Genomic DNA, 72,089 nt, shown 5'->3' on the forward strand with positions numbered 1-72,089 from the left:
TAACTTATTAAGCTATTATTTCCACCACCCTACTCACACCGCCATCTTGAGCCTCTCTCTCCCAACATGATGGTTTGATTTACATATATGGTGGAAATGATTACCAGTTTACGTGTAGTTAATACCAATCATCTCATAGAGAAACGGTGAAAAGAAAAACGTCTTTCTCCATAAGATATTCTCCATAAGGATATACTATTAACAACTTGTGTCTCGTTCAGTGGTGTTATTAACTATAGTCATCGTGCTGTACATTTCATCCCTGGTACTGATTTAACATAACTGGAAGTGTGTATCTTTTGACCACCTGCCTCCCGTTTCTCCTTCCCTCAGCCCTCACCCTGCCCCTGCCCTCTGGTAACCACGATTCCGATCTCTTCGTCCGTGAGATCTGCTCTCTTGATTACTTTCCACTCTATTGGGTGTGAAGTGATATCTCATTTTACTTTTGATTTGCATTCCTCTGAAGGATAATTATGTTGAGCATTTCTCTATGTGCTTAATGGCTATTTGTACATATTATTTGAAAAATGTCTATTCAGAATCTTTGCCATTGTTTAATTGGGCTGTTTGTCCTTGTATTATTGAGTTGTAGGTGTTCCTTTTGTACTCTGGGTCTCAGCCGTATAAAAATCGGTGATTTCTAAATATTTTATCCCATTCTATGGTCTGTCTTTTCTATTTCCTCATGGTGTCCTCTGAAGCACTGACATTTTTCATTTTAATTATCTGCAATTTTAATTTTTCTTTTTTTTTTTTACAGTTTTGGTGCATTAGATAAGAAACCATTGCCTGGTCCAAAGTCCCAAGATTTTTACCTATGTGTACTCCTAAGATTTTTACAGTTTGGGCCCTTACATGTATGTAACCTTTGGACCACTTTGAGTTAATTTCCTTTTAACTGTATCAATATGTTATTATGTGCCCAAGGCAAGGGTCCAGATTCTTCAGTTTGCATGTGGATATCCAGTTATCCCTGCATCATTTATTGGAAAGACTATCTTCTGCCCCCTAAATGGTCCTGACACTCTTGTCAAAAAACAATGGACCACAAATGTGTGGGTTTATTTCAAGGCTGTCAGTTCTATTCCATTGACCTGTAAGTCCATCCTTATGCCAGTATCACACTGCCTTAACTACCATAGATTTGGAATAAGTTTTGAAATCAGCATGTGTGAGACTTCAACTTTGGTTTTTTTAATTTCATCATCGTTTTAGCTGCTCTGGGTCTCCTGGTCTTGGTGTAAATTTTAGGATATGCCAGCAATTTCTGCAAAGAAGCCATCTATATCTGGAAGTTTGGTAGAGATTATATTGAACTTGTAGATAAATTTGGGAAATATTGCCATCTTAGCAATGCTAAATAGCACTTAACATCAAAATGAACATGGAACACATATTACTTTAAAAATTTTGTTTTTTATTTTTCTTAAAGCACATTATTGAATGTCAGTGACTTTGCCCAAGGCATCAGCCTGTCCAGGACTTTGCCAGGTGAATGGACCTGGAGCTACTAGGCCCAGACATAGGGACCCAAGTCATATTGAGCAAACTACTCCCTGGTCGGGGCCACGTGTGAGAAGCCAGTCTGAAAAGGATGCTGAGCAGTGGGTTGCTGTCGAGCACCGTTTCCACGACCGGGGGTGTGATGCGCTTACTGTCTGGGAATTTCCTGCCAGCTCCTAGATGACTGCACCTAGGAAGACTGGTGTGGAAGGTCTCACGCACTGGCCATAGTGGCCATCCCGCAGGATGCGTTCCACATTTCTCACGGAGAACAACTCTGCTTGGTCAGTGCGAGAGCGTGTCATCCTATGGCCACGAGACGCTCAAGGTCTCTTGCGGGGCGGCATGTTGGATATTGTGTGCAATTTTTCTGACCACCCTAGCACTGCATTGCAGAGGAGTGTGGCCTGACGAGGTGCGGTCCGGTGTGGTGGGATGCATTGCAACGAGATGTGGTGCAATGCTGTACAGTACTCCAGTTGGCCCCAAACTCTCAAGACAGTAGGTACTCAGCTCAGGACCAGACTCCATATCCTAGTGACCATGGACCGGCCCCTCATTCCCCCACTGATCAAGGAGCACGCTTTGTGATGTACATCCGGGAGGTCATTGCTCTCGCATTGGCCCCGGGGGGTCCTAGACCTGCAAGGCTAAGGTGCAGGTGCGAGACTGTCACCCTGCTCCCTGACACCTCCCTCGGAGGGCAACACCACGTCCTTGCCTATACTAGTGTCTTCTTTGATTCCCAGTTTTACTGAGAAATCCCTGACGTATGTCACTGTATAAGTTTACAATATACAACGCTGTTTTTTTTTATATTTAAGGAACGAATTTGTTAGCAAGCAAGCGCAAAATCATTCATATAAAGTTTTTGTAAGACTGGTAGTTTTACCACTCTGTCCCCCTGGCTGTCACAATATCATCCTCATAAAAGGTTCACCTATAATGGATGCATGAAGCGACTCAGTTCCAGTTGACAGAGGCCTATTAAGTTACTTTTTTCTTTTTATTATATTTTGGTATCATTAATCTACAATTACATGAAGAACATTATGTTTACTAGACTCCCCCCATCAGCCAGTCCCCTGCTCCCCCTGGCTCGCCCCCCACATACACCATCACAGTCACTGTCCATCAGTGTACTAAGATGCTATAGAATCACTACTTCTCTTCTCTATGTAGCATAGTCCGACCCATGCCACATCCTTATGTTTTGTCTGCTAATAGTAATGGCCCTTTTTTTGCCATTATACCTCCCTACTCACCCATCCTCTACGGTTCCTTTCCCTAGGGTAACTGTTAATCTTTTCTTGGTTTCTGTGACTATGCTGCTGCTTCGTTCCTTCAGTTTTCTTTGTTCTAATACCCCACAGATGAGTGAAATCATTTGGTACGTGTCTTCCTCCACCTGGCTTATTTTAGTGAGAATACTCTCCAGCTCCATTCACACTGTTGCAAATGGTACGATTTGTTTTCTTCTTACGTCTGAATAATATCCCATTGTATATATGCACCACATCTTCTTTATCCAGTCATCTGCTGATGGACACTATGGTTACTTCCATTTCATGGCTTTTGTAAAGTGCTGCAATAAACATAGGGGTTTGTATGTCTTTTTAAAACTAGGCTCCTGCATTCTTAGGGTAAATTCCTAGGAGTGGAATTCCTGGGTCAAGTGATATTTCTACTTTCAGTTTTTTGAGGAACCTCCATACTGCTTTCCACAGCAGTTGTACTAATTTACATTCCCACCAGAAGAGTAGGAGCATTCCTCTTTCTCCGCATCCTTGCCAGACTTTGTTGTTGTTTGCCTTTTGTATGGTGGCCATTCTTACTGGTGTGAGGTGATATCTCACTGTGGCTTTACTATGAATTTGTCTGATTATTAGCGACGTGGAGCATCTTTTCATGTGCCTGTTGGCCATTTGAATCTCTACTTTGGAGAAGGGTCTTTTCAGATCCTCTGCCCATTTTTTAAATTGGATTATTTGCTTTTTGGGTGTTGAGGCACGTGAGCTCTTTATATATTTTGGATGTCAGTCCTTTATTGGATCTGTCATTTATGAATATATTCTCCCATACTGTAGGTTACCTTTTTGTTCTATTGATGGTGCCCTTTGCTGTACAGAAGGCTTTTGGCTTGATATACTCCCACTTGTTCAAGTTTGATTTTGTTTCCCTTGTCCGGTGACACATGTCCATGAAAAATTCACTCATGTCCATGTCCAAGAGATTTTTGCCTGTTTTTTTTCCCATAAATTTTATGTTTTCATGACTTACATTCAGGTCTTTGATCCATTTCAGCTTTAGTATTGTGTATGGGGTTAGACAATGATCCAGTTTCATTCTCTTGCATGTAGCTGTGCAGTTTTGCCAACACCAGCTATTGAAGAGGCTGTCATTTTCGCATCGTATGCCCATGACTCCTTTATTGTATATTAATTGACCTTGTATGTTTGGGTTAATATCTGGACTCTCTAGTCTGTTCCACTGGTCTGTGACTGTGTTCTCTGGCCAGTACTAAATTGTCTTGATCACTGTGACTTTGTAGTCGAGCTTGAAGTTGGGAAGCAAGATCCCCCCCCCATTTTATTCTTTCTTCTCAGGTTCGCTTCGCCTCTTTGTGGTCTTTTGTGATTCAATATGAATTTTAAAAATATTTGTTCCACTTGGTTGAAGAATGTTGGACAATTACTCTTAAACAATTATTAGGTCCCTATGTGTGTCTGTCTCATCCATGTTTTCAGGAAAATTTGGTTGGTGGAGAAATCATAGATGAGAAACACTACATTTTTTATCAAGATAAGCAAACAAATACTTCAGCTTCCACAGGGCAAAACCCTTGCTAACACTTCACCAGTGCAATATATTAAGCAGTTGCATTAACGTATTCTACAAAGCAGAATACTTATAATATTGCCATTTAGAATTCTGAAATACTTTTTAACTGAGTCTTCTGATGTCTCAATAAACCCTTAAAGTACCATATACATTGCTTAAGAAATCAGTTGATGGAGAAACAGTATTTATATGATGTGGAGTCCTGAAATCACAATGTGTGTGCCATGCTATATAAAAAGGTTTCAAATTCCCTATCCTGCTTCTAGAATAAACATACCTCCTAAGTATTCAATTTCTACATTAATGAGTATCTAATAGTTACATTCACAAAGGGTTCTGCATACCATACAAGTCTTTCACTTGAATTTTTCACTGAGATCACAGTCCTCAAACTGAGGGAAGAAGTTAATCTTCACATGGGCATAATAAGGAAGCTCATTATTTCAAAGAACCCAGCTGAATCCTTTCTGTAAGAAAACTGGCAAGTCTTTAAAAGCTAACAATGCCACTAAACTTTTCATTAAGCTCAACAAATATGAAAATCACACCCCTATGTTTGTGTTTAAACTATATAGCTCATTCTTCTGGAATACTGTAAGTAAGTGCCAATTTGAATCTCCTACAATACAGAACATTTTCTCAGCTTTATCAATGTAAACGTAATGAAGTTAAAAAACAGAGTCTCAGTGTCTAGTAGTGGCTGAATGGATAAAGAAGATGTGGTACACATACACAATGGAACACTACTCAGCTAAGAGAAAATAAATCATCCTCTCAATAGATTCTGAAAAAGCATTTGATGAAATTTAATATCCACTCATGATAAAAACTCCCATCAAAATGCATATAGAGGGCACGAACCTTAACTTAATTAAATGACATATATGACAAGCCCACAGACAACACAACGAGCTGAAAGCTTTTCCTTTAAGAAGAGGAACAAGACAAAGATGCCCACTCCCCCCACTTCTATTCAACGTAATACTGGAGGTCCTAGCCACTGCAGTCAGAAAACAAAAAGGGAGAAAAGGCATCCAGATTGGCAAGGAAGAAGTGCAATGGTCCCTTATCAGATGACATGATATTGCTCATAAAAATACTCTAAATACCTATACTCTGAAAACTACAAGACACTCTTAACAGAAGTTAAAAGAGGACACCAACAAATGGAAACATCCCATGCTCTTGTCTAGGAAGAACTAATATTGTCAAAACGGCCATCCTGCCTAAAGCAATCTACAGATTCAATGCAATGCCTATTAAAATAGCAACAGCATTCTTCAATGAACTGGAACAAATAGTTTTAAAATTTATATGAAACCACAATACATCACAAATAGACAAAGCAATCCTGAGAGGGAAGAATAAAAGCAGGAGGCATCTCACTTCCCAACTTCAAGCTCTGCTTCAAAGCCACAGTAATCAAGATAATTTGGCACTGGCACAAGAACAGAACCACAGACCAGTGGAACAGATTGGAGAGTCCAGATATTAACCCAAACATATACAGTCAGTTAATATATGATAAAGGAGACATGGCCATACAAAGCAGAAATGACAGCAATTTTAACCACTGGTGTTGGCAGAACTGGACAACTACATGTAAGACAATGAAACTGGATCACTGTCTAACCCCATACACAAAAGTAAATTCTAAATGGATCCAAGACCTGAATGTAAGTCATGAAACCGTAAAACTCTTAGAAAAGAACATAGTCGAAAGACTCTTGGACATAAACACGAGCAACGTCTTCATGAACCTATCTCCCCGGGGAAGGGAAACAAAAGCAAACATGAACAAGTGGGACTATATCAAGCTGAAATGCTTCTGTACAGCAAAGTGCACCATCAATACAACAAACACTCATCCTACAGTATGGGAGAATATATTCATAACTGACAGATCCAATAAAGGATTGACATCCAAAATATAAAAAGCTCACATGCCTCAACAATCAAAGTGCCATCCAATCAAAAAATGGGCAGAGCAGCTGAACAGACAGTTCTCCAAAGAAGAAATTTAGATGGACATGAAAAGATGCTCCACATCACTAGTCATCAGAGAAATACAAATTCAAACCACAATGATATCACCTCACACTAGCAAGGATCACCACCACCCAAAAGACAAACAACAACAAATGTTGGCGAGGTTGTGGAGAAAGGGGAACCCTCCTACACTGCTGGTGGGAATGTAAACTTATTCAACCATTGCAGAATGAAGTGTGTACCTCCAAAAGCTCAAAACAGAAATATCATTAGATCCAGGAATTCCACTCGTAAAAATTTACCCTAAGAATGCAGCAGCCCAGTTTGAGAAAGACATATGCACCCCTATGTTTATTGCAGCACTATTTACAACAGCGAAGAGATGGAAGAAACCTAAGTGTCCCATCAGTAGATGAATGGATAAAGATGTTCTACACATACACAACGGAATATTATTCAGCCATAAGAAGAAAACAAATCCTACCATTTGCAACATGGATGGAGGTAGAGGGTATTATGCTCAGTGAAATAAGCCAGGCAGAGAAAGTCAAGTACCAAATGAATTTCACTCATATGTATAGCATAAGAACAAAGCAAAATCTGAAGGAACATAACAGCAGCAGGATCACAGAACCCAAGAATGGTCTAACAGTTACCAAAGGGATAGGGACTGGGGAGGACGGGTGGGAAGGGAGGGATAAGGGGGAGTGGAGGTGGGGGAAGAAAAGGGGCATTACGACTGGCATGTATAATGTGTGGAGTGGGGCACGGGGAGGGCTGTTGCAATACAGAGAAGACAAGCAGATTCTACAGCATCTTGCTACACTGGACACTGACTGCAATGGGGTTTGTGGGGGGACTTGGTGATGGGGAGCCTAGTGAACATGTTTGTTCCTCACGTAACTATAGATTAATACCAAAAATAAAAAAAAAACTGTGGTAGGATACTAGGGGCGGTGATGGATATAATCTATATCCTTGATGGTGATGTTTTCACAGGTGTATACTTAATCCAAAAGTCAATGACTTGAACAGTTAAGTAAATACAGCTTTTGACATATTATATCCCAATAAAATACATTTTTAATCACATGCATTAAATAAAAGTACATTTCTGTAGTAAAAAAAGAAACCCTAAATAAGAGATTGGTTATGTAGAGTAGTGATTATATACAGTGGAAAGAATACCTTCCATTTACATTTGTATTTCTACTTTTCAGTTCACATGCTGTTTGTCAAAAAACCCCCAGACTTTCTTGTCCGTTAAAATAACATCAAATTCACGCAAATACAGTCAACATTTGTAGATTCTGTATTTACTAATATGTCTGGTTAGTAAAATTCACTTGTAATCTCACAATCGATACTGTGTGGCCATTCACTGATGTGCACATAACAGCAAAAATTTTTACTTGCCTGGTATGAATGTTCTCAGAGAAAGCTAAGCAAGGTGAAAATGACCTACAAATATAAGTATTTTTCCTAGTGAGTGCCACTTCTACTCCTTTTTTTCCTACTTCTTGTTGCATCTTTGCTATTAATGGCCCCCAAGCAAAATACTAAGTGCTGTCTAGTATTCTGAAGCATAGGAAGTCTCTGACATGCCTAATGGAGAAATTACATTTTAGATAAGCATTGACTAAGGATGAGTCAAAAGGCTGGTAGCCTTGAGTTCAATGTGGATTAATAATGGATATGAAGTAAGGTGTCTTTATACAGATACGGATATAAGACCAGTTAGTATAATAATAGGTTGATGAAAATATGATCAGAGGTTTATAGGCCCTAACCCTGCATTTCCCCTAGGAGCACTGGTTCAATTATTTGCTAACTCAGTGTGAACAATGACTTTATAGAATATAACTAATGTAAATAACAAGAACTGCCTAAAAGAATGTGCCAAAAGTATGCGTCTGTTTAATGTGGGAAATTTTTGAAGGGTCAATGCTTAGTTTTCTCTCCTCTAAATCCTTATACACATGGGAAAGGGTGAATCAGTTCTTAGTACAACAGCACAATGTATTTGAAATAATGAACTCATCATTATGCCATGGCATATTTTGAAAATAATTAATTTTAACGTGTAGTCCTTAAGAACAAAAGAATAACCAGAACCAAAAACACACCACAGGACAAAACCATTCTTAAACCAAATTCTAGTTGTGAATTAAGCAAAACAATTTCTATAAAACAAAACAGCAAAATATTAAATAGTATAGAACAGGATCTGTATTTTTCGCAGGGACCTTTTTTGCAGGGACATTTGTGTTATAAACTGGTTCCAAAATATTACACACATTCACAAGTTATCAATTCTTTTTAAATATAGTATTAACTCAAGTTTCTTGGATTTCCGAAGCAAATGTTTATTCTAAAACAGCACTTCAGAATTACACTTATGAGAAGTTTATGTTTTAAACTTCACAACAATTGAGTTTTGGAATGGAAAAGGATCTGGGACAATTCTTGCCCTCAAGAAAATTGTGACTGACTAGAAAATCAGCCAGACATCTTGGTGCAATGTTACTTCCAAACACTGGAATTCTGATGACATCCCCTTCACTGGTCTCCTGTAGAGACAAAATTTTAGAACCTTCACCTAATAAACTCTATCAGAAAGAAAACACATCAAATGTAGTCTCTTATTAAGTTCCATACATTCTGGCATAGCAAAGTTTTGCATAGTTATTTTAATATCTTAAAATTTCTATTTTTAAAACTTTCACATTTTCAAATCCCATCAAAAGAATGAACTGACAAACATTGAAAATAAAGAATACCTGTAACTAAAAACTGCTTGCTTGTTACATATCTCCCCTGATTATATTTTTTTCTTCTGTAAGACATAAAAACGCTTGGCCAACAGCTCTTTTGGGGGTTAACTGCTGTCATTCAGGTAATTTTGTCCTCAGTGGCTACACAAACTTACAGCGCGACATGCTAATGTTGCCATTAGCATAACTACACATTTTAGAATGACTGAAGTAGTGACAGAATAATAGGGCAATGAAAAATACCCAGGAACAATGTTATATACCCATTTTTCCAGCATTATCCATATTAATTCAAAGGCTACTTATTATTAGCCTTAACAAAGCTGCTATAACTAAAAATCAACAAGATACTACTGGTATGATTGATAATGGATGGGCTCTTTTGGTCCAATTGCTATGAAGATATACTGCTTGCAGAATGCAGCAGACCTAAGAAAAATTCTTGTTTGTAGCTGACTCCTAATCCAAAATTTTTTCTTGCTTAAGAGTTCACACACATTAATATACTATATACCCTTTACCATTTACATATTAGTACCAGCCATTTATTACAAAAGACTGCCCACTTTTCCTCCAGGTGGCTTATATATTGACAGCAAATTTCTGAAAATAAAACAGTGAATATACTTTCTATAGTAAATGATTTTTCTAGTTTTAAATACAAGCCAGACACAGAAAAAGTCTGGACTGTAAGGCCTGAGTGTGTGGTTAAAGGAACCAGTTAAATACGGGTGTTTCACTGATCCTTTATTTGAGACAGGGATACTTCTTCATTGCCTCCTTCATAATTTTCTTGTGCTTGTTGACCAGTTTGCTGGTAGCTGTTCAAGGGATGTGCTGCAGGCCCTGTATATGGCTGACCATGCACATGATTACTCTGAGGGTGAAAGAGACCTGTAGGTTAAACTTTTCACATATCACAATCAAATAAAAAGACGTGAGCTGAAGTTTGTATAAAAGCAGATATGTCTATTTCTAGGAATTTATCTTTAAAAAATACTGCTCATGCAGTAGTTAAGTAACTTAGAAGTCTATTCCTGAGTTGCTACAAGTACCACTATGACAAACAATGTTTTGAGAAATAGGTACACATGAATCTGTGAGGTTATGACAGAATATTATTTTTCCTCTCACCAAGAAAGTGTTTTGACACTGTTTTTTCACCAATGCCTCTGATAACAGAATTGGTTCCTCTAAGTGTGGTCCTTGATTAGCCCTACCAAAATCAGTGGGAAACTTGTTAGAAATGAAAAGTGTTGCACCACACTCACTCCAACTGAATAAAAAATTCTGAAGGTGGGACATAGCAACGTCTATTTCTAACAAAGCCTTTAGGTGATTCTCAGGAATACCTACTGTCTTAAAAGATCTGAATTGGTCATGTTTGTGGTTTAAACTCAGGACCATCCTCCTAAAACTTATCCCCAAAATTTTATTTGGGAATGAACATTTGATCATCTGTGTTTCTCAGCGAACCATCTATTAAAAAATCAAAAACTTAATAAAAAATACATTCTTAGTGAAAATCAGTCCTGCAGCAAAACCAATCAAGACTTCCTTAACATTTCTTTGATAGTTATGAATTTTATGTTAATGTAAAACATCACACATTTTTATTAATTAAGGCCTGTGTAGTTGGCAGAGGAAATACCACATGGGCAGACAGAAACATGCTCTTTCAACCCAGTAACTCCTCATCATCTTGGCAAGCTATTCTAGATAACTTGTTACTACATAACATTACAACTAGTAAGTTACAAAACATTTAAGACAAATAAATGCTTTTAAGTAAAGCACAAAGAATTGGTTTAGGGGATAAAAATTAAAAACAAAAATACTCCGACTCCTATTTACCTGCTGATAGTGAGATCCAGATGAATTAGTATATAATGGGGCATCTTCTGCTGCAGAGGACTGATGCTCATCTGGGGTATCTTGGTCTTCTGGATGCTAGTTTTAAATATTTAAAAGAGATTAGAAGTTTGATTATAAAAGCAACTTAAATTTATTTTTATTCTACCAGTGAGACAGTTAAAAAAAATCTAAAAAGCTGCCATGTTTAATGTTTTTTCATTTACTGTGATAAAATAACTTGCAGTTAGAGAAAAACTTTTAGATTATCCTAAATATGTTCTTAGACAGTTTCACAGCAATTTCTCCAAAATATAGAGAACAGAGGAGGTTAAGCTCTGTTGATGACTTAAAAAAAATCAATCAGCACTAAACACTAAAACAAACAAACTGCAACACATATTCTTTACACAGTAACATGGCCTATAAAAAATTACTTTTCTTTCTTCCATTTCTATTTGCTGTCCATTGATGGCTTTTATTTATTTTTTACCTCCTCTGGACAGAATTCACAAGCTTTTTCGAGTGTCATCCTAGCACTATGTGACCTCCGTAATAAATAAGAACGTGATGATGTTTTACTGCTTTGCACTGGAGAAGACCAATTGTTATCACTGCATTGAGGGTTGCCAGTGTACGGTATTTTTTCAAGTTCACATGCAAGCCATTCCACTGCACAGATCCACTTTCTTATAAGATCTCCATTACCCTTCAAAAGAAAATAAAACTATTCAAGCAAAAGAATTTGGAATAATTTCTGTGTTAATTTAAAATGCAAATTCCAAATTTCCATGATTCCAGTTACTACAAAACTTAAGAAAAGACTCTCACCTTTAATATTTGGTAAGCAACAGGACAACTGCTAAACAGAGCTACAACACATTTTATACACTGATACGCTCTTTTTTGATAGTGATTTTTAGAGCAATGGATTATTATAAACAATCCATCTCGATCATCTGGGATTCCTTTAAGAGCATTACAAATTCTAAAAAAGAAGAAAGAAGATATAAAAATTTGTGACAGGTAGTAAACATTTGAAGCCTACTGTGCACCGTTCAGCACACGTTTTTTTTTTGAAGTGTCGATCTAATCTAGTTAACTCTCTTAAGCTTCGGTAAACTCATTTACTTCTTGAGAAAACAAGTACAGAAATAAAAAAGTAGCCACATATCCCAGACTTATACTCAAGTTGGGAAGTTGGCTACCAGTCCGACCTGAGAATTTGAAGTCTTAACAAACTGTCATCAATCCAAAATGCTTTTGCTATAAGAATATCAAATGCTGCATTGTTTTTATTGCAGTTATCTACAAGTATGTCTTATCTTCATGACTAGAGAATTGTTTTGCTTTGAATCAGATCATTTTTTTTTTTATTGAAGGGTAGTTGACAACAGTATTGCATTACATTAGTTTCAGGTGTACAACACAGTGATTCAACATTTATATACATGATAATTCTAGGTACCAGGTATCACCATACCAGGTTGTTACAATATTTTGACTATATTCCTTATGCTATACATTACATCCTGGTTACTTATTTATTTTACAATTGGAAGTGTGTTTATATATATATATATGTATATATATATATTTTGTGAGGGCATCTCTCATATTTATTGATCAAATAGTTGTTAACCACAATAAATTTCTGTATAGGGGGGTCAATACTCAATGCACAATCATTAATCCACCCCAAGCCTAATTTTCGTCAGTCTCCAATCTTCTGATGCATAACGAACAAATTCTTACATGGAGCACAAATTCTTACATAGTGAATAAGTTACATGGTGAACAGTACAAGGGCAGTCATAACAGAAGCTTTCAGTTTTGTTCATGCATTATGAACTATACACAGTCAGTTCAAATATGAATATTCATTTGATTTTTAAACTTGATTTATATGTGGATACCACATTTCTCTATTATTATTATTTTTAATAAAATGCTGAAGTAGGTAGATACGAGATAAAGGTAGAAAACAGAGTTTAGTGTTGTAAGAGAGCAAATGTAGATGATCAGGTGTGTGCCTGTAGACTATGTGTTAATCCAAGCTAGACGAGGGCAATAAACATCCATGTATGCAGAAGATTTCTCTCAGAACATGAGGGGGGAGGTTCTAAGCCTCACCTCTGCTGCTCCCCATTTTCTCACCACATGGCCCCCTGCGACTGTGCCTGTCTTAGGTTGTTCCTCCCTTGAGGAATCTTACCCGTCTCTGGCTAACCAGTCATCTTCCGGGGCCATACAGGGAAATGTTAAGTTGGTAAGTGAGAGAGATTTTACTTCTTTGCATATTTATGCCCTGTGGCTTCTATGCCCAGCATTTGTCTTGAGGTGTCTTTACCACTTGGAAGAATTATGATACTCGGTAAATTCGACATGTGGCACGAGTTCTATTTAAAGGTTGTGATTAGGTAGGAAGAAGAAAAGCTATAGAAGTAGCAGGCGGAAGAAAACCTGGGAAGATTGATTATTTCTTTGACATATCTTCTTGTAGAGTAACTTCAGCATGGATAGGTTTTAAACTACTAATTAAATTGCACACACACATTAACATAATAGGAGTATAGTTACATAACCAAAGCATACCTGTAATTACCAGCCATCTCCAGTGAAACCAAGAAAACCAGTTAGGCACCTTAGGCATTTGTGAAAACTTATCTATGATATGGTGGATATTGTCCGACTGAACTTAAACAGTCTGAGAGAATTCAGATAAACCAGAACAACCCATTCCTGGGGACTGTTCATATTCCATATGTTCTTTTAACGATAAATAGTCTGTGGTTGTAAGATTTTGGAGTACTACAATTTGCACTTCTCCTAATTCTTGGTTGAGTTCCAACAGTATAGATCCAGTCAAATTTTTGTTTTACTGTATGCACAGGCCAGCTTAGATATCTCCTTCCTCATTCCCATGGCAAGTCCAGGAGCTGGTGGGATGAGTGCATCTACAGCTGTAGCAGTGCGTGGATCTTTGTTGGGGTTTTTTGATGATCCTCATCTGGCATGAGTCTTCCCGAGAGTGCTGATGTTGGAAGTTCTTTTTCATATCGTATCTTAGTTCATTTTTGGGGTAGCCCAATTAGGCTTTGATCCTCTGTATAAACACAAACAGACCCTTTGCCTACACTTTTATATGCCCTTTATATCATTGTGTAGAACTCATTAGAGGTCACCACATAGGAACTGCTTTATTTTTTTTTTTAATCATTAATCTACACTTATATGACGAATACTTTGTTTACTAGGCTCTCCCCTTTACCAGGTCCCCCCTATATACTCCTTTACAGTCACTGTACATCAGCGTAGCAAACTGTTGTAGAATCACTATTTGTCTTCTCTGTGTTGTACAGCCCTCCCCTTTCTCCCACCCCGCTATGGATGTTAATCTTAATACCCCTCTTTTTCTGCCCCCCCTTATCCCTCCCTACCCACCCATCCTCCCCAGTCCCTTTCCCTTTGGTACCTGTTAGTCCATTCTTGAGTTCTGTGATTCTGTTGCTGTTTTGTTCCTTCAGTTTTTCCTTTGTTCTTATATTCCACAGATGAGTGAAATCATTTGGTATTTCTCTTTCTCTGCTTGGCTTGTTTCACTGAGCATAATACCCTCCAGCTCCATCCATGTTGCTGCAAATGGTTTGATTTGCCCTTTCTTATGGCTGAGTAGTATTCCATTGTGTATATGTACCACTCTTCTTTATCCATTCATCTATCGATGGACATTTCGGTTGCTTCCAATTCTTGTCTATTGTAAATAGTGCTGCGATAAACATAGGGGTGCATCTGTCTTTCTCAAACTTGATTGCTGCATTCTTAGGGTAAATTCCTAGGAGTGCAATTCCTGGGTCAAATGGTATGTCTGTTTTGAGCATTTTGATGTACCTCCATACTGCTTTCCACAATGGTTGAACAAGTTTACATTCCCACCAGCAGTGTAGGAGGGTTCTCCTTTCTCCACAGCCTCGCCAACATTTGTTGTTGTTTGTCTTTTGGATGGCAGCCATCCTTACTGGTGTGAGGTGATACCTCATTGTGGTTTTAATTTGCATTTCTCTGATAATTAGCGATGTGGAGCATCTTTTCATGTGTCTGTTGGCCAGCTGTATTTCTTTTTTGGAGAACCGTCTGTTCAGTTCCTTTGCCCATTTTTTAATTGGGTTATTTGTTTTTTGTTTGTTGAGGCGTGTGAGCTCTTTATATATTCTGGACGTCAAGCCTTTATCGGATGTGTCATTTTCAAATATATTCTCCCATACTGTAGGGTTCCTTTTTGTTCTATTGATGGTGTCTTTTGCTGTACAGAAGCTTTTCAGCTTAATATAGTCCCACTTGTTCATTTTTGCTGTTGTTTTCCTTGCCCGGGGAGATATGTTCAAGAAGAGGTCACTCATGTTTATGTCTAAGAGGTTTTTGCCTATGTTTTCTTCCAAGAGTTTAATGGTTTCGTGACTTACATTCAGGTCTTTGATCCATTTGGAGTTTACTTTTGTATATGGGGTTAGACAATGGTCCAGTTTCATTCTCCTACATGTAGCTGTCCAGTTTTGCCAGCACCATCTGTTGAAGAGACTGTCATTTCGCCATTGTATGTCCATGGCTCCTTTATCAAATATTAATTGGCCATATATGTCTGGGTTAATGTCTGGATTGTCTAGTCTGTTCCATTGGTCTGTGGCTCTGTTCTTGTGCCAGTACCAAATTGTCTTGATAACTATGGCTTTATAATAGAGCTTGAAGTTGGGGAGTGAGATCCCCCCTACTTTATTCTTCTTTCTCAGGATTGCTTTGGCTATTCGGGGTCTTTGGTGGTTCCATATGAATTTTTGAATTATTTGTTCCAGTTCATTGAAGAATGTTGCTGGTAGTTTCATAGGGATTGCATCAAATCTGTATATTGCCTTGGGCAGGATGGCCATTTTGACGATATTAATTCTTCCTAGCCATGAGCATGGGATGCGTTTCCATCTGTTAGTGTCCCCTTTAATTTCTTTTAAGAGTGACTTGTAGTTTTCAGAATATACGTCTTTCACTTCTTTGGTTAGGTTTATTACTAGGTATTTTATTTTTTTTGATGCAATTGTGAATGGAGTTGTTTTCCTGATTTCTCTTTCTGTTGGTTCATTGTTGTTATATAGGAAAGCCACAGATTTCTGTGTGTTGATTTTGTATCCTGCAACTTTGCTGTATTCCGATATCAGTTCTAGTAGTTCTGGGGTGAAGTCTTTAGGGTTTTTTATGTACAGTATCATGTCATCTGCAAATAGTGACAGTTTGACTTCTTCTTTGCCAATCTGGATTCCTTGTATTTTTTTGTTTTGTCTGATTGCCGTGGCTAGGACCTCCAGTACTATGTTAAATAACAGTGGGTAGAGTGGGCATCCCTGTCTAGTTCCCGATCTCAGAGGAAATCCTTTCAGCTTCTCGCTATTCAATATAATGTTGGCTGTGGGTTTTTCATAGATGGCCTTTATTATGTTGAGGTACTTGCCCTCTATTCCCATTTTGCTGAGAGTTTTTATCATGAATGGATGTTGAACTTTGTCAAATGCTTTTTCAGCATCTATGGAGATGATCATGTGGTTTTTGTCTTTCTTTTTGTTGATGTGGTGGATGATGTTGATGGACTTTCGAATGTTGTGCCATCCTTGCATCCCTGGGATGAATCCCACTTGTTCATGGTGTACAATGGTTTTGATGTATTTTTGAATTCGGTTTGCTAAAATTTTGTTGAGTATTTTTGCGTCTACGTTCATCAGGGATATTGGTCTGTGGTTTTCTTTTTTGGTGGGGTCTTTGCCAGGTTTTGGTATTAGGGTGATGTTAGCTTCATAGAATGAGTTTGGGAGTATCCCCTCCTCCTCTATTTTTTGGAAAACTTTAAGGAGAATGGGTATTATGTCTTCCCTGTATGCCTGATAAAATTCCGAGGTAAATCCATCTGGCCCGGGGTTTTGTTCTTTGGTAGTTTTTTGATTACCGCTTCAATTTCGTTGCTGGTAATTGGTCTGTTTAGATTTTCTGTTTCTTCCTGGGTCAATCTTGGAAGGTTGTATTTTTCTAGGAAGTTTTCCATTTCTCCTAGGTTTCCCAGCTTGTTAGCATATAGGTTTTCATAGTATTCTCTAATAATTCTTTGTATTTCTCGGGGGTCCGTCGTGATTTTTCCTTTCTCATTTCTGATACTGTTGATTTGTGTTGACTCTCTTTTCCTCTTAATAAGTCTGGCTAGAGGCTTATCTATTTTGTTTATTTTCTTGAAGAACCAGCTCTTGGTTTCATTGATTTTTGCTATTGTTTTATTCTTCTCAATTTTATTTATTTCTTCTCTGATCTTTATTATGTCCCTCCTTCTGCTGACCTTAGGCCTCATCTGTTCTTCTTTTTCCAATTTCGATAATTGTGACATTAGACCATTCATTTGGGATTGCTCTTCCTTTTTTAAATATGCTTGGATTGCTATATACTTTCCTCTTAAGACTGCTTTTGCTGTGTCCCACAGAAGTTGGGGCTTAGTGTTGTTGTTGTCATTTGTGTCCATATATTGCTGGATCTCCATTTTGATTTGGTCATTGATCCATTGATTATTTAGGAACGTGTTGTTTAGCCTCCGTGTGTTTGTGAGCCTTTTTGCTTTCTTTGAACTGTTTATTTCTAGTTTAATGCCTTTGTGGTCTGAAAAGTTGGTTGGTAGGGTTTCAATCTTTTGGAATTTACTGAGGCTCTTTTTGTATCCTAGTATGTGGTCTATTCTGGAGAATGTTCCATGTGCCCTTGAGAAGAATGTGTATCCTGTTGCTTTTGGATGTAGAGTTCTGTAGATGTCTATTAGGTTAATCTGTTCCAATGTGTTGTTCAGTGCCTCTGTGTCCTTACTTATTTTCTGTCTGGTGGATCTGTCCTTTGGAGTGAGTGGTGTGCTGAAGTCTCCTAGAATGAATGCATTGCATTCTATTTCCTCCTTTAGTTCTATTAATATTTGTTTCAGGTATGTTGGTGCTCCTGTATTGGGTGCGTATATATTTATAATGGTTATATCTTCTTGATGGACTGAGCCCTTTATCATTATGTAATGTCCTTCTTTGTCTTTTGTTACTTTCTTTATTTTGAAGTCTGTTTTGTCTGATACCAGAATTGCAACACCTGCTTTCTTCTCTCTGTTGTTTGCTTGTAATATCTTTTTCCATCCCTTGACTTTAAGTCTGTGCGCGTCTTTGGGTTTGAGTCTCTTGTAAGCAGCATATGGATGGATCTTGCTTTTTTATCCATTCTATTACTCTGTGTCTTTTGATTGGTGCATTCAGTGCATTTACATTTAGGGTGATTATTGAAAGGTATGAATTTATTGCCATTGCAGGCTTTAAGTTTGTGGTTACCAAAGGTTTAGGGTTAGCTTCTTTACTATCTTACTGTCTAACTTGACTCGCTTGTTGAGCTATTATAAACACAGTCTGATGATTCTTTATTTCTCTCCCTTCTTATTCCTCCTCCTCCCTTCTTCATATGTTGGGTGTTTTGTTGTGTGCTCTTTTTAGGAGTGCTTCCATCTAGAGAAGTCCCTGTAAGATGCCCTGTAGAGGTGGTTTGTGGGAGGCAAATTCCCTCAACTTTTGCTTGTCTGGGAATTGTTTAATCCCTCCTTCATATTTAAATGATATTCGTGCTGGATACAGTAGTCTTGGTTCGAGGCCCTTCTGTTTCATTGCATTAAGTATATCATGCCATTCTCTTCTGGCCTGTAGGGTTTCTGTTGAGAAGTCTGATGATAGCCTGATGGGTTTTCCTTTGTAGGTAACCTTTTTTTTTCTCTCTGGCTGCCTGTAATACTTTGTCCTTGTCTTTGATCTTTGCCATTTTAATTATTATGTGTCTTGGTGTTGCCCTCCTTGGATCCCTTGTCATGGGAGTTCTGTGTACCTCTGTGGTCTGAGAGGCCATTTCTTCCCCTAGTTTGGGGAAATTTTCAGCAATTATTTCTTCAAAGACATTTTCTATCCCCTCTTCTCTCTCTACTTCTTCTGGAATACCTATAATTCTTATATTGTTCCTTTTCGTTTGATCACTCAGCTCTCTTAAAATTCTTTCATTCCTGGAGATCCTTTTATCTCTCTCTGCATCAGCTTCTCTGCGTTCCTGTTCTCTGTTTTCTAGTCCATTAATGGTCTCTTGCATCTCGTCCATTTTGTTTTGAAGTCCTTCCAGAGCTTGTTTTATTTCTGAATTCTCCTTCCTTAGTTCTTGCATATTTCTCTGCAAGTCCATCAGCATGGTTATGACTTTTGTTTTGAATTATTTTTCAGGAAGACTGGCTAAATCTATCTCCCCAGATTCCTTCTCAGGGGAAGATGTAGCAGATGCCGAAGCTGTCTGGGTTAGTCTTGTCTGAATCATATTTTTTTGCCTTTTCATGTTGACAGGTGCTATTGACTGTCAGCTGGGAGGGCCAAAATTTTCACTTGCTACTGGCCTTTCTTTACTGGGACAACTGCGACCCCTAGTGGCTTCTGTTGGGTAATTGCGTGTAGACTGGGTCTTTGTGTCTTGCCTGGCCGGAAGGGAGAAATTTCCCTTTCTGTGGGCGGAATTTGTCTCAGGCTGCTTCTCTGCTTTCGCAGCGCCCGGTGGGGTAATGGATGGGGGGGCTGCTTGACTGTTTGCCTCCGTGAGGGGTCTCAGAGCTGTTGCCCAGGGGGTTAGTGCACCCGGTTTTCCCTGTAATTTCCAGCTACTGTACTGTGACCTGGGTTGTTTCCGTCAAGCTGTTAAGTCCCTGTCCCTTTAAGACTTTCAAAAAGACCCCGCTTTTCTTTGTCACAGGGGCATCAGCTTCAGCACCCGCTCAGAGGTCTTACTCCCTGTTCCCCCAGTATCCAGGGCCCCCTGGGCACGTACTGTGTCTGTGCTCTGGCCCGGATGGCTGGGGCTGGGTGCTCGGCAGTCCTGGGCTCCGTCTCCCTCCCGCTCTGCCTGCTCTTCTCCCGCTGGGAGCTGGGGGGAGGGGCGCTCGGGTCCCGCAGGGCCGGGGCTTGTATCTCACCCCTTTCACCAGTCGCTGGGTTCTCGCTGGTGTAGCTGCAGTCTGGCCACTGTCCTGCGTCTTCTGGTCTCTCTTTTAGGGCTAGTTGTGTTTGTTGTATTTTCAAAAGTATTTATGTTTTTGGGAGGAGAGTCCCACTGTCCTACTCACGCCGCCATGTTGGCTCCGCCTCTGAATCAGATCATTTTTAAAAATTGTATCTTGGAGTGCAAAGTGAGGTTCTAGTGACTACAAAGTGATATCACTTGACAATACAAAATTAACTAGAATTCTCTTCCTTAGAATACACATATGGTGGGTAAAGCAATTTTCACTGGCAAGAGTAAAATCTGATTCATTTGCTATTGACAAATGATTGAACCTCAGTTCCAGCCAAATCTCAACATAACATTTACCGTGGCAATTTAAAAATCAGTTATGGGAAAAACACAACTTTTCGCTTTGCAACAGTACCTGGAGAAAGTTATCTAAAAAAAAAAATCCTTTAATTTTACTGAATAGAGTATAATTGTATTCCCAATCAAAACCAAACATGTGTGTATATGCATGTGTAGGCTTGTTTGCCACAAACATGTTTATAATGTCAGTGGTTTTTCAACCTAATCATTTCAGACAAAAAAATGTAACATGCATAGGCACTGTTTATTTTGAAACACGTGTAGTATATAGTTTTTTCATTCATGTTTTAAATGATAATGAAGTTGACAACTCACTATTTCTGACATAGTATCATCAGTGCAACTGCTTTCATATACCTTGTAATCAAATACTGCCTTTCCCTTCTTGTTCTGTTGACTGTAACAGTGTCTGGCACATAGTAGATACTTTGTAAATATCTCTTAAATAATGTCTACTGAATAAAATACATGTTCATCATACAAAACATTTATTTCAAGCTTGTGCTCATAATTCCCTGTCAATTTGTACCCAAAAGCCCACCATTTCCCACATTAACCCAGTATTTATACTTTTACGATCACTTCCTTGGTAGAAAAAAGAAAACCAGGTGTGACTGATGAGTTTTAAGACATACATAAATTACACAGTAAACAACGTAAGTTTAGAAGCTCTTTAAAAAAAATAAAAGAGCTCATTAAAATATATCCCTTAAGACTTATCAAACTGTCTCATAACACTGAAATAGGTACTGAGTAATATATAGTGGTAGCTTAGAAATTTTAAATTTTAGTTTCATGGCAACTAGTTTTGGTTAATGCTATTTTGACAAAACTGATTTGTTTGAAATCTATGATGGTGAATTAGGTGACAATTTGAAAACTAATTAATTCAAGAATCTTGTATTTTCAGTCCCCCTGAAATTTAGTGATCTATCTTTTAAGCACTGTGTTCTTATACAAACTTTAGTTTTTCCTAATAACTAATGTGACAGTATGTATACATATTTGTTTCCTATATGAAACTATTTATTTCCTATATTAAACTAGTTTCATCAGTGAAACTTTCAGGCTGAATTTTAGCACAATGAACACACACAGGAGGAATTCTGGAAGGAAGTCTGAGGCCTTTTAGGAAGCTAACAGTTCTAAAAATTCATATTAACTCCCCATATACTAATAAGAGAACTAATATGCTGGGGATTATTTTGAGAAAACAGTATTACCTAGTATAACCAATTAAGAAAATGAGTGCAATGTAATCCTACAATATTAATAGAACTTAAATACTTACAAAAAAACCCAATTCATTTTCTTTAAATAAATTAAAGAAAAAAACTAGTATTAAGTATGAAACGACTAAGAGAAAAGAATAAAAAATGGACCTATATTGAGATGGGTGCAACTGCTCATTCATTTTTATGACATCATCGTATGTTTTTAAAGGTAAAACATTTAATAGAGCTTCAAGGAGTAAGAATGTATTTTTCTACTGGCAATTCCATTCATTTCTAGAATCATAAAAAATGTACTTATTCTGGTAGCAGACAGAGTATGTACCTGAGAGTCTGCCAGGAATCCTCAATCAGTAAAATCTGCAAAAGCATATCCAAATATGGCTGAAGTTCATAGGTGTCTGAGGAGGCAACCTAAACATAGGTAAAGTATAGTTGAATTACTTATTTAAAGGAATAGTGAATCAAATTGTAGACATCTGAATGTTTATTTTCCTTTAACCTGCCAGAGAAGTTCACTGAGGACAGTAGATGAGAACTGAGGATTCTCCCAGCAGCAAAAATGAAGCAAGCTGATGGTTTCCTCTGAGTCACTACAATCTTCAATAATTTTCTTCACGTAACTTGTTCTCACAAATAAAATGTCCTCCACATTCTGCTGAATTGGCATTATAGGCTGTGATAAATTAGGGTCACCAAAAGGATTTGGAAGAGGAGGATTACCTAGAACAGATTTGTCATCAATGAAAAGCCAACTGACTTCTTTGCAAACTTACAATACTGAATTTTATTTCTAAACTGGCAAGTTAAATTAAATTTCTAAGCACAATAAAATGATCAGACAGAGTTAAGATGATAAAGACGCATAACTAAATGCTGACATTGAAGGAAAAAAACCTAGTTACGATTCTTAATGCAACCATTTCACAAATAAGGAATTTTTATCGTAGTAAATTATAAAAGGTTCTCTTTTAAACATGTGAGAAAATTAATGGTTTAAGATATAATATATCCAAAGCATGGATCTTCACTGTTTTTTGTTTTTATATGTGTTCAGAATTTTAACTAAGTGCTATATAGGAAAGTAGCATTATTTTTGAACTACTGAAGAATGGATGGAACATTCCACTTTACCATTGATTGAAGACTGCATCCTTGATGAGACATTGCAACAGCGGATCAGCTGAGCTACTACTGAGTATAACTCGCCTAATTCAGCATATTGATACTTGATTGGAGGACCTGGCCCTTCATCTAAAGACACAAGCATAAAGGTAGCAGGTACATCCAATTTCAAGAGCTGTGTCTTTTCTGTCATACCTATAAAAAAAAGGAGAAAAGTAATGTGTAGGAAAAACAGAGAAACCAAAACAATTAAAACGACAGTGCTGCATTATTGAAAAAGTAATTAATATAGCCACATACTATTTTTATGATTAAAGCTCATCCCATTTATTTAGACTGCAGAAATACAGATGGAATGCAGAAAAAACAGAAAATACATTGACTTAGTCTAACTATGGAGTAGTGATCATGACTCTGGCATTCCAATTACAGAGCCCTAAGGGAAAAGTAGCTTTTTTAGGACTGAGAGTAGGGGGCTAAGATAGCAAATCTCAACAAAGAAAGGTAAGATGATAAAAATAAACTAAATAAAATGAGAAAAATATTTTGTAAACCTGCCTCCTCCCCCACCTTCCTTCGTATCAAAAAAACTTCTTGAGGAAAAAAAGCATCTAGATTGGCTGTTCCTACTTTCCTTATTTTCCCCTTCCTCATGCCCATTTAATTTGTCCCAAACTTGTTGGTTTGAAATGCAGGAACAGCTCTCACACTTAACTACCTTACTCTTCTTGAAACGCTTTAGCTTTGTATTCCCTTGCCCTCATTTTATTTCTACCTCTCTTTTGAAAACTTCTTACTTCCAATCTACAGTAATGCGTATCTTTATGCGGGTTTCAAATTTTGGATATCACACTGTTTTGTGGTCTTCTTAGATGTCCAACACTGTCAAAATTTAACCTGCTAATCTTCAAGTCACATCTTGGACTTGATAAACCTCATTAGTACAGTAGCCCTTTCATCCTTGGTGGTTACATTGTAAGACACTCAGTGGGTGCTTGAAACTGTGGATATACTGAAGAAAAATCCAAAGTGTGGCATCTGTGTGTGTGTGTGTGCGCGCGCGTATGTGTCTGTGCACACGCGCGCGCCTGTGTATAAAGTATACAGGCATATCTATGAGGAAGTTTAATTTGTAAATTAGACATAGTAAAATAACAGAATAGGACATAACAATCGTACTGTAATAAAAGCTGTATAATATGGTCTCTCAAAGTATTTTACTGTACTCTTCATTCTCCTTTTGATATGAGATAATGAAATGCGTGTGTGATATGAAATGAAGGTGAATGATGTAGGCCCATGACATAGTGTTATGCTTCCCATTGACCTTCTGATGCTACGTCAGAAGGAGGATCAAATCACATGCTTCCCTGGCTGAGGTTGGCTTCTGGTAACTGAAATTGCAGAAAGTTTTCAAAACCACAGATAATGGGCAACCAGTGTATGCTATAGTGGTTCTCGATGCCCTCATGGTAAAGCACAGACTGTCTAACAAGACTTGCCGAGAGAGCATGATTATAGCATTTTGCGAGTCCCTTCTGCTATTTTAAGTCACAAAGTGGCCTTCAATATCCAATGACCCAGGTCTTTCCATCTACCATTTACTCTGTTTACCAACCAATTCCTATACCACCTTCTCTAACAAGCCTTTTCTTACTCTCTAAGCATAGTTCAGATATTCCTGGCTTGTATTTCACAGCACTTTGCATTTTCTGTTGCATCATGTAATACTTGTAATCCATTAATATTCTTCATACATTGCTGTATTCCCAGGACCACAAAAAGAGTTCACAAATTCTTATTTGACACTCAAAAAGTTCTATGAAGTTTTTTGTAAGGTTGGTGTTATGGCATTTCTGGCAAAAACCTACCTTGATTAGACATGTGTTATCTTTTCCTTTATCCATTACCCACTGATTGCCCAGGAATTAAAATTCATTATATATCACAGAAATATTTATATGATTGACTGTAGGGTGCTGACACATACTTCCTTGGGGGATGTCACAAGTATGGCAAATGCACTGTTTCACCTTTTTTAAAATCTAAAAAATTCTGAAACCTCAGAGAGAACCAAGATGGCGGCGTGAGTAGAGCAGCAGCAATCTCCTCCCAAAACCATATATATTTTTGAAAATACAACAAATACAACTAATCCTAAAAGAGAGACCAGAAGACACAGGACAACGGCCAGACTACATCCACACCTGCGAGAACCCAGCGCCTCGTGAAGGGGGCAAGACACAAGTTGTGGCCCGGCGGGACCCGAGCATCCCACACCTCAGCTCCCGGCGGGAGGAGGAGAGTCGGAGCGGGGAGCGAGAGGGAGCCCAGGACTGCTAAACACCCAGCCCTAGCCATCCGCACTGGAGCGCAGACACACAGTGCATGCTTCGGGTGCTGGAAACTAGGGAAACAGGACAGTTAAGGCCTGTGAGCGGGTCCCCACAGGCGGCGCACCCGGGACAAAGAAAAGCGAGTGCTTTTTGAAAGTCTTATAGGGACAGGGACCCCACAGCTGGACGGAAGCGCCCTGGGACAGCTAGTCAAGCAGCTGCGAATCCCAGGGAACTTTGGGCACCTGACCCCCTGCAGCGCAGCTCGGAGGCCCCTCACCGTGGTAAACAGCCTCCCGCCTGTTCCACCTCTGACGCGGCTCCTCCTCATTGGAGCAGCAGCCCGAGGCAGGCCATGCCCACAGCAACTGCAGGGCTAAATAAACTCCATAGATGCTGGGCTAGATCAGAAGCCCCGTCTGCACACAGCTGCCCAGCACAAGCCGCTAGAGGCCACTGTTCTCCCAGGAGAGGAAGGCCTTAAACTGGCAAGAAGGGACTTTCTCTTACCCAACACACACGCCAGCTCCCCACAAATACATCTATCACCATGAAAAGGCAGAAGAAATTGATACAGACCAAGATCACAGAGGCAAACCCTGAGAAGGAGATAGACCTAACCAGTCTTCCTGAAAAAGAATTAAAAATAAAGCTCATAACCATGCTGATGGAGCTGCAGAGAAGTATGCAAGAGGTAAGGGATGAAGTCCGGAGGGAGATTACAGAAATGAAACAATCTCTGGAAGGATTTATAAGCAGAATGGAAGAGGCCATTGATGGAATAGAAACCAGAGAACAGGAATGCATAGAAGCTGACGCAGAGAGAGATAAAAGGATCTCCAGGAATGAAACAATATTAAGAGAACTGGGTGACCGATCCAAAAGGAACAATATCCGCATTATAGGGGTACCAGAAGAAGAAGAGAGAGAAAGAGATAGAAAGACTATTTGAAGAAATAATTGCTGAAAACTTCCCCAAACTGGGGAGGAAATAATCCACAAGACCATGGAAGTGTACAGAACTCCCAACAGAAAGGACCCAAGGAGGACACAACACCAAGACACATAATAATTAAAATGGCAAAGATCAAAGACAAGGACAGAGTTTTAAAGGCAGTGAGAGAGAGGGAAAAGGTCACCTACAAAGGGAAACCCATCAGGCTATCATCAGACTTCTCAACAGAAACCTTACAGGCCAGAAGAGAATGGCATCATATATTTAATGCAATGAAAGAGAAGGGCCTTGAATCCAGCATGACTATCATTTAAATATGAAGGAGGGATTAAACAATTTCTGGACAAGCAAAAGTTGAGGGAATTTGCCTCCCACAAACCACCTCTACAGGGTATTTTAGAGGGACTGCTCTAGATGGGGGCACTTCAAAGACTAAACAGATGCCACCAGAGAAAATAAAATAACAGCAAAGAAAGCAGACCAACCAAATACTAACTAAAGGCAAAAAATAAAATCAACTACCCACAAAAGCAGTTAAAGGAAGCACAAAAGAGCACAGAATTAAATAACCAACATATAAAGAACGGAGAAGGAGGAATAAGAAGGGAGGAAAAACAAAGAATGACCAGACAGTGTTTAAAATACCTCAATAAGTGAGTTAAATTGGACAGTAAGATATTAAAGAAGCAAACCTTGAACCTTTGGCAGCCACGAATCTAAAGCCTATAATGGCAATAAGTACGTATCTTTCAATAATCAATTTAAATGTAAATGGTCTGAATGCACCAATCAAAAGACACAGAATAATAGAATGGATAGAAAAGCAAGACCCATCTCTATGCTGCTTACAAGAGACTCACCTCAAACCCAAAGACTATAGGAACAAAGAACGACTGAAGGAACCAAACAGCAGCAGAATCATAGAACCTAAGAATGGACTAACAGCTACCAAAGGGAAAGGGACTGGGGAGAAAGGGCAGGAAGGGAGGGATGAGGGTGGGGAAAAAGAAAGGGGACATGACGATTAGCATATATAATGTGGGGGGGCACGAGGAGGGCTGTGCAACGCAGAGAAGATAAGTAGTCATTTTACAACATCTTACTGCGCTGATGGACGGTACTGTGGTGGGGTTTGTGAGGGGGATTTGGTGGGGGGGGGACCCTGGTAAGCATAGTGCTCTTCATGTAATTGTAGATTAATGACAACAAAATTAATTAATTAAAAAAAAATTCTGAAACCTAAACCCGTATCTAGCCATAAGAATTTAAGATTAAGATGGACAATCTACACTCATTTATGGCAGTGAAAATTGGCATTAGATTATACCATGGGTCAGCTGTGAGCAGCTTTGGAAGCAGTATCTAAAATGGAAACGGAGTAAAATTGGATTTCTGTAGTCCTTAAATTTGTAGTTTTGCATAAAAAAGGACTAAAACAAGGATGTTATTTATATTTGGTTTGTGTTTCAATTATATGCTAATTCTTCGAAATTTCAACAAATTTCAAACAATACGCTAATTATTTGAATCAATTTCTCATAAAAACCTAAAAATATGTATTGCAAAACTCATATCTAGACTACACCAGAAAAATTAGGAACTCTGAATTGCTGGTACACCAACACCTAAATCACTGACATTTAAATTTATAACTCAACTATAACAAATTCATTCTTTCCCTTCTTAATAAATTAAGAATAACTTAAAACAACACTGAAAATACTACAGAATTTCTTATGTACACTTGTGGCTATCCATCCATTCATTCAACTGTGACTGAGTACCACTATGCCGACTCCTGAACACAGAAATTTGCAGTCTAGTTGGAGAGGAAGACAGTAATACCTAAAACTACCAAAATACAATGGTACACAGCATAACACAGTAACACAGTGTAACTTTTTAGGTAAGCATGTGAAACCATAGAGAAGAAATGAACCGATGCTGTGAGAAAAAGCAGGATCCTGTAATATGCTATTTTTGAAAATTAAAATTATTAACTGATAGTGTTCCCAACAGGAGAATTGAAGTGAATAATGTGTGTAATATTATCCATGATTTTATCTTAATTTTAGCAAAACATATGTACAGGCCAACTTCTTAAATGACAAGTACCAACAAGTAGGATCCTTTAAAAAATACATATATCCTCAGATGGAGCCGAGATGGCATGAAACTCACACCATGCTCCTGGCTAGGGAGAATTAATATTGTCAAAATGGCCATCCTGCCCAAAGCAATATACAGATTCGATGCAATCCCTATCAAATTTCCAAGAGCATTCTTCAATGAACTGGAACAAATAGTTCTAAAATTCATATGGAACAACCAAAGACCCAGAAGACCCAAAGCGATCCTGAGAAGGAAGAGTAAAGTGGGGGGGATCTCGCTGCCCAACCTCAAGCCCTACTACAAGAGCACAGTAATCAAGACAATTTGGTACTGGCACAAGAACAGAGCCACAGACCAGTGGAACAGAATAGAGACTCCAAACATTAACCCAAACATATATGGTCAATTAATATATGATAAAGGAGCCATGAACATACAATGGGGAAATGACACTCTCTTCAACAGATGGTGCTGGCAAAACTGGACAGCAATGTGTAAGAGAATGAAACTGGATCACTGTCTAACCCCATACACAAAAGTAAATTTGAAATGGACCAAAGCCTGAATGTAAGTCACGAAACCTTAAAACTCTTAGAAGAAAAGATAGGCAAAAATCTCTCAGACATAAACATGAGTGACTTCTTCATGAACGTATCTCCCCAGGCAAGGGAAACAAAAGTAAAAATGAACAAGTGGGAGCATAAGAAGCTGAAAAGCTTCTGTACAGCAAAGGACACCATCAATAGAACAAAAAGGTATCCTACAGTATGGGAGAATATATTCATAAACGACAGATCCAATAAAGGGCTGACATCCGAAATATACAAAGAGCTCACACACCTCAACAAACAAAAAGCAAATAATCCAATTAAAAAATGGGCACAGGATCTGAACAGACAGTTCTCCAAAGCAGAAGTTCAGATGGCCAACAGACACGTGAAAAGATGCTCCACATCGCTAATCATCAGAGAAATGCAAATTAAAACTGCAATGGGATATCACCTCACACAAGAAAGGATCACCACCATCCAAAAGACAAAGAACAACAAATGTTGGCAAGGTTGTGGAAATCGGGGAACCTTCCTACACTGCGGGTGGGAATGTAAATGAGTTCAACCATTGTGGAAAGCAGTATGGAGATTCCTCAAAATGCTCAAAATAGAAATACCATTTGAGCCAGGAATTCGACTTCCAGGAATTTACCCTAAGAATGCAGTAGCCCGACTTGAAAAAAACAGATGCACCCCTATGTTTATTGCAGCACTATTTACAATAGCCAAGTAATGGAAGCAACCTAAGTGTCCATCAGTAGGTGAATGGATAAAGAAGATGTGGTACATATATACACAATGGAACATTATTCAGCCATAAGAAAAGAAATCCTACCATTTGCAACAACATGAATGGAGCTAAAGGGTACTATGCTCAGTGAAATAAGCCCGGTGGAGAGAGACTAGTACCAAATGATTTCACTCATATGTAGAGTGTAAGAACAACAAAGAAAAACTGAAGGAACAAAACAGCAGCAGAATCACAGAACCGAAGAATGGACTAACAGTCACCAAAGGGAAAGGGACTGAGGAGGATGGGTGGGGAGGGAGGGATAAGGGTGCGGAAAAAGAAAGCGGGCACTACGATTAGCATGTTTAACTTGTGGGGGACACGGGGAGGCCTGTACAACACAGAGAAGACGAGTAGGGCTTCTGCAGCATCTTACTGTGCTGATGACAGTGACTATAATGGGCTTTGTGGGGGGGACGTGGTGAAGGGGGAAGCCTAGTAAACATAATGTTCTTCATGTAGTTGTGGATTACTGATACCAAAATAAAAATAAAAATAGCAGAATAAAAAATACATATATCTTTCCCGAGCCCTAGGAATTTTGATTCATAGGTGTGGGATGTGGCCTGGGAATCAGTAGTTTTTAAAACAGCATTAAGAGATAAAAATATGAGTAAGACAGTTTCTGAACTAAGGTTAGATCAATTATCAACAGAACAAGTACACAAAAATACTTTACTGTACAAGATGAGAAGTGCCATTAAAGAGTTATACAGAAAGTCTGAAGTGGGTTTTAAAATTTTAAGTACGGAATACTACTTCTGTCTAGAAGATATTAGATCTCATTACTTCAATTAAAATGCTTTCATCAAATATGAAATAATACAGCAAACAGAATTATGAGAAGTGCTTACCTAAACTGGCATACATTACAAACAGACTGAAATACTGCTGTAAATGATGGCCATGCTCTGAAACTTCCCTTCTCAGGAGATTTAAGACTGCCCTTAGTAAGTGGTCACTCAAGCTTAAGTTTTCACAGGCCTGTAAAAGACAAAATATTTTATTGGCAACAAGCTCATATATGTAAAGCTGCATCACTTAGACATGTCAAGAGAAAAATTATTAAATATAGTTGTCTCAGAGAGGGAATGAAGAACTGAGGATTTCACTATAGAAGCTCTATGATGTTGTTACTGCAAAAAAAAAAACCCATGTAGATAAAAAGGTTACTTGAAGATTTAAAATTAGCCATCGTAAAAATAAACCTTAACTGAACATACAATCGGAAGCCTACTATATAACTGCAAGTAACTGGATAAACAGAAGAAAGTTTCCTTATGTTTTAAGTTGCCCAATAATCATTATTCATTAATATGAAATACTTTTAATCAACTCAGTAATGCAGGCATGTATTAATTATGTTACACAAATGAATATGTTTACTTCTTTGATCTTGATAAAAAGAAACTTTATTCTTTTTGCATTATTAGTGAAAAGCTTTCAATTACCTGACTGGAAGGCCCCAGAGACGTAAAAGATGAAGGGCAAGGCCCATCTTGCAATGAAAAATGTGCAATAAATACTATAAGTTTTGCAAACGCATCCCTCACTTCGGTACTAGGGCACTCCAGAAGATACTCAGAGAAGCGATTTGGAACATTAAAAAGAACATTTTGAGCAAACCAAAAACGTACATTCTTGCAGTGATGGAGTAGAATGCACAGTGCATCATACCTAAGAGAAAAATATACGAGTATCAATTTTATTGATGTGCTTCTATTTCGATGGCTCCAGTGAACCAACAGGTTTCTATGAACCAAAAAAGATGTTCTTTACAATTAATTAGGCCTGAGACTTGGTCTAGTCTCTCAATTACAAAAATGAATAAATGAGAACTTGTGTAGGTAGATGCAAATCTATAATCAGACTCTTCCTGATTCAGTGATATTTCCTTAACAAATATTCTGAATGACGCTGAAAATAGTTGTGAAATCAAGGTATTCTAATGTCGCCATCATTTTTACAATCAGAACCTTAAACTGAATAGTGTAACTATTTTTTAAAAATCTCTATTAAATACGGAATTCCATCTACAAAGATTAAAGCATAATGCTTTCATGATAAAATACACAAAAAATGAAATGGAAACAGGAGTCAATTTCTGAATATTAAAAGCACATCAAGCAATTGTATTTTGATTTTTCTCTCAACATTCCTACTAAGATTTTTATTCTATGTTGGAAATTTGAAAAAGGATTCCAACAATAGGGAAAAGTAAAGCACCACAGTAATGAACCACACCAACTCTTAAGTTTAATATGAATAAAATGAATAGCTATATACCAATCACTGGCAGGGCCACGGACTATTTTCTTTGTGTGAAATCCAGTGGTGAAGAGGAATTTAGCTGCAAGTTGAATACTAGTCATACTTATTTCTTCTGCTTCAGGCTACAAGTGATCTTGTCCTTAAACACAGCACACATATACAAACAAATTTTTGTTTAAAAATGCTCCATGTTTAAAACAACTTAGCTAAAATTTTGTACTTATCTTAGCACTTCACCAGATCATATTTCAAAGCAATGCTTCTGTAACAAAAATAACTATTACAAATAAAAGCTCTTTTACATTTGTAGATACTGACAGACACAATTCAAAAGTATGGCAGCTTAAATATTTGACTCTGAAGTAATGAACTGAACATGCTCACATATTCAAGATGAAAATGAGACTAATGATTTTATGGGAAAAAAGGTACAAGGAAAGAGAAAAATATTAAACACATATTGATACCCGGCAAGAAATCCTAAAAGTGAAATAAAAAGTATCCTTTACTAGTAAGAAGCTAAATGCCAGACTTACCTGGAGCAGGGCGTAAGTAAATACCATTACATGTAAGTAGTTTTTTCATAAACTGAAAATACTCTACACTGTACTGCATTTGGTTATGCATGAATTGCACATTTTCTTTCCATACACTTCTCCCAATGGCTGGTGACATAATCTGATGGGATCTTGTGAGCTCTGATATATATCTTATCATTTCATCATCTTGGTCTATTGTGTCCATTCGTTCATAAAAAAGTATATAAGCATTCCACCACCTTTGCTGCTGCAGGTATGACACGCACTTCGTCATACGATCAAATACTTGTCTCACATATTCTCCACCAAAGCACTCATTTTTCATTTCTTCATCATCATCCATTTTACACTCTGTTACATCTCCATCATCAAATTTATACCAGCGATTTCTCTCATCTTTATCATTCCTTTGAATGATGTAAGAATAATAATGTCCAACACTTGCTTGACCACTGTGCACAAGCACACCCACTAGTCTGTATTTTGCGCTTACTGCTGTCTCACTTTCAGACTGCACGTCCTGTTTTATCAATTGACTGTCTGGGTTTACATTATCTCTTTCCAGCTTTGCAACACCTGGTACTGTGTAAGGTTCCATATCCAGTTCTCGTGGAAATTCAAAATAATCATTGAATTTAACTGGACAGTCTCTTTCCCAGTCATAGCCAAATCGTTTCAATTGGATAGCAAGAACAGGAGGTAATTTTTTAATTAGCAAGCGCTTTACTGTATCAACCTACAAATAAACAGAGAATATAAATGCATGTTTTTATAATCCAAATAATAACTAAACAACAGAATTTAAAACTTCACCATCTATCTACATTTACAAATAGATGACTAAATGATGATGAACACAAAGCCACCTGTCACAGTGACTTATTCAAAACATCTATACTTAAACTAAAAATACCTAGTCTCTCATTTGCTGAGAACTACAAAAATTATGTGACACAGAAACCAATTAGCACCTGGTTCCTTAATGTTACTATCTGTCCAATGCATACTGCTGTTGGATCATGTTACATTTTTGATGTTTTACCTTTACGACAATGAATAGGATCTGCTATGAGCAACTGAAGAAATACCGTGAAAGACATTTATTATTTATCATACCTGTATATTCAAAGACATGTTATGGACTGATCCTACAAACTGGTTAAGTTGCTCTATAAAATTAGTTGGCTGGGTCTAAAAATCAGACCTGGGTTTACAGCTTAAGTGGGTGTGAAAATGTTATGTAACCAAATAAAATTATGTCAGTTTTTTTAAAGTTCAAGAGTAACCTGAAGAACGAAAGGGGAAACTACTAATACCAACTCTTCAGGTTTGAGTTCACTGGTAATTTTGACTTCTAAAATTAATCTTTCAATTGAAATGGTTTTCCTTGACAACTGGCAGCATTTATAGTATTGTTTCTCTGATAAATCTTTAAATCATTTATCGCTTTGAGTACCTCCCTGCTACCACCATTAACAAAGCATAGATAGAGCAGAAGTAAAATTTGAGGTTAATACAACTTGACATTTTTTAGTTCTTTCAAATACAATCATATTTATTTAAAAAAACTATACAATACCCACTTTTTTATCACATTTTTCACATCGATATGCATTTGCACCTTCTAATAAATCTCCTTTGATATACTGTTCCAAAGAATCAAGCAGGTTTTGGTGATTTCTAATGTCTACATTCAGAGTTGTAAAAGATTCTTCACATTCATATCTAAAGATACGTAAAACAATCAAATGGATTTATTCCTTAAGTTTCTAAACATTATCTTTAGTTGCAAACATTGCTAAAAATGTTTGCAGTATTTACTACGTCTCAAATTGGATATTTACTATGTCGTAAGTTTACAGTTATCTTTTACTGAACACTTTGTTCTGGACAATGTATTCGATTCTTTGCACACACTATCGTTCAGTCATCTTCATTAAAACCTGTTAAGAGATACATATCTATCCCTATCAAAAAGACAGGCAAACTGGGCGGGAGTGGGAAGAAGGTGCCAAAGACTAATTTAGTATAGTTTACAAGGCAGAGTAGTGATTTGAAGACAGCCTTGTCTGGTCTCATTATGTAAGTTCTTTATATTCTCTCATACTGTTATCTGTGTGGGTAGTAATTTGCGACAAAGTTAAGGATTTGTCAAATTTAAAAAAGAAGAGACTATTCATGAAGTGAGTTTTTAATTGTTCCTGCATTTCTCTAATAGATAATGCAATAGCAGCTAGTATTCATGGCATTTATATGCCAGATTCTAACCTACTGTACACATTCAAAAATCCGACCAACATTTGCTTCTAGTGTTGTGTTCTGGAGTCACAACCATTGGAAGAGAAAAGTAATGTGAAATAGACAGTCAACATCCCATATTGAGGTGATTTTTTATAATGGGGATTTTGAAAAACTTCTGATGGCACATGCTAATAAACTCAGAAAATGGGAGGTAGAGAATACAATACAGTCTCACTCATTAAATTCATGTATCAAAAAAATATACCAAGTGCCTACTGTGTATAAAACATAAGGGATATTACATGTTAGACATAGCACTTCCCATTTATAAAGATTTATAGTATGTAACCTAGATTACAAACATTGTAATTCAGAAAGAGAAAAGAAAAATTATACTAATAGAACTATTTTTGAATGGCATATTATACATACTGTTACTATGACAGAAACCAGCCCAGAGGAGGAAAAGGAAGTCTTAAAAGATAAATGGGATTGACGGTTTCTTCTATAAAACTTAAAGGGTGCTCTAGAAAAACACATCAGTGCTCTGTTACATTAAAAAACATGGAAATCTTGTATAATCCTAAAGCAAGGAAAATTTAGCTGGAATGTGTATGTAATTTATAGTTTGAGTATTTTCACTTAGCAGAGTAAAGCAATAAAATTTAGAAGTAATTTGACAATTGAATAAAAAACTGACTACTAATAGGATAAGGGGACAAAGAGTTGGATAGTTTTTATTGTCCACCTAATGCAAAATATCTTTCGTAAGGACCAAAAGTTGGTCAAATTAGGTGAGTGAGTCTCCCATCTTCCAAATGAATGTTAACTAACATGATGAAGAATTTTCATTTATGTAGTATTATTTTTCCCAAAATCATTTCTACATCTTCAAAAGAACTCGCTCTTCCACTCACACCCAACTAATGTCTATAAAGTAAAAAGGATGACTCAACATTACTTCTACTGGGTTGTAGAAGACACCATACATTTGTGGTTATTTTGATGAGAAGGATTTCAAAACATTGTATGACCATAACAAGTGCCAAAGTAAAACTTCTACACAATACAAGTGTCTGTCCACCAATGAACTCTGTGAACGGGACTCTTATAACTGAGTTACATGTATTTATTTATTTATTTTTACTTTTATTTATTTATTTAATTTATTTATTTTTATTAGGAATGATTAGTGAACAGATTTCTCTATTTCTTTGTTTAACAATAAAACTTCTACACAATAAAAGTGTCTGTCCACCAATGAACTCTGTGAATGGGACACTTATTACTGAGTTACATTTATTTATTTATTTAATTTATTTATTTTTTATTAGCAATGATTAGTGAACCGATTTCTCTATTTACTCCAAAACACAGAATGTCTTCTCAACTCTTGCTAAATTTTTTGATGCAAACATATCCAACCATCTCAAGAATGACAAGAATACATGGAAATTTTTTGTAATTTAAAAAGTTGACTTTTAAATTGCTACCAGAATATGCTCCAGACATGCCAGTTATTTTGTACATATACTGTATTTAAAATATTTCAATTATAGTTTTAATATAACACAACAGGGAAATATAGTTATAAGTAATAACTGCAGATTTATGGAAAGTGCTATGTTATACACTAGGATATGACAAGGCAAATAAGAACATATGATAAAGTAGTTAAAAAGTCAATAAACCTCCTTAGAAAACAGAAGCAAATGTTACTGAAAAGGAAGAAACAAAGAACAGAGTGCTAAAAATTAAAACACAGAGATGTAATTCATTTATATTCCTAGGCAGTTAGTGATAATTGCCACAGCCTGCTTTCATACACTTAAGAACTAGTAAAAATTTTATTAAAGACTACACTAAAAAGCACATACTAAAAATGTTAATTAGCACTTACCTATGTGGACAGCCTTGGCAAATCTTCTGATCAGCAAAGGAACCTCCTAGGACTTGACTTAACATAGCTGGATGTCCTAAAGCTTTTAAAGCTTCATCTAAACTATCCACCAAACAATGAAGAAACTCTACGGCATCATATTGTTCACGTAGATTAATAAGTTTACCCCAAAGCCTAAGAAGAAGATGGAATAAAACAGCATTTTACATCCCCAGAATATTCATATTTTACTTTTCATTAACAATGAAAATGACAATGATATAAACACAGTGATTTTTTTCAAATTGAGAGAGACAGGTACATCTGATTCTAGAGTGAGTGGATTTGAAACTTAGGCCAACCAATACTGAAAAAAAATACCATGTGTGTGTACAAAAAATGAAAATGAGTGCTGCTAAAAAAATCCCAGTCATACTGGATGATATTAGTAACATTTTATATTTTATGTTCATGTTTAATATTTACAGAATACAAGAATAGAACTAGAACTATATTTTTAGCAAAAGACATAGCAAAATGTTGAGTTTACTAAGGTTTATTGACTGTGTGTGCATAATGTGCCTTCATAATTCTAAAACCTGCTAATTAATAAAATTACCTTACAATTTACATACAGTAACATTCAATCTTTTTAGAGCACAGTATGTGATCTAGTATATCACTTTCACCAAATGAAGACAGTTGTATAATGGTCACTACAAGGAAGACGCCAAACCATATATCTCAGGTCATCCTGCTAAATTTACTATACCATGTCAGTAGTCAGAGCATTCCGTATTCTTTAATTTCTTAAAACCGTTTTTTAAACCTTTACAGTAGGCAGTCAAAATAGTGCTTTCAAAGATATTTAACTTAGTTCTTCCAGTTTTTCTTGTACGAGTGAGTGCATCTCTTTTCCCACCACACTTATCTGAAAATTAACTTTACTTAGAGATAGCTATAGTACCACATAATAACTAAATTTTCTTCCAGGTTTGGAGGATTTGAAATATTTATAGTAAGGAATTCACTCTCCTTTTGAAACCTGCGTAAACTTCTTGGGGGTGCTAGTCATAAACGTGAAGATGATGAGAGCTACTGGATCCGAAGGCTAACGTGAAAAGTAGCAACCTGATTTCCCCCATCCCTACCCCAGCAGAACTAGCCCTTCATGGTCTAAGTCATCGATGACTCCTGAAAACAACAGTGGCTTCTTGTTTAAAATGGAACTGTACCTGCTAGAATAATGTGGCAAGAAAAAATTGCTTTGTTTTTCTTATTAGCCATCCACACTGTAGTAATGGGGCTTCCTGAAGTGATTACTGGAAGACTTTTTCTTAGGAGACCGAATTCTCACTTTAACAAAAGGCTCAGAAGGCTGGAGTGACGGTTATCTTCCTTCTTTTGTACTTCAAGTGCTCATTTTATGCGGTTTTTAACAGGTTTGTTTCCACTGCAATCCCTTAGTGCCTTTCTAGCAACTGTACTTGTTTCTGCTTCCTATCTGTGAATGACCAAGGGCTTAATTGCGGTTCCACCATTTCAAACAGTTCTCAGAAGATTCTTCACTTGCAAGAGTTGGGATGAGGCCAGATGAAAAATTATTTGCCAAATATTCCATCACTGCTAAATCACTCTGTTCTTTCAATTTACCAGTCTAATTATGATGTCTGTTTCCAGTTTTTCTATTGCCATTTGATGCCTGTCTGCTGATAAAGCTGGAACACTTTCAAAAGGAATGACTTTGGTAGAATAAGGTGCTTTGTTGTGATTAGAATGTGTCGTAAGTGATTCAGTCAAGGTTGTCTCCATGAGCTCAGGAAGTAACTACAGCCAAATACCCTAGTGACTGAAAATACGAATAGCTGATAACAGCTGTTACCTATATCAAGGTGTAGCCAGATACTACGGGCAAACAAAGTTGCAGGCCTCCAAAAGCACAAATCCCAGAGCAGCCAATTCTAGCAATAAAGACTTAACAAGGACATGAGATCAAGTAAAAAAAAAAAGTTTTCTCTTCTGTAAAATGGAAGGAGATATAAACACTATGATTTTATGTTACTTTGGAAATGAAAAGTGACATGAAAAACACAGCCTGATTAAGAGAAAGGATGCAGAGCTTAGGTCTGCATTCAAAAAGTTGTGAAATCTTGGGAAAGTCACCTCAGCTCTCTGAGCCCCAAATTCCAAATCAATGAGCTGACACTGTGGCTCAGCTTTATAAATTCCTTTTCAGCTCAGAAAGCCTAGGATATCCAGTCTAGGGAAAGAACCAGGCTTGTCAAGGTATTAAAATAGGCAAAACAGTCCAGCATAGCAGATGGAATTAAGGGAGTTCTCCTGTATATCTGAAACTTTGTTCCATTTGACATTTCTCAACCTCTTAATTGAGAATGTACTTAAGTTCTCAGTACCTAACCTACAGAATGGACATATTAATTTCCTAACCTACAGAATGGACATATTAATAACATCTACTTCACTGCGATGTAACAATTTAGTGAATTAATGCACAGAAGTGTTTGGAGCAAAGTTTGGCATAAAGTAAGTATTCCATAAATGTTATCAATCGGTAGTACTTGTTGCAAAATAGCTGTTTGAATCACCTGATTATATATAGATGTTTTTTTGAAAAATAAGCTCAGTAAGCAGTTTTTTGTCCTTTCAAGCCGCTTATGAATACGTGGCTAGAACATCTACAGTGCTGCCTGTAGTAACACTGTGGGCCAATACCTGCTGGCACAGAGAAGACAAAAATATAACCAGTGAAGAGGAAGAAATCTTATTAAGACTGACAAGAAATGGGATATTAAAAACTGAAAGTTTATGTTTCAAGCACTCCAAACCCTCTTTCTCATACTAAATATTTTGACCCATCACACATACGACAAGATGACAAGAGATCCCCATGCTGCAAAAAGGGCCTACAGAACTTCTGCCCGTATTTGTCATTTGCTTTTTGTATTTTTTTTTGAAGTTCAGTTGGCACAAATCTTATATTGGTTTTAAGTATACAACACAGTGGCTGAAGAGTTACCCATATTATTAATTTGCACCCTGACTAGTGCAGTTACTATGTCTTGCAGTTGATTTGTTTAAATTTGTTCACTGAACCGTGATTACTCTGAAGTATGCTGTTTAGCCCCCATGTGTTTGTGGGCTTGTCTTTGTTGTGTAATTTATTTCTAGTTTCATACCATTGTGGGCTATGAAGCTGCTTGATAAAATTTAAAACTTTCTGAATGTATAAAGGTTCTTTTTGTGGCCTACTATGTGGTATTTTCTCAAGAGCATTCCTTGTACACTTGACAAAAATGTGTATCTTGCTCCTTTGGGTGGAATATTATGTAAGTATCTGCTAAGTCCATCTGATCAAGTGTGTTGTTCAGTGCCTCTATGTCCTTATTCATTCTGTTTAGTTTATCTATTGATGTGAGTGATATGTTAAAGTCTCCTAAGATGAAGTGTTATGATCTATATCCCCCTTATATCTGTTAGTATTTTAAAAAATATTTAGGCGCTCCTGTATTTGGTGCATATTTATTATTTACTTATTTAAATTTTTTATTAAGGTTTTATTGATATACTCTCTTACAAAGGTTTCACATGAAAAACAATGTGGTTACTACATTTACCCTTATTAGCAAGTCCCCCCTTACCCCAATGCAGTCACTGTCCATGAGTGTAGTAAGATACCACAGAATCACTATTTGCCTGCTCTGTGCTACGCTGTTTTCCCCGTGATCCCCCACACCACGTGTACTAAACATAATACCCCTGAATCTCCTTCTCCCTCCCTCCCCACCAGCCCTCCCACACCCCTCCCCCCTTTGGTAACCTATTTTTTGTTCCTTCAGTTTTGCTTCGTTGCTATACTCCGTAAATGAGGAAAATCATCTGGCACTTCTTTTCCCACCTGGCTTATTTCACTGAGCATAATGTCCTCCAGCTCCATCCATGTTGTTGCAAACGGCAGGATTTCTTTCTTTCTTATGGCTGAATAGTGCATACATATTTATAATGGTTATATGCTGTTGGACTGAGCCCTTTATCATTATGCAATGTTCTTCTTTGTCTGCTACTTTTTTGGTCTTGAAATCTACTTAGTCTGATACAAGTACTGCCACTCCTGCTCTTTTCTCTGTGATGTATCTTTTTCCATCCCTTCACTTTCAGTCTGCCTTTGGGTCTGAGATGGGTCTCCGGTAGGCAGCATATAAACAGCTCTTGTTTCTTTCTCTCTTACGCACTCTTTGAATTTTTACTGCCATTTTAGTAACTGTTCTCTAGTTGTTTTCATACCTCCTCTCTGTTCCTTTTTTCTCTCTTATACTGTTCTCTTGTTATTTGATGGTTTTCCTTGGTGTGGTGACTGTATTTCTCTTTTGTAATCTTTTCTGTATCTATTATATGCTTTAGGTTTGTGATTACCAGAGGTTCAAGGGTAGCTTCCTAACTGTGTAATGGTCTACATTAAGTTCATGAGTGCTCTGTATGAAACATATTCTAAAAGTACTTTTTTCTTCCTCCTCCCTTTACATTTTATATATTAGATGTTGTCATCTGCATTTTTTGTGTATCCCTTGACTGATATTACATATTCTAGATTTTACTACTTTTGGGTTTTCCTTTTTTCTTTTTCATTTCAGACTTGCTTGGATAGTAATGGGTCTACTACCTTTATTACGAGTTTAGATAAAAATACTTAGCCTTCAGAACACTTGTATCTATAAAAAGTCCCTTTGACATACTCTGTTAAGGCCAGTTTAGTGGTGATGAATTCTTTCAACTTCATTTATCTAGGAAATATTTAATCCGTGCTTTAATTCTGAACGATAGCATTGCAGGAGAGAGGACTCTTGGTTGAAGGTTCTCTGTTTTAATAACTGGATGTTTCATGCTACTGCCTTCTGGCCTGTAAAATTTCTGCTGAGCCATCTGGTAGCTTCTGTATAGCAAATGACTCCAACAGCAGAACAAAAAAGGCAGCTTACAATATGGGGGAGCAGATTCAGAAACAATCCAAACAATAAGGGGTTAACATCCAAAATATATAAAGAACTCATAAGGTTCAACACCAAAAAAATCAAATAGAGAGGAGGAGCCAAGATGGCGGTGTGAGTATGACAGTGGGAATCTCCTCCCAAAAACATATATATTTTTGAAAATACAACAAATACAACTATCCCTAAAAGAGAGACCAGAAGACACAGGACAACAGCCAGACTACAACCACACCTGCGAGAACCCAGCGCCTGGGGAAAGGGGTAAGATACAAGACGCAGCCCGGCGGGACCTCAGGCCCCTCACCCCAGCTCCCGGCGGGAGGAGAGGAGTTGGAGCGGGGAGCGAGAGGGAGTCCAGGACTGCTACGCACCCAGCCCCAGCCATCCGCACCAGAGTGCAGACATACAGTGCATGCGTGGGGTGCTGTAAACTAGGGAAGCAGGACAGTAAGACCTGTGAGCGGGTCCTGCAGCCGGCACCCCTGGGACAAAGAAAAGCGAAGGAACTCCGGGCGCACTAAGCCCCTGGGCAACAGCTCTGAGACCCTTCACGAAGGTAAACAGCCAAACAGCCCCCCGTCCACTACCCCTCCGAGGCCCCGCCATAGCAGAGCAGCGGCCTGAGGCTGGCCACGCCCACAGCAAGGGAGCTTTCTCCATACGGGCCGGGCAAGATACAGAGACCCAGTCTACACGCAATTGCCCAACACAAGCCACTAGGGGTCGCAGTTGTCCCAGTAAAGAAAGGCCAGGAGCGAGTGGAAAGATTCTTGGCTCTCCCAGCTGACAGTCGAGTCAATAGCATAACCACTGTGCCTATCAACATGAAAAGGCAAAAAAATATGATCCAGACAAGACTAACCCAGACATCTTAGACTTCTTCCCCTGAGAGGGAACCTGGGGAGATAGATTTAACCTATCTAACTGAAAAAGAATTCAAAACAAAAGTCATAACCATGCTGATGGACTTGCAGAGAAATATGCAAGAACTACGGAGGGAGAATACAGAAATAAAACAGTCTCTGGAAGGACTTCAAAGCAGAATGGACGAGATGCAAGAGACCATCAATGAACTAGAAAACAGAGAACAGGAACGCAGAGAAGCTGATGCAGAGAGAGATAAAAGGATCTCCAGGAATGAAAGAATACTAAGAGAACTGTGTGACCAATTGAAACAGAACAATACCTGCATTATAGGGGTACCAGAAGAAGACAAAAAATCAAATAACCCAATAAAAAAAATGCACAGACCCGAATAGACATTTCCCCAACAAAAAATAAAGATTACTAACAGGCATATGAAAAGATGCTCTATATTTTTAGTTAATCATCTGTGAAATGCGCTCAAAACCACAATGAGAATTACATCACACCACTCAGAATGGCCACTAACCAAAAGACAAGAAATGACAAGTGTTGGTGAGATGCAGAGAAAAGGGAATTCTTCTATACTGTTGGTGAAATGTCAGTTAGTACAGGAAAGCAGTGTGGAGTTTCCTGAGAAAACTAAAACAGAAATACCATTTAACCCAGGAATTCCAAATATAGGAATTTACCCAAGGAAAACAAAAACCCTGATTTGGAAAGACATACGAGCCCCTATGTTTACTGCCACATTACTTACAACAGCCAAGATGTGTATGTAAGCTACCAAAGTGTCCATGAACACATTCAGCCATTCAAAAAGAAAGAAATCCTCCAATAATTTGGGTCATTTGCGAGAATATGGCTGGACCCAGAGGATGTTATGCTCAGTGAAATAAGCTAGGCAAAGTAAGATAACTATCATATGATTTCACTTACTTGCTCAATCTAAAACCAAAACAAAATTACGAGAACAGCAGTAGACTCACAGTAAGAAGTGACTGGTGTTTACCATGGGGGAGGGGTTGGGGTAGGTGAGTGAGGACGGTGAAGGAGATAAAGGGACACAACAATTCTCAATCATAACACAAGCTGGTCACAGGGATGGTAGAAGAGCATGGTGAATACAGCTAATGATTCTGCGACGTCTTTCTAGGTTGACAGATAGTAGCCACACTGGTAAGGTAAACAATTTAATCATGAGGGTAACTGGTGAACCACTGTGTCGTATACTTGAATCTAATACAAGATTGTATACCAACTAGATGTCAGTTAAAAAAAAAAAAGGACTATTACAGAGTATATGACTTCTGTAGTTAGTTCTTTTTACTCAGCATAAGCATATTGCTGAAATCCACTGAACCTTTTCAATGTAACACCATTATACCAGTTTGACTAACCTGACTTGTAGAAGAACATAATTGTTTCCAGCATGTTAATCTATTCAGAACTGTATGAACATTTGTGTAGAAATTTTGGCGTTAACCTAAGTATTGTTTTAACTAGTGATGTGGAGGATCTTTTCATGTGTCTGTTGGCCATCTGAATTTCTTCTTTAGAGAACTATCTATTCAGCTCCTCTGCCCATTTTTTCATTGGATTATTTGCTTTTTGTTTGTTGAGGAGTGTGAGCTCTTTATATACTTTGAATGTCAAGCCTTTATCGGATCTGTCATTTATGAATATATTCTCCCATACTGTAGGGTACCTTTTTGTTCTATTGGTGGTGTCCTGTGCTGTACAGAATCTTTTCAGCTTGATGTAGTCCCATTTGTTTATTCTTGCTTTTGTTTTCCTTGCCCAGGGAGATATGTTCATGATGAAGTCTCTAATGTTTATGTCCAAGAGATTTTTGCCTTTGTATTTTTCTAAGAATTTTATGGTTTCATGACTTACATTCAGGTATTTGACCCATTTCGAATTTACTTTTGTGTATGGGGTTAGACAGTGATCCAGTTTCATTCTCTTACATGTAGCTGCCCAGTTTTGCCAGCACCATCTGTTGAAGAGACTGTCATTTCCCCATTCTATGTCCATGGCTCCTTTATCGAATATTAACTGACCACATATGTTTGGGTTAATGTCTGGATTCTCTAATGTTCCTCTGGTCTGTGACTCTGTTCTTGTGCCAGCACCAAATTGTCTTGATTACTCTGGCTTCATAGTAGTGATATCCCTGCCACTTTATTCTTCATTCTCAGTATTGCTTTGGCTATTCGGGGTCTTTGGCGTTTCCATAAGAATATTTGAACTATTTTCCAGTTCTTTGAAGAATGTTGTTGGTAATTTGATAGGGATTGAATCATATCTGCATATTGCTTTGGGCAGGATGGCCATTTTGACGATATTAATTCTTCCTAGCCAAGAGCATGGGATAAGTTTCCATTTGTTAGGGTACTCTTTAATTTCTCTTAAGAGTGTCCTATAGTTTTCAGAGTACATGTCTTTCACTTCTTTAGTAAGATTTATTCCTAGGCATTTTATTCTTTTTGATGCAGTCATTTTCCTGATTTCTCTGTCTATTAGTTCATTGTTAGTGTATAGGAAAGCCACAGATTTCTGTGTGTTAATTTTCTATCCTGAAAATTTTCTGTATTATGATATCAGTTCTAGTAGTTTCAGAGTGGAGCCTTAAGGGTTTCTTGTGTACAGTATCAAGTCTTCTGCAAATAGTGACAGTTTAAGTTCTTCTGTCAGCCTCAACTTCTCTTTTTTGATATAGTTTGTGGACAATTTCAATCAGCTGAGTGATATTCACCCTGGCAAATCCCTCAAGTTTCTGAAGCTTTCATTTGTTCTCTGGGCATCTTGGGCCACGAATGAGGTGTTGACCATCTGCTGGCTCTCTTGTGCCTCACAGCCAAAAGGGGTGTAGATGCGATAAGCTTCACACAGTCTTAAAAATAGTCCCCAGGAATCTATCCTGGTTCTTGAGTGACTTGAAAATACTTAGGTCATATTCATAGGCTTTTTGGGCCTGGCTTTGATCCCCTGGAGGAGGGCGTCCTGATATCAGTAGATCTGGTGCTGCCTGTCAGGGGTGGTGAAGTCCCACTCGGGGCGCTCCTCGGGGACAGCAATTTCAGCCCATGCACCTTGATCTAGGACCCTGGCTGGTGCGTGCTAATTCAGGTTTTGGTGAGCCCCTTTTGTAATCTGTCTCCTCTCTTCCATGTTGAACAGGGTGTGGGAAAGCTGCTGGCAGTCTTCTCAGATCAGCCGATGAATTTGGAAGAGGGATGCCATGAGGTCAACCAGGGCTTGTGGCTTCTCCAAGTATGATAGGATGCTGTGTTCCCAGCTGAGGAGGTCAGTCATGGAAAAGGGTTGATAGTAAAGCATGGACCAGCCTGGCTGTGTGGTCCCATCCTCAACACACCTCTCAGGCTCCTGTCTCTCTTGAACCAGCATATGAAGGGCACCTGCTCCCAGCCGAGGGTTCAGTCTGGCTGCAGGTCCAGGTTGAGTGGGTCCACTGATTCTGGAGGTGGCATGGAGGCTGAAGGGATGGAATATCCAGAACTGGGGGCTGAGTGCTGCCAGAGTTGGCAGTGTATAAGGTGGGGGCAACATTAGCTCTTCCTCTGGATCACCAGCAGGAATTTGCAGAGGCTCAGGCTTTTGTTGATCCTTTGTGTGCTGCTTTGTTGAGGTGACTAAGACTGTACCTTGTCCCTGCCTGTTCCAAGTGAATTGCACCCAAGGGGGAAGAGTCTGGGCAACTCCTAACCAGGAGTCGGTATGTGGGAACTGGTCAGGTTGACCTGGGTCTCCAGTGATGACCCACCACACTCAGCAGATTGTTGAGACATCTAGGGTTCCTTCTGGAGGAGACCCCACACTAAAAGTGGGCCATTTGGATTCACACAGGGTTTTTAACCTTCCAGGAGTTAATTTTACTCTGTAGTCTCCTGAAAATCCATTCCTGAAATTTTGATCATGGAGTCAAGAACTGTGGGTTGGCTGTACTCTGACCCCAAGACATGTCAGTGTAATGGTACCACAACAGCAGACAGAGGACGGGTGCCTCCTCTAGGGAGGAGACCAATCAGAAAGTTTCTTTTTGGAAACTTCGGTCAGCCTTGACCCGTATAAGTAACCCCCCTACACACACACACGCTTAAACATTGCCCACCTTGGAACGAGAGGTGATCAGGCTCCCCTTCCACGCCAGTGGGTGGGACTGGCTGGGTCAAGGGCCCTGGGGCCTTCCCGGATGTGACGTCAGAACCAGGTCCCCACCTGGCAAGCCTGCTTGAGTCCAGCAGAAACAGCGGAGTGGGGCTGGCCCATGGCGACCGGGTGGGGTCTGCGAAAAGATCAGGCAGGGTGCGCCTTCTCCATTGCAGTCCCCTGTTCCATCACCGGCCCACGGTTGCCCCAAGCCGGTGGCAACAATGGGCCGGCGTGGTTGGGATTCCTGGTTAGGGAGCCAAATATGAAGGAAAACCTGAAAACCTGGACTGGATCACTGAGGGAAGAACTAAGCGGCGCTCAGAGGTCTTTTAGTGCTGAGTTTTATTTCACACCAGCAGGCTCAGAGGGGAGTAATCTCCAAGGTCTGAGCCCCAAACAAAGACAAGGGGAGCATCTGATACTTTTCTGCTTCCGTATCTGTAACATTTCTATGACGCAGGCAGCAAGCAGGGTGAAAAAGGAGTTTCAGGATGAAGGAGAAGGGACTGGGCGTTGTGTGAGTGTTTCTTTTGAGAAGCAGAGGGGACCACAGGACTGGATCGCTGACCCTGTTAAATGCTAACTGTTAAATGCTTTCCTTATCATAGACACCGGTGGCCGCATGTGCCTGGCCCCCGTGTGGTCCGCGGATCTGGCGGCCCGCCTCCCCGCACATGGCCGTGCGGCCGGCTCTCTGGGGCTCGCAGCCAGCCCTGTGGACCACGCCTCGGCCAGGGAAGCCCCGGAGGAGACAAGCGCAAATGCCTCGTGGGCTCAGCACCTTGGCGCCCGTGCCCACGTGGCCCCTTCCCCGTGCAGAGGGCTGCGGCCCGAGTCCTCAACTCTGCAATGGGAAACCGGCCCCCAGCCCATATCCGCAGCTGGGAAAAGGGCGGTGCCACCTTCAGGGGTGGGTGGGCGGTATTTCCTCTTGCCCAGAGGTCTCTTGTGATCGTGTGGCAACCTTATGCGAACAGACTGGCTAGAAAACCAGCCTCCCTTCCTTCAAAGCCGGACTTTCCAGAAAAGAGCCTGTGGGTAAAGTAGATGTGTTTCGGAATGACCGTGAACCTCGAGCTTCCTTAAGAATGTTTGCAGCACAGGAGTGGTTTTCCTCTTCTTTGCAAAACTGCACTTCTGTCTCTCCTGTCCCCTTTGTTTTCCCACCACAGACTGGCCTCATCAGTTAAATTGTTGATGCTCACTATTAAAGAGCAGCTGAAAAAAATTCATCCCTCCACCCTTTTCCCATTTCAAAACCAAGTAAAATTGTTTTTTTTTTAACTTGAAAATGTAAGTGTGAGACAGTGTTCCCATGCTATGCTTACAGAGGTGAGAGGTGTTTGTCAGATGGGCACTGTGCACATTTGGGGCTGCATGATTCTTTGTGCTCAGGCCAACATGCACACAGTAGGCTGTTTAGCAACATCGCTGGCTGCTACTCACTAATGGCAGCAGGACTATACTCCCTAAGTTGTGACAACCTAAAATGTGCCCAGACATTTCCAGATGTCCCCTGGGGGACAGAATGATCCTAGTTGAAAACTGCCCACTCAGACAAACTCAAGCTGCTTTCTCTTCTCTGCAAGGAGAGTCTACATATCCCTCCCGTACCCCACCATTTTGGGATGATCCCACCCTCCTGCTTGCAGGATCCAAAGTTGGAAGAGCAGTGACTTTAGCATCTGTACAACCCCAGCCTTATTTCAGTGGCTTCAGTCAGACCCATTCCTGTCAAGGATCCAAAGGGCTCTCAAGGAGGAATGGAAACATGCCCCCAAATGGGAAGGTTCTGTCTGAAGCAAGGAGGCTCTAGAATCAGCCTCACAGCCATGGACACCCACTTCGCAGCCTTCATCATGCCTCCCTCAGCTCTGACTGGGCCTCCTGAGGCTTCTTCCGTGGGGCCTTCTTCGGGCCCAGCTGTCGGCCTGATTTGTAGGGTGAAGAGCGATCTCCCTGACCTGCATTGGTCCACCTGGGGTACACTTTGTGACCCCACCCGAAGTTCTTAGCCTTTGCTCTGTGAGAGCTGAACTTCCCTCCTTCTCCCCAAAGGTTCAGTCACACATCTCAGAATGCCTTGCAGCCCATTCTGTCTGCCATGACAACCTGAGCAGCCCTTAACCTGAGGGAAAGGGGACACTGGATTAGCTAGATTGTTCCTAGGAAATTCGTGCTGGCCACTGAAGATTGCCATCATCCTATGAATTCACAAATTATACCTTTGTCATTTCCTGGAATTTTGTAGTTATTGACATTAAGCTTACTGGTTCTAAGATTTAAGGATTTGCTTCTTTATCTTTCTGAAAACCAACGTGACACTTCTCTGCCTTCAGCTGATGGCCTGTCAACATTTTCTTGGAAGTGACAAAAAAAGGTATTGTGGCCCATGCCCTGGGCTGGAACCCATTTAGACTTGCAGAATAGAGTCTTGTGACCCAGCAAGGCACCTATGAGTGGGCCACAAAGTGAAAGAAAAGCATGTTTGGGTACCATTGTTCTTAAGAGAGAATCAGTGAGAACTGCCAGGCATCTATCAAGTGGGGCCCGTGTGTAAGTTCCAGTAACAGAGCTGAAGGAATAGGCGGCCACATGACTACCATGCACGGAGTGTTTACTGGGCATGTTGAAGAACCTAGCCCGGTTTATGCCTCTTAGTGTCGACGTGCTGAGGACAATCACTCCTCCTCAGGTACTGCTCCATGTTTATAGGTGGAGTGCCTGGGGGACTGAGGTAAATCCTGAGCCAAGGTCAAACTGTAAGGGGCTGTTGAAGATGCTGAGTGTCACACTGTTGGCTCTGCTACCTTTCCCATTTCAGGCACCTGCCAGCAGGCAACACGTTAGATTCTGGCCTGGGGTGTGGTGGCCGTGCAGGCAGGTTGAGGAGTTTGTAAGTCACACAAAGGCCTACAGAGTGTATATAATGCTGGCTCTGATCGATACACCTCATTGGTAACATTAAGGTGTGACTTCCATTTTCTACCACAAACTATACATATGAGCCCTGACTGATTTTTGTGACTTCTGGAGTGGAAGTCTATATTCCCGGGGCTCTGAAGTTCTCATGGAATGACTGTCCAGAAGAAGTCCATACTGCACAGCTCAGGAGGAGCCTGGGAATAGCAGCTCATCAAGCTTCATGAGAAAGTGCAGCGGACACGGCTGTGTGTCCCCCACGATCTGGTTTTCTTCCCTCCTACGCATGTCCCAGAGCCAAATTTCCCAGCCATGTGGCTGGGACTAGTCACTGTTAAGAGAGAAGACGTACTGCACACCACTGCCTGGCCAGCCTCTGAAGTGCCCCCTGAGTGATGTTCCACATGCCTTTTACTTCAGATTGAGGCAAACAGGCCCAGACAACTCACCATCTACCTGTTGAGGAAAAGTGGCTACAAAATGGAAGGATCTGGAGTCTCCAAGTCATAGCTTGCAGGACACAACCTGAGGCAGAAATACAACTACACCGTGGGAAGTCACTGTTGTTTCATCTTTTGTTACAGCAACTCATGCTCCCCAAAGAACAGAAAACCCCTGAGCATTTCTGGATGGCAGTACATTAAATGGAGAATTGCCGACTGCTGGGGGAGAAGGAGCGCTCGGCTCCCGCGGGGCCGGGGCTTGTATCTCACCCCCTTCGCGAGGCGCTGGGTTCTCTCAGGTACGGATGTGGTCTGGATATTGTCCTGTGTCCTCTGGTCTTTATTCTAGGAAGGGTTGTCTTTGTTATATTTTCATAGATATATGTTGTTTTGGGAGGAGATTTCCGCTGCTCTACTCACGCCGCCATCTTTTCTCCACCCTCTCCATGATAAATTTTAGCCCATTTTTTACAATATATATTTTGTAGTTTCACCATATGGCGAAGTTTGCTTTATTTTCATTTGGAATTGCTTATGATGCTCTATGAGATTGATTTGATAAACATTTTCTATTTTTATTTCAGTACCATTAATATACAACTACATGAGCAACAGTGTGGTTACTAGATTCCCCTGCTATAAGTCCCCCCCACATACCCCATTACAGTCACTGTCCATCAGCATAGTAAGAGGAATAGAGTCACGACTGGTCTCCCCTGTACTATACTGCCTTCCACGTGCCCGCCTCCAAGTTATGTGTGCCAATCGTAATGCCTCTTATTCCCCTCCTTTCTCCCTTCCTGCCCACACCTCCCAGTCCCTATCCCTTTGGCAAGTGTTAGTACATTGTGGGCTCTGTGAGTCTGCTGCTGTTCTGCTCCTTCAGTTTTTGCTTTGTTGTCATGCTGCACACATGAGCGAAATCATTTGGTACTTGGCTTTCTCCTCCTGACTTATTGCACTGATCATAATACCCTCTAGCTCCAACCATGTTGTTGCAATTGGTAGGATCGATTTTCTTCTTATAAGTGAAATAAATTCCAGTATGCATCTGGGCCATATCTTCTCGATCAACTCATCTACTGATGGCACTTAGGTTGCTTCCCTATCTTGGCTCTTGTAAATAGTGCGGCGATAAACATAGGGGTGCATCTGTCTTTTTGGAAGTGTGAGCCTGCATTCTTAGGATAATGCCAGGAGTGGAATTCTGGGTCAAATGGCATTTCTGTTTTGAGTTTTTTGAATAACCTCCATGCTGCTTTCCACAATGATTGAACTAGTTTACATTCCCACCAGCAGTGTAGGAGGGTTTCCCTTTTTCTGCATTCTGGCCAGCATTTGTTGTTCATAGTCTTTTCTATGTTTTCCACCCTAACTGGTATGAGGTGGTGTCTCACTGTGGTTTTAATTTTCATTACCTTCTTATGTGTCTGTTGGCCTTGTGAATTTGTTCTTTGTAGAAGTGCCTGTTTATATCTTCCACACATTTTTTAATAGGATTATTTGCTTTTTGGTTGTTGAGGCATGTGAGTTCCTTATGTATTTTGTATGTTAACCCCTTGTCGGATATGCCATTTGCAAGTATAATGTCCTATACTGTAGGCCTTTTTGTTCTGTTGATGGTGTCCTTTGCTGTACAGGAGCTTTTTGGTATGATGTAGTCCCTTTTGTTCATTTTGTATTTTGTTTTCCTTGTCTGAGGAGATGCGTTCAGGAACTTACTTTTCCTTTAAGTTGTTTATTCTTTTTGGTCAAAATTTCAACCTCAGCTTCTATTGAGTACCATAATTGTTAGACATATGGAATGAATTTTATTTTTTAATACTTTGACATGCTAAGACTTAGAGATGTTTGAACTGCTGGTGAGCATTAACCTATTGTACCAAACATTTTCTTTTAGTGTAAACTTTTTCTTAACATTACCTCATGAATTATTTTGATACTGACTCTTTTGTTAAGAATATTGATCAATGCTGGCAAAATCATTGCAGGTAAATGGTAGAGTATAATAAAGATTATGTTTTTACTTGCAAGTATGTTGTCGAATTTGTTAAATTTTTCCGGCTAAGAAAAATCCAAATTGCAGTTAACTCATGCTTTATTTAAAAACATAGTTGGGAGTGATTTATGATAGAAATGTGTTCTAAATTATTTAATACTGAAATTGTAGTTAATTTTTGCACCTACAATTTGGAAAATGGATGGTTTTTTTAAAACATAACTTTAGAAATAGTTAAGTTTAACATTATTAGAGCCAAACAAGGAGGCATAATATGTAAGATTATTTATAACCATGTCACTTTCAAATTACAAAACTGAGTCTCATTAGTTTCTGAAAGTAGTCATTTATGATCAGGTTTTAATGTGCCAGGGAGTGTGCAGAAAACAAGTTGTAACCACATCAAAGACAATGCTGAGTTAGGGAAATGTTTTAGATATTCCTTATAAGGCATTTCTGTTTCTGTAATACTGATAATATGATGTAAAATATGTGTGCTTCTCAGTTTTGGTGTAATACGTATTTACAATAAATTGGACTAAAAATACTTCTAAAAATTTGTAATGCATTTTAGGTATTTTTTATTTATTAAAAAAATATAAAAGCAAAATGATGTGAATTCAGAGTTTTGCCATTAATTGGAAACATTCCTATTCTCAGTTTCCTACATAAACACTTAAGTTTGATTATAATTTAAACTATTTATTCCTTGATATAGTTAGTGGGAGCCTATAATTTTTAAATACAGAAAGGAGAGCACCAAATCAATTAAAATGTGAATGTACTTACCTTACTATTATTTTATTTTAATGAGGTGCCTTTCATATTTGGTTGCTTTAGGTGTTTGTTTTTGGAATTGTTAAGCCCAGTGCTCACTTATTTCCAGTTAGGTGTGTCCTTCCTGGTAATCGGTGGCTATAATATCACAGCTTTCTGGTTTTCAAACTCATGTAAAAATGTGATCGTCTTAGCTCAGCATAGGGACTGTGAACCCTGTCAGCATCACATCTTTCAGCTCCCACAACTCTGCACCCTGCCAAGATTCCCTGGATGGCAATGCCTACACTTTCCCTAAAACTTCCAAATGCACCGTGCAAAGTTCCTCAAGAGAATGATCCCAGGTGCCATAAGTGTTTTAAGTTACAAGGAAAAAAAATAAAAATACACATCTTCTGAATATAATGTTAATGAATACAATGATTACCCAATGTTGATTGCACAAACACATTTTAAAATCTTCTAAATTTATTTACAACATTTAAAGCTAATGTGAACTTGTCATAAAATTAAGTCTGTGACAACACAGTTTGCCCTTTTGGGTATTTTTGTACAGTTTAAAGATGCTGTGTCAGGGGGAAATGACTATACCACATATAATTGTTTCTCTATGCAGTATTTAACCTGCCAGCCTGGAAAATTCTTACTTCATTCTTTAAGACACAATTGAAGGGATGTCAATTCTCTGTTGCTTTATAGCATCTTACAAGCTCCCCTTTCACTTCTGGTTTCCTCTTGTTCCTCTTTTGGTTTTCCTTGGATGTGTAGGCATATTCCAGCACTTAGTAGGTGTGTTTGAATTATAATTACTCCATTTCCTTTCTTACAGAATGAATTCTTTAAATAACTTTGAGATACAACAGTAAGTCTCACATGAAGGATGTGATGATTGGATAACATTTTTGTATGCTGAAAGATTATGAAATTGGCATTAGCTAGCTAACACCTTCAGCACCTCCTATAATTTCCATTTCTTTTTTATGGTGAAAACATTAAAGATCTCCTCTCAGTAACTTTCAAGTATTTAATGTAGTATATCAACTGTAATGACCATTCCTTATATTGGATCTCTGGAACTTGATTTTAACTGAACATGTTTATCATTTCTTACTCTTTTATTTTTAATATATTAAACAATTTTTAATTAAATTATATTTTATTAAATAATATAACTTGAATGTAGTATTTACAGCATTCTCAGTTAAATTTTCTAGTAGAGTACATACGCATAGAGATAACCCAGTTCTTGGGTTTCCTCAGTGATTTCCCCTACAAGGGGACTTGAGGTAGAAACATTTGAGGACAATCATTCTAGTGTATGTTCAAGTTACAATTAACTTATATATAACCAATATATTCAATATAAGGCTTCATAATAAGTCTTAATAAGGTTGTCATTTTAAATGTTTTGTCTTCAAATACAAGCCACAGGAGCTTGTGTTTGTACAGTCTTTGCATTAGTAGTGAATTTGTATTTCTTCTTGTTTTTACTGTCTACAATTCTAATCTTACGGTCTTCTAATCTTGTACTCAGTTTTTCCAAGATTTATTTGTTAGGCAAAGTATATTAGCACTGTTGAACATGAGTAGTTTTTATGTAAAACAATCTTTATGTGAATGCACTTTCTTCATAAATCTGTGATAATATTTATGATTTCAAGAGGAATTTAGAACAAATAGTGTTGAAATTGAATGAAAAGTGTGAAGTTATCTTTCCAAGAAAAAGAAATGCATTATTGCCCATGTTTGATTTGGCAATTGAGAAGAATATATAAAAACTCCAGAGGTAATGTGCTGTTCTTCAGAATAAGTTTTTGTAAGGTGGTCAATATTTTAATCAAAAAATATTTTGTTTTAAAATGCTCTTTCTTTGTTTTATTTTTGACAGATCGTGATTAGGAACATTTTTCTGTTCCAAGATAGAACTTAACGTTTTTTGGAACCCAGAGTTACTTTCTGTTTGGTAAGGATGACAGTGATTTCTCTACAAGAATTGTTACAAGCAACTTATGATCACCTGTTTTATCTGTCATAACTGAAAGAAGATAAAACAAGATCTGTACTTCTTCATATCATAAAATTTTTAAATATTTAAAATTATATTTTACCACATGGTATCCTAGCTTGAAATTTTATTTTATCCCTTCATCTTACTGTTAATAAACTACCTTTTTGATGAAGCATACTACTTCTAGGAGCATTGTAAGAAAATCACATTTCATATATTTATGCTAAATTGAAAAAAATCTTTGGAACCTAAAATAAGGCAGGTTTTAAAACTTTAAAGCTATTCTAAATACTACTTTATTTTTTGGAACTATATATGCATTCAGTGAACTTTACTTAACTCTGAGATATTTAGATTTATTTTAGACAATCCAGAAACCAAGAAAAATTTAACCAATTTTTGACAGATTAGTTTAATATCAAAGTGTATGTTTTGCATACATAAAGTGGATTATGCATTTACTTAAAATCACAACCGATAGATAAACAATATGAAATTTACAGTTATAAATTACCTCTTATATAGAGAGTTTCTTTTGTTATCTGGACATGGGGCTTGAATTATTTAAATCACACATACTTTGTGATCAGAACATCAGAGCAAGACTATACATGGGACTCTTCTGTTGATTGAGAAAGAAAGAAATGGTGAAGTGTTTGATCGATGTTTGATCCAAAGACTTTTAAATATGCTTTCTGATTTTGAAGTGAGTAATTTCTTAATTTTTATTAAATCAAAGTGAATTGTCAATCTAATAATGTAAAGCTACATTTTAACTGAGTTTCTTTGCATCTTAGATTTACATAGAATCTTTTGAGAATAAATTACCCAAAGAAACAAGGAAGATCTATCTATGCAATAGAGGAAAGGAACTTCACACAAAACAAGAGGTATTTGGAATGAAGATAAAGATTAGGAGTTTGTGATTCATAGAGCCTGTTATTCAATGTCCTGGGTAGACATTGCCTGATAGTAAGGTCTGACAGTTGTGGCCTGATGTGTTTATGTGTAATAAGCTGTACTTGTTTGCATTTTATGTATGTGTAGACATGCTTTTCGGGGCGACACTTAGAAAGCTTCACTTATATTCTTGGTCACTTTTGCTGAAGGTTTGTTGATTTTCTTAATCTCTTTCCAAAGAACCAAATTTTAGCCAGTTGATGTTTTTGCATTTGTTTTTCTCATTTCTCTTTGCCTTGAATTCCATGCTAAATATTACATTCATCACTTGGTTTAGGTTCATATTGATCTATTCAGTGTGTCTTCAGAAGCAGGGTTGGGTTTCTGTTTTTAGATCTTACTTTTTTAAACTATATTCACAACTATCAACTTTCCTGTAAATACATGTTAGCTGCGTTCCTTAAATTTTGGTATGTTGTATCTTCATTTTCATTCACATTCAAGTATTTTTTAGTTTCCCTTGTGACTTTTTCTTTAACACAGTTACTTTGAATTGTGTTGTTTAATTTCCATACATTTGTGAATTTCCCTTATTTCCCTTTTTCCACTTTAACACCATTGAAATCGGAGAAAATGAATCAGAAAAATCATACACTTTGTATGATTTCGATACTTTAGTACTTGCTGACTAACAAGTCTGATACAGTCTATCCTGTGAAATGTTCCTTGTGTGCTTGACAAGAATGTGTTTTCTACTGTTGGTGGTGGAATGTTCTTTATGATCTTGTTAATTTTAGAGCTGCTCAAGTATTTTATTTATTTACTGATTTTTTTGTCTGGGTGTTCTGTTTCTTTTATATCTTGCACATGTCCTCCTATGTATCATACATATGTGTGTTCCATGTGTTCTATATATCATATGTCATATATATACACACACACATACTTATATATTTATATATATACAGGTCCATAGGGTATTAAAGTCAGTGGCTGTGATTGTTGAATTATGAATTTCTGAACTGATTTGAGAACTATAATCAGTTATTTTACAGTTTTGTGGTAGTTATATTAAAAAGTCAACCACAGACTTCATTTACTTTGTATTTTCTTTTTTTGGTATCATTATACACAATCACATGAGCAAGAGTGTGGTTACTAGATCGCCCTGTTATCAAGTCCCCACCACATACCCCATCACAGCCAATGTCCATCATTGTAATAAGATGCTAATAGAATCTCCACTTGTCTTCTCTGTGCTATGCTGCCTTCTCTGTGCCCCCCTTGTGTTATGAGTGCTGATTGTAATGCCCCCTATTTCCTGTACTCCCTCCCTTCCCAAGCACCCTTCCAGTCCCATTCCCTTGGTAACTGATAGACCATTCTGAGGTTCTGTGAGCATGCTGCTCTTCTGTTCCTGCAGGTTTTGGTTTGTTCTTATGTTCCACAGATGAGTGAAATTATTGGTACTTTTCTTTCTCCACCTGGACTTTTTTTTCAATAAGCATAATACCTCTAGTTCTATGCATGTTATTGCAAATGGTAAGATCTGTTTTCTTCTTATGTCTGAATAATACTCCACTTTGAATATATATATATATATATATATATATATATATATACACACACACAGACCCACCTCTTATTTAGGCATTCAACTACTGATGGACACTTGGTTGCTTCCATTTCTTGGTTATTGTATATAGTGCTGTGATAAATGTAGGGTTGAACATGCCTTTTTGAAATTGGTATCCTGCATTATGAGGGTAAATTCCCAAAAATGGAATTTATGGGCCAAATGGTATTCCTATTTTTAGTTTTTTGAGGAACATCCATACTACTCTCCACAGTGGTTGAACTAGTTTATATCACTAACAGCAGTGTAGGAGGCTTCCCCTTTCTCTGAATCTCACTACCACTTGTTCGTAGTCTTTTCAATGCTGGCCAACCTAACTGGTGTGAGGTGATATCTCATTGTGGTTTTAATTTGCATTTCATGATAATTAGCGATGTGGGGAATCTCTACATGTGCCTGTTGGCCATCTGAGTTTCTTCTTTGGAGAAGTGTCTGTTCATGTTATTTGCCAATGTTTTAATCGGGTTATTTTCTTTTTAGATGTTGAGACTAGTGAGTTCCTATGTATTTTGTATGTTAACCCCTAGTAAGATATGTCATTTACAAATATATCCTCCCATACTGTAAGATGCAATTTTGTTCTTCTGATGGTGTCCTTTGCTCTACAGAAGCTTTTAAGCATGATGTAGTTCCATTTCTTCATTTTTTATTTTGTTTCCTTTTCTGAAGAGATGCATTCAGAAAAATGTTGCTCATGCTTATATTCAAGCGACTTTTGCCTATTTTCTAAGCATTTTATGGTTCCAGGTGTTTGATCCATTTTGAGTTTCCCTTTTTGTATGGCCTTGGATAATAATCCAGTTTCATTCTCTTCCATGTAGCTGTCCAGTTTTGTCAACACGAGTTGGTGAAGAGGCCATTTCCCCATTGTAGATCCATGGCTACTTTATCATATATTAATTGACCATACATGCATGTGTTTGTATTTGTATCTGGGCTCTCTAGTCTGTTCATTGGTCTTTGGTCTGTTCCTGTGTCAGTCCACAGAGTGTATTGTTATTGAACAATTGTTGACCTACAGTCTCATATTTTTTTCAAATATGCAACACAGTGAGTGGGTCAGTAGTTCCTCATGTTATTAAGACCTCACCACCTAAGGTGCAATTATGGTTTCTCAACATAGGAAGATGTTACAGAATCACTGACTATATTCCCCCTGCTGTTCTACCATAGCTGTGACCAATTGAAATTACAATTGGGATTTTTCAGCCCTTTTATCCTGCTCACCCACCACCTTGAACACCCACACAACCCTTTCATTTTATTTTAGTTCGTTTCTATATTCCAAAATAAGTGAAGTCATATCATATTTGTCTTTCTTAACCTGGCTTATTTCACTTCTCTTAATACCCTTTTGTTGCAAAAGGCAATATTTCTCTCTCTCTCTCTCTCTCTCTCTCTCTCTCTCTCTCTCTCTCTCTCTCTCTCTCTCTCTCTCTCTCCTGCTTAATAATATTCCATCATGTATATGTACCACATCTTGTTCATCTATTCATCTATGGTTCCTTCCATAGATGGCTACTTTAAGTAATGCAGTGATAAATAAAGGAGTGCATATGTCTTTTTGAATCATGGACGTTCTTTTGTTTGGATAAATTCCTAGGAGTGGATTTAATGGGCCACATGGAATTCTTTTTAGATTTTTGAGTAACCCCATACTGCTTTCCACACTGGCTGCACCAACTGACTTTCTGACAGCTTAATTTCCTCCTCACCAACTTGGATGCTTTTATCTATTAGTTGTGTCTGACTTCCATGACTGGAACCTCCAGGAATATGTAGAATAATGAGAAAGTTGTGAGAGTGGACATCCTTGTCTCTTTCCATATCTTGGAAAGCTTCCAACTATTGCCATTGAATAGGACAGTAACCAAAGGTATGTCCTATATGGCCTTCATAATGGTGAGGTGTGTACCCTCTGTACCCATTTTGTTGAGAATTTTTGTCCAAGAATGGATGTTGCATTTTGTCAAATGCTTTTCAGCATCTGTTTAGACAATCGTGCTGTTTTTATCTTTCTTGTTAATGTGTTTGGTGATGTTGATTTACAGATACTGTACCATCCTTGTAATTCTGAAGTAAACAAGTTTGGTTGGATGGATGATCTTTTTGCTGTACTTTTTAACCTGTTTCGCCAATGTTTTGTTGAGGACCTTGCATCTAAATTCATTAGCGATATTGGTCTACACGTTTCTTTCTTGTAGTGTATTTCTCTGGTTTTGGTGTTAAAGAGTGATGCTGTCTCCATAAAATGAATTTGGAAGTGTTCCCTCCTGTTCTTCATTTTGGAATTCTTTAGGGATGGTCTTAGCTCTCTCTTAAATGTTTGGTAACTTTCAGCTGTGAAGACATCTGGTCCTGTCCCTTTGTTTCTTGGGCATTTTTTTATTAACTTCAGTTTTATTACTGCTAAATAGTCCGTTGAGTTTTTGTTTCCTCGTGCATCCACATGGGATGGGAATGTTATTCTGGGAATTTGCCCATTTCTTCTAGATTCTCCAATTTCTTGGCATGTATTTTTAATAGAATTCTCTAATCTTTGTGTTTCTGTGGTGTCCATTGTGACTATTTCTTTTTCTGTTTTTGTTTATTTATGTACTATCTTTTTTTTCCTGGAGAAATCTGGCTAAGCCTCAGTCTCTTCGCAGACAACCAGCTCTTTGATTATTTTTCTATTGCTTCATTCTGTATATTTTCTATTTCTCCTATGATCTTTATTATGTCCCTCTTTATACCAGCTTTGGTCTTTGTTTATTCTTCTATGAGATTGCCTGTTTGAAATTTTTCTCATTTCTTGAGGCAGCCCTGTATTTTCTCTTCAACTTTTGCTGGCATCTGAAGTATTTTGAACTGTTGTGTTTCTGTTTTAATAGGTTTCCTTGTGTACTGTGTTTTCCTCTTTGATCCCCCCACTGATCCACTGAATGTTCAGATGCATGTTATTTATCCTTCATTTGTTTGAGTTTTATTCACCATTTCTTTTTCATGTAACGGACTTTTTGTTTCATAGCATTGTGGTCTGAAATGTTGCTCGATAGAATGTCAATCATATATTTGTTAAGACTTGTTTTTCATCCCTATATGTGATCTATTCTGGAAATGATTCCCTGTTCCCTTGAGAAGAATGTGCATTCTGGTACTTTTGGGTGGAATGATGTATATATAACTGTCAAGTCCTACAGGTCTGATGTGTTGTTCACTGCCACTGTTCCCTTACTGACTTTATGTCTGGATGTTCTATGCAGTGGTGTTAGTCGGAGCTAAAATTGCCCACTTCATTGTGTTGCTGGCAGTTTCTCCCTGTAGTCCCGTTAAGTATATGCTTTATATACTTAGATTCTCCTATGTTGGGCACACAGATATTTATAATTGTTATATGCTCCTTTTGCACTGATCTCTTCCTCTGTTATGTAATGACCTACTTTGTCTGGTGACTGTTTTGTGGTGAAGTCTGTTTTGCCTGCTATAAGTACTGCTACTCCTGCCTTCTTCTCTCTTCCACTTGAGTGGGATATATTTTTCTATCCCTTCACCTTTAGTCTGTGTATTTCTGGGATTGAAGTGAGTCTTTTATATGAAACATATAGATCTTGCTTTCTTATCCATTCTACCACTCTGTATCTTTTTTAATTGGTGCTTTTATTACATTTACATTTAAAGTAATTACTAATAACTATGTTGTTCTTTCCATTTTGCTAGTTGTCTCATGGTTCTTGTAATTTGATGATTGCCTTTAGTGTTATGCTTGGATTCATTTCTCCTTATTCTGCATGTTTCTGTGTGTAGACACTTTCTCTCTATCCTCCTCCACGCTGTATGAATGATGTCATAATCTACACCTTTTGTGTATCCCTGGCTGATTTTGTGTATGGGTGATTTTACTACTATTCCCTTCTGAACACCATAATTGCTTTATAAGTGATTGCTGCACTACTTTTACTGTAGGTTTGCTTTCACCAATGAAAACCATTTAAACCCTAAAACATTTCCATCTGAACAAGTCCTGAAACATATTGTGAGGCTGGTTTGGGGGTGGTGAATTCCTGTAACCTCTGTTCATCAGGAAGGCTTGCAGTCTCTCCTCCAATGCTGAATGATAACCTTGCTGGGTGGAGAGTTCTTGGTGGTAGAATCTTTCCTTTCAGGACTGTGACTATTTCATGCCACTCATTTGTTCTTTGTAATGTTTCGCTGGAAAAACTGATGGCCTTTGCTGACTGTTTGCCTTGCAGGTAACTGTCTGCCCCTCTCTTGCTAGTTTGAAGATTCTGTCTTTGATCTTTGCCATTTTAATTCCTTTGTGTCTTGGTGTGGACCTCCTTGTGTCCTTCTTGTTAGGGGCTCTCTGGGCTCCAGGACCTGAATGTCTGTTTCCTTCCCCAGGTTGGGAAATAGGAAATAATTTGCCAGTTTTTTCTGCAAATAAACCTTCTATCCCTTTGCCTCTGTCTTCTTCCAGGATCCCTATTATGTGAATATTGTTTCATTTGGAGATATTGCACTGTTCTGATACTATGATAACACTTTTTGAATTATTTATTCTCTCTGTGCCTCAACTTGGTTGCTTCCCAGTACCCTCTCTTCTAGCTGACTGTTATGTTCCCCTGCCTCCTCTAGCCTTCTGTTAATTCCCTATATTGTATTTTTTTCTGGTTATTGTATTCTGCTATGTCTTCTTTTAATATTTTCTCTCTCGTTGACGTTCTTGCTGAGATACTGAGTTGTTGCTTTCAAGTCAGTGAACACATTTATTGATTATTGCTCTGGGTCCTTTATCAGGAGGATTGCTTATTTCAGTTTCATTTTTTACTTGTTGGTCTTGTTCTTCTGTTGGGAACATATCCCTCACTCTTTTCATTTTACTTGGCTGTCTGTGTTTCCTCCTTTGTATTAGATAGATCCACTATGCCTCCATATCTTCCCAATAGAGGCTTTATGTCACGTGTGTCATGCAGCACCCAGAAGTGCAAACTCCCTGTACACAAGAGCCCCTTTTCCAGTTGTAGCTGTGCCACAATTACTGTTGGTGGGCTGTGGGCAGGGCCCACCTTTTCTCTGCCTGCCAGCAGTGGTGATTCTCCACTGCTCCTCTATTGTGAGATAACTGCCATTTCTTTTGCAGTGAACTTTGTGTGGGGCTGCCCTTTACTTGGATTCCTGCAAAATATAACTACTGCTGGACTGAGTATGTTGGGGGAGCATGTTTTCCACAGAATGCATGGGCTGAGCCAGCAGGGAGCATTTCCAAACTGGCTGCTGCAGGCATTGGCCTACTTGGGCTGCATTAGGGCTGGAAAAGCCTGCGCTTACACCATCAGTACTCCTGTGCCTCCAGAACACTTTTCACCACCAATAGATTTTTCAGACTGCCGCCTCTGTGTTGTGTCTCAGTGGGACCAATGCAGCAGGCCTCATCGGTGACAGGAGACAGGAGTCTTAGCATCCATGGGTGCCTCAACTCTGGTCTCCAGCCCTGTTAATTTTCAAAGCTCATGTGGTGGGGTCTGGTCTTCTCAGAACAGATCAGCAGAGCCTACTTTGCTGTATCTTGAGCTCTTATCAGCTCCTCACTCCATTCTTTTTCATCCCTTTTGTGGGCTATGGTAGGGGAAAGGCTTAGAATCTGATCTATCACAGCTCTACACCTTCTTCCTTCTCAGTGTCATATTCTCTTCTTCAACGGGTCTTGGTAATTCTGTATTCAAAACATTTTAGCTTTTTTGTGTGTATCTGGAGAGGTTATCACATTGGATTCCTAGCCACTGTGTCCCTCAATTTTCAGCATCAGTATCTTTCATCTTAGTCTTTACTATACTTACATTGCTAGTTTGTCAGTTTTATAAATGAAGGAAATGAATATCCTAACTTTGAAAGTAAAAAGGAAAGAAAACAAATTTTTGTATGCAATTTTAAATATTATTGTGTGCCTTCATAATTTGTTGTACTTTTATATTTTACTTATCTAGTGGCTATAGTTGCCTTTATGTGTAAAGCTTGTAATTTAATAATACACAATGACCTGTCACTTTGCCTTTGATCTCATTTTCACATCCCATTTTCAGTCTAATGTAGTCTTTAGTCATTATATGTAGTGTCTGTCAGATAATGTAACTATTCTCTTGCATGTTCTTCCTTAATTTTACTTACAACAGTACAAACTCTTTAAAAATAAAGAGTTTTATTTTGTTTGATTACTGTAGTTTAGGTTCTTAATGTTTTTTTCCTGTTGTAATTAGAATTTCCATCTGGTTTGTCTTTGTCTTTAATAAACTGAAAAGTAATTTATGCTTTCGTATATTCTAAATAAGTAAAATATAATTGTTAAAGAACACATGGATTTCTAGAGTAAAGCTTGTGGCTCATTTATACAATCTGTATGGAGTCAACTGTGATTCCAATCCCATTAATCTCATGTCTTTTTGTTACACTTGGCAGGTTTTCTTTACTTTTCAAGTCTCAGTTTCCTCATGGAAAACTATAATGGCAATTACATAATGAATTACACTTGGCAGGGTTTCCTTTCTTTTAACTCTCAATTTCCTCATGCAAAACTATTGTGGCAATTACATAGTGAATTGCCCTAATGTAACCATGATAAAAGATTGCTCAAGTGCTGAAGTGCTGTATTAATCTTGTGAATGTTATTATCTGTTTTATTTTTTTAACTTTAAAAGCTGTTTGCTTTATTCTTAAAATTAACAGATTTATTCTTTACCTCCCTCCAGTTCCTTTCCCATAGGTTGACTAGAAGTCTCATTTTATTTTTGTAAATTATGGATTAATTTCCTCAATATTCCTTCCAAATAAGGTTAGTCTCTGGTTTCTATCTCAAGTTCCTAATGCCTAAGTATTAGTTCCCTGTGCTTCAACAGTTGATTTCTTAATAACTAAATTGATTTTTCTCTGTAATTTAAAAGAATTTTGAAGTGTTAATGTTTCCTAAAATACAGAAAAAATGCATTTGTACTCTGATCATTATGTTTTAAGGTTTTATTCTAGCAATTTTCTTCTGTATTTCTAGATTTTATTGATATTAATCAGATTTTAGAAATTTATTGTTTCCTGTAAAAGTCTAAGAAAACTGTGTTAAGCTGTTTGCTGTATTTGAGGGGAGGTTTGTAAATAAATAGCATGATTTCATTTTTATTAATGTTAATACTTTATTTTATAGCCTACTGATCTGAAGAAGCAAAAGAATTCTTAATTGACAGATACTGCTTTGAAAGATACAAGGAAAACCCAAACCAGTTGAAGTAGACTGAATAAAACTCTGGCCTTAAACTGAACATTTGATACTCTTTGCACTTTCAGTGAGTACCTCATGGTCCTGTCCATTGAATAAATACTTGTGTCCTAATAAAAGCAATGTATTAAAAACATAAATGCAAAATTAAAATTTCCATCAATGTTATCACTTAAAACATACAACTCTACGAGTGAATATTTCTTTAAATGCTACTATCTACAACGTACTTAATCATCTAAGTGTCTAGGTTATTTCATACTCTTTGCTATCTATCCTCTATTACGATATGTGTAATGTTGTCTATGTGTACAACAATTTACTTTCAGAAACAGAAAAAATATATCTGAACATTTAAAGGAAAATGGCAAAATGATTTATGTATCTGTATGATTTAAGCCTTATTTGCATATAAGAATTAAGATATCTATTTGTCCTTATATTGGCATTTCTCTTGGAAATTTATCAAGTAATAATAGAAAACATTTACTATTACAGTATGGCACCAGTCATAAATTATCTGCAATTGAAAAAAAATTCAAACTTCTTGAATACAACTTTTATGTATATAATCAATTTACTTTTATATAGTATAAATATTCATTATACACATGTTAATGATAAATTTGTAATGTTGTATTATTTTAACCATTCGTTCCTTATGACAGGTTTTGGTGTACAATCTATTTTGTCTGATATAGATATGGCTAGCACTACTCTCATGGGTTCCTATTTGCATGAATCTGGGTGGGATCTCTTCTTCTTTTAAGTTTAGCCTAGGTTTTTCTTTAGTTAAAGAAATTCTCTTTTAGAGAGCAGATAGTTGAAATATTTAAACATCTTAGTGGGTCTTTCAATTAGGTCATGTACTCCAGATACATATTTAATTAACAGATATATAATAATTTGTGTTGCTCTTTTCTTCATTTCTGTCTTGGAGCTTTCTTAGTCTTTCTCTTCCTTTCTCTATTCTGTGTTTCACTGATTTTTTTCTGTTGGCCAATATTGACTCCCTTCCCAATTTTATTATATACTTTAGATATTTCCCTGTGTTTACCAATACAGTTAAAGGAAATATCTGAGAGTTATAAAACTCAATTTCATCTGATACCAACTTAATTTCAAATGATATAGAAAGTCTTCCTCACATCTCTGACTTCTATATTATGGAAGACATTATTTTTATGTAGGGATTAACAATATCATTTTGCAATTTATGCTTCTTTTTAAAATTCTTTACTAGAGTAAATGGTTTACACATATATTACAGTAGTGCAGTTTCTTGTTTGTTACATATTTACTTTACCTTGGAAATGTATATTTTCAAATGTTTTTTCTCAATATTTATTCTCTTCTCACTACAATTTGAAGGATTCCTGTCATCACCTTATGGATCATTTCATTTCTAGAGTAATTTTCTCAACTTTTGTTTATGTGGGAATATATTAAAGTCTCATTCTAAGGAATTTTTTTCTAGATACATTATTCTTAGTTGTCAGCATTGTCTTTTCAGTATTCTGATATATCATTAGACTCTCAAGACTGCCAGGTTCTTTATGAAAAGACTGCTAATACTCTAGGAACGTTGCGGTACCCCATGAGTGAGAACATGGGGAGCACACATGCGCTGCTGAGGCCCCATTTGCCTTGCCATTCCTGGGGTGTTGCCCATTCCCTGGAAGAGAGAAAGACAGACATAGCAGTAGGGTTGAGGAAGCAGAGAGCAGCTTTTCCTGGATTCCTTGAAATCTGGGTGGGTGCTGTGGCAGTGTTGGGCTTTAGGGCCCACTCTTGGGACTGTGACTTGGAAGCAGCTGCACAAGGACGTGGGCAGAAAGACAGGAGATGGGGTGAAGCATAGAAGGCCAGTGTGGCAGGGAGAGAAGAAATGGAAAAGGGTGGCAGGGAGGAGAGGCACAGCACCCTTTATCACAGGACCCTGGGGATGGAGCTGTTCATGGTCACGTGGAAGGGATTTCAGCATCACTGCCCAGATTTCATGATCATTTCCATGGTGAGAACCCTATTCTGAATACACCTTGCTGCAACAGCTCCCCTCTGGTTTTTCAGTACTGTTAAGGTATTTGATCAATGACCAAATTAAGAGATCAAGCATATGGAGACAATTGACAACAACAGCACAAAGCCCCTACTTCTGTGGGACGCAGCAAAGGCAGTTCAAAAAGGAAAGTATATAGCAAGCCAGGCCTATATAAAGAAGGAATAAAAATCTCAAATGAATAGTTTAAAGTCACAATTACTGAAAATGGAAAAAGAAGAACAATTGAGGCCTAAAGTCAGCAGAAGGAGGGACATTATAAAAATCAGAGAATAAATAAATAAAATAAAGATGAATTACACAATAGAAAAAAATCAATGAAACCAAGAGCTGGTTTTTTCAGGAAATAAACAAAATAGATAAGCCCCTAACTAGACTTATTAAGAGTAAAAGAGAATCTACACACATCAACAGAATCAGAAATGAGAAAGGAAAAATCATGATGGACCCCACAGAAATACAAACATTTATTAGGAATACTTTGAAAGTCTATATGCTAACAAGCTGGAAAACCAAGAAGAAATGGACAACTTCCTAGAAAAATAAAACTTTCCAAGACTGATCAAGGAAGAAACAGAAATCTAAACAGACAAATTAACAGCAGTGAAATTGAAACAGTAATCAAAAAACTACCCAAGAACAGAACCCCCAGACCACATGGATTCACTGCTGAATTTTATGAGACATATAGAAAAGACATAATACCCACTCTCCTAAAAGTTTTTCAAAAGTAGGAGAGGAAGGAATATTTCCAAACTCATTCTATAAAGCTAGCATCACCCTAATACCAAAACCAGGCAAACACCAGACCAAAAAAGAAAATTACCAACCAATATGCCTGATGAACATAGATGCAAAACTACTCAGCAAAATATTAGGAAACCAAATTCAAAAATACATCAAGAGGATCATACACCATGAGCAAGTGGGATTCATCTCAGGGATGCAAGGATGGTACAACACTCAAAAATCCATCAACATCATCCACCACATCAACAAAGAGAAGAACAGAAACCACATGATCATCTCCATAGATGCTGAAAAAGCATTCGACAAAATTCAACATCCATTCATGATATAAACCCTCAACAAAATGGGCATAGAGGGCAAGTATGTCAACAGAATAAAATCCATATATGATAAATCCACAGTCAACATCACACTTAACAGTGAGAAGCCGAAAGCTTTTCCTCTAAGATCAGGAACAAAAAAGGAATGCCCACTCTCCCCACTGCTATTCAACACAGTACTGGAGGTCCTAGCCACAGCAATCAGACAAAACAAATAAATACAAGGAATCCAGATTGGTAAATAAGAAGTCAAACTCCCTATTTGCAGCTGAAATGATATTGTACATAATAAATCCTAAAGACTCCACTCCAAAACCATTAGAACTAATATAAGAGTTCAGCAAAGTTGCAGGATACAAAATTAATACACAGAAATCTGAGGCTTTACTATACACTAATGTTGAACTAGCAGAAACAGAAACCAGGAAAACAATTCCATTCACAATTGTATCAAAAAGAATAAAATACCTAGGAGTAAACCTAACCAAAGAAATGAAAGACCTATACCATGAAAACTACAAGACACTCTTGAGATATGAAAGACGACACTCACAAATGGAAACTCATCTCATACTCCTGGCTAGGAAGAATTGATATTGTCAAAATGACCATCCTGCCTAAAACAATCTATAGGTTCAGTGCAATCCCTATCAAAATACCAGCAACATTCTTCAACAAACTGGAACAAATAGTTTCAAAATTCATATGGAACCACAAAATACCCTGAATAGCCCAAACAAAGCAGTCCTGAGAAGGAAGAATGAAGCAGGGGTATCTTGCTTCCCAACATTAATCTCTACTACAAAGCAACAGTAATCAAGTCAATTTGGTACTGGCACAAGAACAGAACCACGAACCAGTGGAACAGGATAAAAAGTTGACCTCACATACACAGCTCCATCCCCAAGGTCCTGTGGTGAAGGGTGCTGTACCTCTCCTCCCTGCCACCCTTTTCCATTTCTTCTCTCCCTGCCACACTGGCCTTCTGTGCTTCACCCAATCTCCTCTCTTTCTTCCCACATCCTTGCAGCTGCTCCCAAGTCCAGATATTAACCCAGACATATACGGTCAATTAATATATGATAAAGGAGCCATGGCCATAGAATGGGAAAATGAAGGCCTCTTTAAAAGTTGGTGTTGGCAAAACTGAATAGCTGCTTGTAAGAGAATGAAACTGGATCACTGTCTAACCCCATACACAAAAGTAAATTCAAAATGGATCAAAGACCTGAATGTAAGTCATGACAACATAAAACTTCTAGAAAAAAAATGCAGAAATTTATTGGACATATACATGAGAGGCTTCTTCATGAGCATATCTCCCCAGGCAAGGGAAACAAAAGCAAAAATTAACAACTGTTATTATATCTGTAAACTGTGACAGAAACTGTAAAACTTCTGTACAACTAAGAACACCACCAATAGAACAAAAAGGCATCTTAACTATGGGAGAATATATTCCTAAATGACAGATCCAAGAAAGGGTTGACATCAAAAATATATAAAGAGCTCATTCAACTGAACAAACAAAAAGTGAATAATCCAATTAAAAAATGGTCAGAGGAGCTGAACAGATAGTTCTCCAATGAAGAAATTCAGATGGCCAACAGGCATATGAAAAGATACTCCACATCGCTAGTCATCAGAGAAATGCAAATTAAAACCAAAATGAGATACCACCTCAGACCAATAAGGATCACCACCATCCAAAAGACAAACAATAAGAAATGTTGGCGAGGCTGTGGAGAAAGGGGAACCCTCCTACACTGCTGGTGGGAATGTAAGTTAGTTCAACCATTGTGGAAAGCAGTATGGAGGTACATCAAAATGCTCAAAATAGAAATACCATTTGACCCAGCATTTGCACTCCTATTAATTTACCCTAAGAATGCAGTAGCCCGGTTTGAAAAAAGACAGATGCACCCCTAAGTTTATCGCAGCACTATTCACAATAGCCAAGAAATGGAAGCAACCTAAGTGCCCATCAGTAGATGACTGGATAAAGAAGATGTGGTACATATACACAATGGAATATTATTCAGCCATAAGAAGAAAACAAATCCTACCATTTGCAACAACATGGATGGAGCTAGAGGGTATTATGCTCAGTGGAATAAGCCAGGTGGAGAAAGACAAGTATCAAAAGATTTCACTCATCTGTAGAGTAAAAGAACAAATAAAAACTGAAGGAACAAAACAGCAGCAGAATCACAGAACCCAAGAATGGACTAACAGTTACCAAAGGGAAAGAGACTGGGGAGGATGGGTGGGAAGGGAGGGAAAAGGGAGGGAAAAAGAAAGGGGGCATTACGATTAGCATGTATAATGTGGGAGGGGGCACAGGTCAGGCTGTACAACACAGAGATGACAGGTAGTGATTCTACAACATCCTTACTGCACTGATGGACAGTGACTGCAATGGGGAGTGAGGGGGGATATTCATGATGGGGGGACCCTAGTAAACATAATGTTCCTCATATAATTGTAATGATACCAAGAAAAATTTACTTTGACTAAGAAGCACATTTTGTAGAGAGACAATCAAGTTTACTAGGCTGAAGGTGTGGACTATATTCTTTGTAAGTTTGTGTTTAATACCAGCTGTACAATTCATTGTTTGCATTTAAAGTCAACTCTGATTTGTCCATAGTCATGGACTCCTCTTCCTCCTCATTAAAATATCTTCATTTATTGTTATATGTACTTATGTAATCCTTTGAATGCTCAGAAGGAGGAGCACTGATTCCCCCATTTTACACATTTGGGGTTTGAGGAGTTGTTGAGGGACTTGCGCAAGGTCATGGTAAGAGGCAAAGAAAGCACTCAAATGCCATTATCCCTGGCATCAGAATCCGTGCTCCTAAATATCTCCCTATGCAAAGTCTCTGCGCCAGCCCCACAAAGTGCAATGGGACAGTTTTGATTATCCAACTGAACTTATTTGGCCATACAGAATATACCTGAACAAATCAAGAAGTGTTATATAGGGGCAGACAAAATACATCCTACTGAGATAAGTGTAGGTATAGTTTTGCCCAAAAGGGTCATTTTTCTTCTACCCTATAGCAGAATGAGTCCAGAGAAATGTTATCTACATATGAAGTATGTACATAGTGATGAACAAGCCTTTATCGGTTAAAAGAATGAAAAAAGGTACTTGTACTTAAAGATACGCAGCGGAGTTCTTAATGTTTAAGAAAAAGTGAGTATACAAAATAATTGAGCTAAACTACCAGGTATGCCCAAGTCCTCCTTATTAAATGCAGAGAATGGCCCCAAGGAGCGTGCAATAGCCTCAGCTCAGCTATTCAACGAACCTCTGAGCATGCCCAGAGTTACCATAGCCAAATGTCATATTAGGCTTTTAGTTCTCAGTAAGTTCAAAGAGGAAATATATTTTTAGTCAGATTAATTCTAACATCCTGTGAATTGAATACCTTGACCAGCTGGTTAATGAGTGCATTGACAGAGGAATGAATGTAAGATCAATTGAATCATGGCTTTTCAGTTAATATTCCCTTCATAAAGGAAATCATACTGAAAGAATCATATCGAAAAATCTATATTTGTAGCCAGAAAATAAATTGTTGTCAGAAAAACTTTGCTGAGGTCAGCAACCTGCAGTATGAGGAGTGTTTACTTTTAGGACCTTGCTGGTTTTCAAGAATTTCCTATTTACAAGGCTATTCTGGTTGGCCCCTGGGCAGAAAAGAGATAAAAGTGCATGCCAGGTACTGCTCTCTGAAAAATGGTCTACTTGTAAGACTGGACCGTGGCTGGCATCTGGGACCTTGGTTTTCAGGAGGGTGCACACCTTTCCCGTAACTGATAGGGGTGGCTCAGTGTGTCCAAACTGTTTGTGCAAATTGTATGATTTTGCCCTTAACTCCTGCTTTCCTTCTGGGAGTCTGGGATTTTGGTGTAGGATTGGAAGAGGGCACCTCCGTGGCTAGCCCCCAGTAGGAACCGCAGATCCTGTCTCTAATGGGCTTCCCTGGGCAGAAACATCGCGCACACGTTGCCCACTTTTGCTGCTGGTTGACGAGCGTGCTCTCGGTGACCCCTCAGGTGGAAGAGAGTGAAGGGAAACCTGCCCATGGATTCTTCCAGAGTCTCCCTCGGTCTTCTTCCCCCGTATGTCCCAACTCTGCCACCACGATGAATCTTCGCCAGGTGAACAGCTATACGCTGAGTCCCAGGACTCCTTCTGGTGACTCTCTCACTGTGAGGTGGTCTTGGAGACCCTCAGCAAAACCACGTGCCACAGGCCTTTCACCTCCGCAGGCTTTAATTTGAAAAGCAGCGCAGACTTAATGCGTTTCATCAGAAAGCTGTCGAAAGACTGGGTGTTTACCCCCTGTTCTGACAAGATAAACAGAATGCCAAAGGTATTTTCAGCCTGCGACTTCAATACATACAAAGTGCAGCAAACACTTTACCCAGTAGGAAACTCCGGGAGGGAACCAGGAAGGCAGTGAATGTACACAGCAGAAACAAGAGTGCACTTCTTAAAGAACAGTAAGACAGAACTGTCATTATTCCTTTAGCCTCGA

General features: G+C 38.2%; 1 protein-coding gene across 1 annotated transcript; it reads right to left on the reverse strand.

The window, feature by feature from the left end:
- Window positions 1–9,713: 9,713 nt before the first annotated feature.
- Window positions 9,714–36,645, reverse strand: LOC130682104 (probable ubiquitin carboxyl-terminal hydrolase FAF-X; the record flags this gene model as incomplete). Its single annotated transcript, XM_057496244.1, is given in 13 exon segments — window positions 9,714–9,987; window positions 10,965–11,060; window positions 11,455–11,670; window positions 11,793–11,949; window positions 21,960–22,048; window positions 22,137–22,357; window positions 22,769–22,954; window positions 30,358–30,487; window positions 30,955–31,180; window positions 31,790–31,913; window positions 32,311–33,049; window positions 33,897–34,038; window positions 36,455–36,645. Coding segments are annotated over 13 exon segments (2,658 nt in total), but the record flags the coding sequence as incomplete, so codon positions are not given.
- Window positions 36,646–72,089: the final 35,444 nt, after the last annotated feature.

Source organism: Manis pentadactyla, chromosome Y (assembly GCF_030020395.1).
Source record: "Manis pentadactyla isolate mManPen7 chromosome Y, mManPen7.hap1, whole genome shotgun sequence".
NCBI classification, from domain to species: Eukaryota; Metazoa; Chordata; class Mammalia; order Pholidota; family Manidae; genus Manis; species Manis pentadactyla.